At 38.0% G+C, this 64,621-nt stretch overlaps 2 protein-coding genes and 1 pseudogene across 2 annotated transcripts; 2 read left to right on the top strand and 1 right to left on the bottom strand.

Moving 5' to 3' along the window:
- Positions 1–25,956: 25,956 nt before the first annotated feature.
- Positions 25,957–26,895, top strand: LOC101609326 (olfactory receptor 8H1-like). Its single transcript, XM_004667755.2, has one exon. It carries the CDS (start codon positions 25,957–25,959, stop codon positions 26,893–26,895), a length of 939 nt encoding a protein of 312 aa, XP_004667812.2.
- A 475-nt stretch (positions 26,896–27,370) lies between these two features.
- LOC101615968 lies at positions 27,371–32,122 on the top strand (annotated as a pseudogene).
- Positions 32,123–57,382: 25,260 nt separating this feature from the next.
- On the bottom strand, positions 57,383–58,338 carry LOC101615662 (olfactory receptor 141-like). The gene has a single exon (XM_004667633.3). It carries the CDS (start codon positions 58,307–58,309, stop codon positions 57,383–57,385), a length of 927 nt encoding a protein of 308 aa, XP_004667690.2. The 5' UTR covers positions 58,310–58,338.
- Positions 58,339–64,621: the final 6,283 nt, after the last annotated feature.

Raw genomic sequence — 64,621 nt, 5'->3', positions numbered from 1 at the left:
TTGCAGACAGGAAAACTGACAATTCACAAAAACTGGACAACTTTAAAAGTAAATAAATAACCAAAAGACCTACTGATTAAGAATACAAAAAAATGAAACTAACACTTTTTTTTTTCTAAATATGGGCATAAAGTATCCTCATTTAGATTATATAAATTCTTTCATTCCGAATCCAATAATACATTGAAAAGTCACATATTAGAATATATCATAGAGAAGTTGGTTTCATGCAAGAATAGTTTGATGTGAACAACTTTGTAAGAATATCAAATATAGTAGTACATTAAAAGATGGACTCCCATCAAATCACACGACCATCTCAATAGGCAACAAGACACCTAAAAAAATTTCAACATCTCTTCATTTTAAATCTCTGAAGAAACTAAGAGATGGAAGAAACCTCAATATAATAAAGGGGACATGTAATAGATAAATAATAATCCTAGTACTGATGGCAAAATACAGAAAGTGGGTAGTGAGATGTCTCAGCAGTTAAGACACTTGCCTGCAAAGCCCAACCACCCAAGCTTGATTTCCCCAGCACCCATCTAAAGCCAGATGTATGAAGTGACACATGCATCTAGAGTTTGACTGCAGTGACTGGATACCCTGGCAGACCCATTCTCTCTGTTTCTGTTCTTTCTGTCTCTCTACTTACAAATAATTAAAATTAAAAAGGAAATACAGAAAGCATTTCATTTGTGTAGAGGTACTGTGTTTGTTTGCCAATTTAAGAATCAAAGGGCAGTAAAGGGATTAAAATAATAAAGCTTATTTCAGAGTTAGAGGCAATGGAAGCAGAAATAAGACTCCTCAGTAGGGAGCGGATTCCAGAGCTGGGAAACCTGTCAGCCCCAGTGGGAACTGCACTTCTCAAGGAACAAAGCCTGCTTGTTTAGAGTCATGATTGGTCAAGATCAATAAAAACCAAGACACTGATTGGCCCAGGATGCATCCAATATTGCAAGGACCACAGAAAGCCTGCCAAGCCAACCCAGCAGTAGGAACATTCACTTAGTCTATGAAGTAGGAAGAAGTAGGATCACTGTCTTCACCATCTTGGGTTAAAATATAGTCACCTTTCAAGTACCCCTTTTTCCCTAATCTGTTTGTCTAGTCACTCCTCAAAAAAAAAAAAATTACCTATCTCCTATAATATTTCTATTATGCCACCTCACCTCAAACTCTCACAAATCACCCTATCTGTTTTTAGGGAAATGCAGCAGTGACCACTCTGTCATTCTGATAAGGGGATGATGTTAGGCCACAGTAGTCTGGCTTTCACAGCCCATGGTAGAACATTCTGGCCTGATGGTCAGCTTCTGCGTAATCTAGTATCTATGTATTTTTGGCATTTAGAACTGTAATTTGAACATATGTCAAGGAGTATTAGTAACATCCTAATAAAAGATTGTAGTTAATTTTGAGGTATGGGATGCTTAATAGTGTAAGGTAAGAGTAGTTTGTAAACATGTCATATTGTACTGTGTTGTGTTGTATTGTATTGGGTTGAATCCATATTAGATGTGACAAAGGATTAGCTTATTAAGGCATCATGAAAGTAAAAATTGTGAAACTTAGAAGGATAATGTCCACTCGATGCCAAAGAATTTTGCAAACAAGTTAGGGCTATGATTGTTCATTTTCAAGCATCTTACATACCAGAGATAAAAACATATCTTAGTTTTCATCCAGTTGGCATCTTAAGAGCATCTTGAGGTCCTATAAAAGTTTACAGCTGTAGTAGCAGCCTTTGTGTCTTTTGTCTGGAGGCTCAGTGGAGAATTCATGAAGATACCAGGCAGACTATAGTGTGATATAGCTATGGATCTAGTTTTTCCACTTGCATTGCTGCAAGAGTCAATAAAATATCAGGATAATGTCTTTTCCAGAGAGGGTGAGCAAGGCTCTTGTTAGGATGTTGGTTCTTAACTAGAAAGTACAGGTCCCTTTTGTTCTTCTCAGGAATACCTAGCTTGTGTCTATGACATCACTTGTTGGAATTTTGCTAGTTGAATGACCTAGGTCACTAGTCTAGTCATTTCAGAGTATAGTATCAAGTCATTGGTGAGAAAGGAACTGCCATATAAAGCTTCAAAAAAAGGTTAATCCCTGACAATTAGGGATTGTTCTAGACCTAGTCAAGGACATTAGTAGCAACTTAGTCCATGGGGGAAGGGGTGCATTTCCTCAAGAGCTTCTTTATATTTATCTTTAAGACCTTCTTAGCTTTTTCTGCCCTTACTATGGATGGAGGCCACCAGACACAGTGTAAATGTAACTAAATACTCAGCACCTTAGCCAGTTCCTTAGAGACCTCTGCCTTATAGACATGTCTGTTGTCACTTAGAGTTGCTGTAAGAATGTTTAAAATCATATGATTTTGTATAATTGTCTTTCTCATCACATGAACCTCAGAATTAAGAAGGGAGGTTCCCTAAGCTGTAACTTAAAGCCTTTTGAGTACATTCAGTGAGAGTTCCCATATGCCAAATCACATCTTCTACTGTCATGCATGGGATAAAAATGGAAGCTAAATGATTGTACCAATGAAAATAATTCTGGCCCTGTAAATTTGCATGGTGATCTAGAGTTTTGTTTGTCACCCCTGTATCCACAAAAATCCTATAATACATCTTGCAATCCAGGGCAAAGGTTTGGGCCACAGACCCATTGGGTGCCATTAGGGTTTGCTCAACACATATCTGCCCTTGGGAACCATTCAGTAGTAACACATGCTAAAGTTTAAAAAGCCACACTGTAACTCACCACATGAAAAACAAAAAACAAACAAAAAAAAAAGGTGTTTACAGGTATAATATCTTATTTCCTTTAAAACTAAATGCAACCCATAAAATATTAGATAGATGCAGTCACTAACAAGTGTGTCTATCCATTAAGAAATTTGATCTCTTAGGTGGCTTGTTTTACAAACCAAGAAGATTAGTTTGTTTCAATCTTTGGCCCAACTGTGATCTGCTAAGCAAGTCATAGCCATATTTTCATCTCATGTGGATTCTGGCTGTGACATCGCTCCACCTCCACCCCCACCCAGTTGCCACCATTGGTTGCCTACCATGGGTCACAGCAGAGTCCAGGTATGATGTTTATTCCCTTCACTGTACACTGGGATTGGCCCACATGAGCCTCAGTCTGCACACACTGCAGGAGTCCTAGGACACTGGCTGAATGCATTTTGTTTGCATCTTTGAGGAACTTTGATTAGTTCTGGCAGGGAGAGTGGGGATCTGACATTCATGGGGACAGTGAGGAAACCTTAAGAAAAAAGTGGGGAGAAGAAAACCAACTTCAGTATTCAGCTGTGCTAGACATGGCTAGGGCTTTCCCTACACAGGAGTGCAAGGGAGATGGCAGAAGTTTGATCATTCTCCCTGCTTCTTTCCAAGTTTAGCTTAGTTCTCACTGATCTTGAGGTGAGTCTGAGTTAGTGGTCACAGACTTTACACAGAGCAACCAAAGATGGTACCATCTAGGGATTTAGGGCTCATTTTCTTTGACAAATAACAAATTAAAATGCAATTAAATGGTTTCCAAAGCAAAATTATTTTGAAGTTAGGTTAATGAAAGCAAAGATATTAGACTCCTAAGAGAGGAGAATATTCCAGAGCTGAAACTCTGCCTCGGCCCTAGTGGGAACTGGACTTTTACTCAGTGAGAGGAGACTGCATGTTCAATGCCCATGTTTGCTCACATGGGTGAAGACCAAGATGTTGGTTGGTTCATTCTTCACCCACTTCTGCACAGGGCCCCTAAAGCACCAAGCAAGCCCACCTATGGGAAAACTCACTTGGGGAATCAGTCACTTATAATTAGAATATAATCACTACATAAGCCATATATCTTTATCTGTCTACCTAGCTAAGGAAACTATCTCCTAGTGTTTTACCATGATGTGGTTATGCCTTAGCAGAACTGTTAATGACTTTCCCCCACCCCAGCAGTTTACATAGTACCTGGCATCACTATGAAATGCAATGAGGAGTCTCCCAGCTCATTCCAAGCCTGTTTTCTCCGTGAGCCAATGCAAGCCATGACATCAGTCATAGAATCATAACATTTATTAGGAAAAAGCCAGAAATGAACTGACAATAAAACAAAAGACACATCTCACTAGCAAAAACAGGCTGTATTCATGAAAACTTGAGAAGGACTCTAGCTAGGCAGGTCAAGAACAACTTTTCTTAATTTTTTTTTTTTTGTTGTTGTTCATTTTTTATTTATTTATTTGAGAGCGACAGACATAGAGAGAAAGACAGATAGAGGGAGAGAGAGAGAGAATGGGCGCGCCAGGGCTTCCAGCCACTGCAAACGAACTCCAGACGCGTGAGCCCCCTTGTGCATCTGGCTAATGTGGGACCTGGGGAACTGAGCCTCGAACCGGGGTCCTTAGGCTTCACAGGCAAGCGCTTAACCACTAAGCCATCTCTCCAGCCCAAGAACAACTTTTCTTAAAGACCAGGGGATTCTTATTGAGGCATTGGGTCACTGGAATTTTTCCATTGCAAAATATTCAATTTCGGGGGCTTAGGCCACTTCAACAAAATAGTGATAATAATGTTTGCCCTATTTCCGAAAAAAAGAAATCCATCCATAGTTTTGCAAGTGGGCTGCTTCTAAGAACCAGAAACTTATGCATCATAAAATGGTTCTCGGATGTCCAAAATGGAGACATTTCTGCTCTAGCACAATTTAGTTTTGGCTTACAACCAAGAATGCTAATAGTCTTATTAATTTTGTGGGACCCAAGGGCCTTCTTGGCCAACAACTCTTAGGTTGCTGGCTCATCCCTGGTACTATGATCTTTATTTAACAACCTCCTGAATTTTAAGTGTCCTTTTCCATCTAAGTGGGACACCTTTCTTTAAATTCATTAACTGTAATATTTATTGTTCTCACAAATACTCTCCTAAACATGGAACATACTCAGGGGTTAGGACTATCAAATTTATGCAGTTAAAAGATCCTGTAAGGCAAATATGACAGCTTTCACTACCAAGAGAAATAAGAGATAGTTTATTCTGTGAACCTGGCCTGGGAACACAGATTCAGGTTACCCCAAATTCTATGTTCCAATGTATTAAATGTTTCATAAAGTTTTTATGGTCATATAACAAAAGAAAGTCACAAACTGCAGCACTTTTATAATATATTGGCTGCATTATCAGAAGATAGGTTGCAGCAAAGCAGGGAATACCCACTACAGACTCTACACTCTTACCATTTGGGTGGGAGGAAGCTTGAAGTTCTGCGAAAGTTCTCACCTGATCAATTGATAGCCACTAGAATGTGAAGTCAGAAACAGAGGTGGACAATACATGGCTATTAAGGAACTGGAGGTAGCCCAAGGTAATCTGGCTCTGACACTACAAATTTCCTCTCTCTAGAACTATCAGCACATTCAGCGTTGTTTTAGGTAGATGTAGTGCTTTCTGGGAATTTCAGTTCACAATTCAATTACTTTCAATGGTTTTATCAAATGAACAATGTTGGGAACAGCACCATAGATGCCAGGTACTACTTGTTGTGAGTTCCATAATTCAGACACTTCCCATGTTCTGATCTGCTTCCCTACCCTAGGATGTTACCCATGGCCAACTTTCATCCCCTCACCTCCAACTGTCTCAGTGAGGACCACTCAGGATTAGCCAATGGAGAATAAGGTTGCTTTCCAGATGCTGAAATGCTTGCTCTTTGGGTTGGCTTCTCCCACTCACTTAATTGATGAGTTCTAAGGGGCCTTCACTGAAGCTTTAGCCTTGTGTTTCTTCTTCAGTAATGAAAGGCTCCGTGCTTGGTTGTGATAGCCAAGCAATTTCATTCCCAGTGTAACTTTGTGCAGAACGGAAATGCACGTAGATCACTTGGGGGATATTTGCTTCTCTCTGGAAATGCCTTTTCATCTGTGTTGGTATATCATTTAAGCCTCTGAGAACTCTTTGAGTTGTAAAGCCTGCTAGAGTTTATTTGGCTAGTAATCCCACATCAGCAAATATATTGCCACATTTGTTTTTGAGTGACCCAAACAAACTCCTTTGTATACTTGGGCCCACTCTTGTTGCCTCTAGACTCATTTATCACTGTATGGAACTGGCTTACTGGCTGTTCTAAATCTCTCAGATCTGTCAAAACCTTTCCTACCTTATAGATATCACATTAGCCAAGGGACTTAGCAAAGCAAATAAACCTCATACTAGTCCTGAGAACCTGGTTGAATTAAATTCTTCCTCAACTTTCCTGTGAACAGTCCTATTTTACTGCACAAACAAGATTCAAACATATCCTCCCTCATAAGCAGTTCCCTTAATAAAGCCTGTATTCTGTCAATTCCCAGTCTCTGATATCCATGGGGACCTCCGCTGATGATAACCAAGCTTGTAGGAACCAGTCTCTCAGGGATGGATTTCCCTCATATTGCCTCTGGTAATGTAGTCTTTGTCGCAAGGAGGGCTTAAAGGTTATATCACTCTGCTTCTTGGCTCTCTTGGCACTCGGATTGATCCCACTTACATTCATTTCCTGTAGTTTCACAGGAAAGGCTGCACTCGCTTCACTCACGTCATGCTTAAAACTTTTTCCCAATTCCAACAGTTCAGACGTAGAATAACCCCTGATTATCATGGTATCTTGAACCATAACATCATTAATCCTATCAACAGCTTGCCCTAAGTCAACCTTAGTTTCAATAGTTATCAGGTACTGAAAATGAACTTGTGACTCCAAGGGAATAACTCTAGCTCCACAACTATATAGAAGCTATCAGTAGGTCAAGCAGAATACCCACTGAATTTAAGAAAATAAAACAAAATAGCTGCAGGGTTTTGAGCCAGCTCTGTTTTGATGATCTGCCACCAATAAAAAATGTAGGACAACTGGAGAGATGGCTTAGTGGTTAAGCGCTTGCCTGTGAAGCCTAAGGACCCCGGTTTGAGGCTCGATTCCCCAGGACCCACGTTAACCAGATGCACAGGGGGGCGCACGCATCTGGAGTTCGTTTGCAGTGGCTGGAAGCCCTGGCGCACCCATTCTCTATCTGTCTCTCTCTCTCTCCCTCTCTCTCTCTGTCAGTCTCAAATAAATAAATAAAAATGGCCAAAAATATTTTAAAAAATGTAGGATAAAATATGTATAATCAACAAGCTTTTGTTAATTATACTGTAGAATAAAAATTATAGTTGACCAGTAAGACACCACTAACAGGATGGTATGGGAAAATTGATTGTCCATAAATGCAATGCTTGCCAAAAAAGGAAGGAAGGAAGGGATTTATGTAATGCTAGGAATACAATGTTGTACTTTTATCCCTGACAACACAGCTCCTGGTTGCACAATTAATAACACTTTATAAAGGGTAACTACTCACCAACAGAGCTGTCCAAAAATTGGGGAATATTGCACCCCTTCTGTTCTAAAGGAACAATCATTTAGAAAATGGCAAAGAGTAATAACCTCAGTTTTAACGAAGTTTTGATGGCTCAGAAAGCCAAATGCCACATGTTGTCTTTCTCATGTGGATATTAGTTTCAAAATTGGTATTTGTATTTGAGTTGAAGTATGAGTCAGCACTAGAGGTCACAGAGCTAGAAAGGGACTGAGAGAGAGAGAGAGTGGAGGAGAAGGCTTAAAGAGAATGTATGATAGGACTGGAGAGATGGCCCAGGGTTTAAGGCATTTGCCTACAAAGCCAATGGACTCAGGTTCAATTCCCCAGGACCCACATAAAGCCAGAAGAATAGGTGGTGCATGCATCTGGTGTTTGTTTTCAATGGCTAAAGACACTGGTGTACCTATTCTTTCTCTCTCTCTCATCTTCCTCTTTATCTGTCTTTCATAAATAAATAATAATTAAATGAATATTTAAAAATGAAAGGGAGAATAGTAGATATGTAAGTAAAGGGGCAGAAAACTGGAGTGAAATGGTCTAAGTGGGGTTAAAGGAAGTGATGAAGGAGAATAGAGAATGGGAAAAGAGGTAGTAAAACTTTCATATGGTATGAATAACCCACATGAAAATCTAATTCTGCACTAACTAATAATGTATATGTTAAAGAAGACAGAGTTTGGTATCTAGATGGATACCAAAGTGGCTAAAATTGTGCCCACAAGCCATAGACTGCTAATAGAAAATTTTCAGTGCTAGAGATGGCATACCTTCCAGCATACTCTTGGTCAGGGAGGTTGCAGATTCCACAAAACATTATAGGCTTTTGCCCAGCCTTTTGGTTGCTCACTAGAACTAGTTGGTAACACCTTACTACTGAAGACTACATGCTTGGACTGATAGTCACTAAGAAATCAAACTGAAGCTGAGTTGGAAATCTCTTCCCTGTTAACTAGTGGTCAGGATGCTAGAAAGGCCTAGGTAGCATTCAGGAGGAGAAAAGTTATCAATAGTTATAGCAAAGGTGGAACCTGCAATCTTTATGGGTGGCTATCTATGCAAAATATACCAACTAGGTCAATGCATTTGTGTCTGTTATGGAGGAACAAAGTGTTCTCTGAATGGATGTGAAGTCTGCTCCACAATAGGGAGTTTATGATTGGTAATGAAAACTTAATTAAAACCTTATGGTTAGAGAGGTTTAAGTCCCAAGGGGAAAATCACAGCTATTGCCAGGCTAAATGGATATATTGTGCTCACTTAAGACCGTATACTCATGTTGTCCTCACTTTTAGTTAGAAATGCTTCTTTTTTCAGGTAGTAGTGATTACTAGGGTGACTTAAAACTCACTAAAGTGCTGAGAAGTGACCGTGGAGTGCCCAGCACTGAGACATCTCTACCATACCTACCACTAGATTGATGAGCCATTGCAGAAGAATGTAAGGAAAGATAGCAGTGCTTTGAAATACTGTCTTCTACACACAAAGTGGCCATGGCATTCATAATCCAACAGACCTGAGTAATAGGAGTAAAAATGATGACATCAATATAGAAAAGAAACTAGTTGGAAAGAAGAAGCATTACAGTGAAGAGGGAATGGTCAGGAAGGAGTAAAGAGACAATTGGAGTTGGAGAAGATTATAACCATGCTATATTTTCTATATTTATGGGAATTAGCAGTTAAAAGTTTTTTTAAAAAGCAAAGCAGTTATGATGACCCTTGAATGTTACATAATCCCATGTCCTCAATGTTTATTTCAGCACCTAACAGAATCTGCCATAGCCAAATAAACCTTGATGTCCTATAAAGTAGAATTAATGTTACAAGAAACAACAAAAATAGAGTTAAAATGTTTATAGAAAATAATAATGATCCATAACCAAGGAGGGGAATTCTGAGGAAAATGAAAACGAGTTATCTTGACTTTTCTTTCTAAGGATTAAGAATAAACTGGACTTTGGAAGTAGGCCAGTTTACAAGAAACCCCTCCTAAGTCAATTGTCCTTGAAACCTAAAGGATCAAACAAATCTTGGGACCAAGATAATCAGAAGACCTGACACCAAAACCGTAATTAAAAGCAAATCTTTCATCTCTGCACTGGCAAGGAGTCCCTCAGTCTTCCTTTCTTTATATTTTCCTTTGATAATGGTGCCAATTATATATATCTTAGCAAAGTACATAAGAATGGGCGGCTGAGCTCTGACTAATCAGTCAGAGTGAGACAGCAGACTCTTGTATTATGTTAAGGGGCAGGGGGAGACTCCAGCAGAGTTTTTGTCAGTATGTTTGAATGCTTGTCAAGCTACAAAAACTTTTGCAGAATAAAAATTTTGCCTTTCCAAAAAACTTTAAATTGTGTGTTCTTTATCACAACTCTAGGCTCATTTCTGTCATTGGTAAAAGCAATTTCCTGATTTACTACAGTGTGTGTGATAATTCCAATGACATTCAACAAAGAATGAGATCCTTTCACTCAAGAACTCACAACAGCTGTAGTTTCTTGCACAACACTGAACTTGTTAACATTACATCATGGAGAATGGTGGGGCTTCTGAGAATCCACTCTTCCTGTAGAATGCAAGAGCTGTTCCTGGTTGCTAGGGAGAGAGAGCCATGCTTTTGAGTGATGGAGCCTGGAGTAAATTACCTCCTGTCCATGTTCATGCAAGCAATGAGTGACTCAATGGGTCATAATATAAAAGGAATGAAAACAGGAAAGTAGGTAGTAGAATACTAGTAAACAGAAAAGCATTTGCTAAGTGTGAGATAGGATTAGACAGGACATTGTGAATATTGTTGACATATGTACATATATATGGATGAAATTGTCAAAAATAAAATAAAAATGGGGCTGGAGAGATGGTCTAGCAGTTCAGGTGCTTGTCTGCCATGCCTAACAATTCAGGCTTAATTTCCCAGTACACACATAATGCACAATGTAGTGCATGCATGTGGAGTTTGTTAGAAGTGGCTAGAGGCCATAGTGTACAATTATCTCATTTTCCCCCTCTCTTCTGGCAAATAAATATTTAAAATTATATGAGAAAATTAGACAATGTTTCTTTTAAAACCCTGAAAATAAATATGGAGTATAAAGATCTCTAATAGTCAAATCAATTCCAAAACTTAATGCTGGCAGTACCAGCCCATGTAATTTCAGCTTACATGACATACTATAGTCCACAGTTACAAAAGAGTATAGTATTATGACAAAAACAGAAATATGTGAAAACTAAGTAGAACAGAGCCAGAACAATCCCACACAGCTGCAGCCATTAGACTATCCACAGAGGTGCCAAATATAGAGATGAGGGAGGAGGGAAACCTTTCTAACACTGTAGTTGCTTAAATGAAATGTTGTTCAGGGCCTTATAAATTTTGAATACTTGGTGACATCTTGTGAGGAGAGTCCTTGCTGGAAGAAGTGTGTCACTGAAGGAAAACCCTGAGTTTAGTAGCCCATGTTGCCAGTTGCCAGACAGATGGCTGAGACTATTCTCCTCCAGACATGAAACAGCTAGTTTGAAGCTTACTCACCCTGCAAAAATTCTAAGCCTGAAATAAACTCTCCTCTCATGAGCTGCTCTGATAGGGTGTTTTGTCCTAAAAAGGATATGGTAACAATGATGAACATGTTAAGTTGCATCAACATAGGAATGAAATCTAATAGCAGACTAAAGTGACTGCCTACAGAATGCATGAAAACATTTGCTAGTTGTTCTTAGGAGAGGGGAATGATATGAAAAATCTAAAATATAAATATCAGAAAACACATGAACAGACAGTAAATGAGTGGGGGAAAAGAACTGACACTTCTCGCAGGAAGAACAAATGGCCTATATGTACATAGAAGTGTATACAACTTTATCAAGGAGGGGAATGTAAATCAACATTTATTGAGATTCAGTCTTTGTAAAATTTTCATTCAGAAATGGAATCACAAATGCTAACAGGCATAAGTAGAAAATAGGAATCCTCCTGGACTGCTGGATGAAATGTAAATCAGTGCAGCCACTATGGGAGTGTGTGGTAATTCCAATCAGATGTTCTCCAGAAACTAACTCTTGCTTAGTGCCCAGCTGGTAGCAATTTGGGAGATGAAGCCTTGCTGGGAATGTGTGCTGCTGGAGGTGGTCTTAATGTGTTATAGCCAGCTCTTCCTTGCCAAAGACCAGCACATTCTTCTGATGTTTTCCACCTGCTCTGGAAAGGAGTTATGCTCATACCATTCTTTTCCCTGCTATCAAAAAGCTTCCTTCCGGGCTGGAGAGATGGCTTAGCAGTTAAGCACTTGCCTGTGAAGCCTAAGGACCCCGGTTCGAGGCTCAGTTCCCCAGGTCTCACGTTAGCCAGATGCACAAGAGGGTGCACGCATCTGGAGTTCGTTTGCAGAGGCTGGAAGCCCTGGCGCACCCATTCTCTCTCTCTCCCTCTATCTGTCTTTCTCTCTGTGTCTGTCACTCTCAAATAAATAAATAAATAATTTTTTTTTTTTTTTTAAAAAGCTTCCTTCCACATTGATGAAAAATTTTCTCCTGTCAGTTGTTTTTGGTATAGAGAACTAAGGGAAGTAACTAGAGTGAATATAAAAATATTTAAAAAGTTTAAGTTTACTGAATTATGAATTAACTGTATTGTTACTAAAACTTGTAGAGAATGAGAGACTCCTATGAGATTCTGGTTTCTGCCATGGCACAGACTGTAGAAGAGTTGTGTCTTATTCTCATCCTCCCCACCAGTGCTGTTGTCAATGGTAAGAAGAAATGGCTCCAGAAGATATTTTGAAAGGAGCTTGGCTGTTAGAATGTCTATTCAAATGGAATTTATGTTAAAATCACCTATAGTCTCTATTTTCCTGAAGCCACAAAGTCATCTAAGTGTCTGTCTACCATCCAGTTTTTGAATCAACAAATTGCTTTGCCTGATCAGCATCTATTATTAGTTTTATGAATAGCACTGTTCCTATAAGAGTTCAATAACACTGAAGTGAATGAGACATTTCCCCACAACTACAGGAAACTTTCTTTCATCATGAATGATTGATTCATGATAATCATTACTTTGATTCCTATTGTGACCATTGTCCTATTTCTCTGTTGGCTTCTGCTTCCTGGGAATATAATATGCAATGAAATATTTGCCTTCTTGAAAAATCACATTCTAAGTCATTGTTCTTGTTTAGAAAAGAATTTGACCTGATTATATGTAAATATTATGTGTGCTTTCTAGTATAAAAGACATCTGTCTGTCTGTCTATCTATCTATCTATCATCTATCATCTATCTATCTATCTATCTATCTATCTATCTATCTATCTATCTACTCCATGTAGATTTTATTCCTATATAAATTTTTATTGTAAGATCAATGAATAAATAAGAAATCTGGGGACTGGAGAGACAGATAAATTAAATTAATTAAGTAACCACTTACAAACCTTGTACCCATGTAAATTCAGATACATAAAGTAGTACATGAATTTGGAATTCATTTTTAGTGGCACAAGACCATGGTGTGCTCATGTTTACACTCTCTCTCTTTCCCTCTCTCTCTCTTTCTCTGCCCCTATCCCTCTGTTTTTTCTCTTTCTTAAATAAATAAATAATATTTTAAAAATGAATTTGAACTCACTATTGGCTTAACTGCAGAATCACAACCAGCTTTAGTGTTGATTTTGTCATACATTTAATTTTCAATAAAAAAATAACACACAGGATCATAAACACATTTCACAATTGTTGCAGGTCGATAAAATGGGTGGCAATTAACAGAATGGAGCATCCTACAATTCCTGTGATGCCTTCTGTTGCAGTCAGATTCTCATTGCTGGTAGATATCACCCAACCAAAAGCAGCTTCCAGGAAAAAGATCTTTATTTTGGCTTACAGGTTTGAGGGGGAAGCTACACAATGGCAGGAAAAATGATGGCATGAGCAGAGAGTGGACATCACCTGCTGGCCAATATAAGATAGACAATAGCAACAGGAGGGTGTGCCAAACACTGGCATGGGGAAACTGGCTATAACACACATAAGCCCATCCCCAACAATACACTGCCTCCTGGAGGTGTTAATTCCCAAATCTCCATCAGCTGGAGATCTAGCATTCAGCACATCGAAGTTTATGGGGGACACCTGAATCATACTACCACATTCTGCCCCTGGCCCCTATAAACTGATAACAATACATGACATAAAATGCAATGCATTCAGTCCAACTTTAAAAGTCCCCATAGTTTTTTATCAATTCCAATGATATTCAAACATCCCCATAATCCAATGTCTTTTAACTGAGCCATAATACCAAAGAAATCCCCCCAAAATCCATAATGGCACAGAATAAACTTTCACACTGCAAAAGATGGCATTGCACATAGCAAAGAATTACTCAAGCAATACATGATTTACACAGGGCAAATACCAATCGCAAGTCCAACAACTCTAGTTAGTGACAAATCTCCCAGCTCAATAATTCTAATCAGCAACAAGTCTCTGGACATCCAATTCTGTCCCTCCAGCTAGGCTACTCACAGTCCTGGAAAACTTCATCAGGGCTGGCAGCTTTCCTTAGCAGCCATCTTGTGGTCCCAGCATCTCCACTGGGTCTCCACTGTAATCCATGGTTCATCCTCATGGCCCCATGGGGTCTCCACGCAGGAAACCAGCAAACCTACTTCATACTGCCCATGGCCATTTCCAAAGCACAAGATGGTATTACAAACACAATGACTCTCTCTTTCCTACATTTCTTATATTCTGCAATACCAGGTGGGGTGCCAATTTGGTAACCCAAGGGGAATAAAGCAGACTTTGAAGAACAGGACACTTCTTGAGCATTTGGACCCCTTTAAAAGAGTCTACATTCTTCATGTTGCCCCAGTGAGGGTCAGGTATCCCAGTCTCAAAGGTTTTAATCTCTCAATTGCAGCTGAATGGGCAACAGTTCACCCAAAGATTTTTCTTTCTGTGCCATATCCCTTTGCTCACACCAGTCCATTTTTGTGCAAAGCAACTGGGCACAACTTCTCAGGACACAAGCATAAGAGTAAGCATTTCACACAAAATGCAAGCCCAGTCCAAGCAAAGCTCTTTCTCACCCTCATAAGCCAAACCTCACAGTTCATAATTTTTACTGCATTCAGGTCTTACACCTCTGACCAGATTAGTCAATCAAGCTGTACTTACAGCACTGCAAGGTGTCTATTAGGCCAAGGCTTCAAATCCTTCCACATTCCTCTTGAAAATCAGCTCCAAAAGGCTAAAGCCACATAGTCAGGTGTCTAGCAGCAATCTGACTCCTCAGTACTACTTTACTTTACTGTTGTAGTCAGGTTCACAATGCTGGTAGAAATCACCCAACCAAGGGCAACTTGTGGGGAAAAGAGCTTCATTTTGGCTTACAGGCTTGAGGGGAAAGTTTCACGATGGCAGGGAAAATGATGATCAGAGCAGAGGGTGGGCATCACCCCCTGGCCAACATAAGGTAGGCCATAGCAATAGGAGAGTGTGCCAAACACTAGCAAGGGGAAACTGGCTAAGACACCTGTGATAGTTAAGGTGTTGTCAACTTGATCTGTTTAGTAATCCACAGAAATCCCTTTCGTGTGGGTCCTAGAGGTTGCTTCTAGGAAGGATTAACTGAAGGAGGAAATACTTCCCCCAGAGTGAGCCCTTCCCCCAGTGTGGGTGGCCCAGCTCAGAGGGGGGACTTGATATAAGGAAGCTTTGGGTAAAATGAGCCCCTTCCTTCCTTCTTTCCACTTGGCTGCCAGAGCTGCTCACTACCTTCCAGCATGGATTGAAGACCAGCGCAGACTGAAGACCTACCAGCATCAACTGAAAACCCATGTGGAATGAAACCCAGCGGCTCTTCAGTAAGCCTCCAGGCTTTCCAGCACCATCTGCAGGGCCAGGTTGGGACTGCTGAGGCATCTGGCCATGTGGACTGAGCAGCTACCAGGTTCTATGATTCTCGGGCTAACAACTGCTATTGGACCACTGTAAACTAATCCAATAAATTCCCTTTTTAAAATAATTCATTCTAGCAGTTATGTTCCACTAGAGAACCCTGACTAATACAACACCCATAAGCCCACCCCCAGCAGTGCACTGCCTCCTGGAGGTGTTAATATCCAAATCTCCACCAGCTGGAAACCTAGCATTCAGAACACCTAAGTTTATGGGTAACACCTGAGTCAAACCACCACACCTTCAAATGTGCATCCATCTGATTTTGTACTTTAAATTCAACTAGTAAATGGCTGGACCCCATTCTGTACAAAATTCCATTTAAACTATACAATAAGCATGCAATATTGAATGTATACTATGATAATTAGGAAAACATAATGAGATGTACAGAAATATCTTATGCACAAAAGGAGATGATTGAGGACAAAAAGCTGTTATATTAACTAAAGTTTAGAATCATTTCATTTAATTTGATTTTTTGTATATTCTATTCTTTATAATAGTAATTTACTCTTGACAGGGTCAAAATTATATATATATTCTTGTCGAAAATTTACCATTCCATTACTGACAATGCCATCAATACAGTAAACACAGATATTTATACTAAGTTCCACTTTTACACACTAATTAAAAAAAAAAAAAACACTGCTTGGACTTCTGGTCAAGATGGCATCTGCCCCTGAGAAGGAAAGGCAAGACATTAAGTGTTCATTGGGTCTTTTAGGGGAAGCAGTCTCTAACAGACCACCAGTGGGAGGGTATGGAGGGGCAAAAAAGGGATTCAGCTGTTTCCCACACTCTTGGATAGCCCACCAGTCCTCATACCCTCAAGCAGCAACCCTAGCCATACTCCCAGCCACAGGTTATTCCTGCACTAACTGCAGGCCAGAGGACCCAGGCCACCATAGCTCTACCTGCACCATAGCTCATGGACGACCATTCCACTCGCCTCACCCTGCGTGATGGCTGCCTCACTTCCCCTGCCTCCTGTGGCCATGTGCCTCTCCCCCCTGCCCACCTTGACTGCTGTCCCACTCCCACTGCAACCACTGTCACTCCCCTGCCTCAAGCAAACTCCATCCCACAAAAGTCATCACAATTTCCATCACCCTCCATCAACTTGTGAACCCAGGAAAGCCATATTAGCTCCACCAGCACTGCCAGACTCCTAAACACCACCCTACTGGCCAGAGTCCCACCACTCCCCTGTCCTCTTCAGGCCCCCTGACCATGCACTCCCATACCTCGAATCACAGAACAATAAGCCTCTACATCAGTTCCTTGGTCCCCCACTAGAGCCTCATGGCTCCTTACCTCTGAGCAGGCAGGGCCAATTGCCAACAGGAAAATAGTGGAAGCAAACATAAGAGGCAATAATCACTGGACACACTTCAAGTGTAGACTATAGCTTCCTCCTAAATCAAATAAAGCTGGTACACTGCTATGGGAAGACCACACACAAAAGGAATAACATGAAAAATCAAATGCAAATCAAAATCAAAAATCAATAAGATTGCCTAGTCCTACAATGGATGTCTCTAATCAAAACATAGAAGAGACATTAGAATTAGGACCCCAAAATTAAGTTATAAGCTATTCAACCCTGACCAAGCAAATGGCAGAATTTGCAGATAAGCAACAAAGGGATGATAATCATTTGAATGCTGTCATTTCTAGACTAGACCTCATAGATAAGACCCTGGAAGGTTTCCAGAAATTTAAATGTTCTGAAGGAGAGAAAAAAAAAAATAGATGACCTCAAAAAACAGCTGTCTAAGCTCAATAAAAGCATAAATAAAATGAACTGAAAAGGTAACTTTAAAGAGGGTTGGACACTATACAAAGAAAAGAAATACAAAGGGGGCTGGAGAGATTGCTTAGTGGTTAAGTGCTTGCCTGTGAAGCCCAAGAACACTGGTTCGAGGCTGGATTCCCAAGGAGCCACGTTAGCCAGATGCACACGTCTGGAGTTCGTTTGCAGTGGCTGGAAGCCCTGGCGTGCCCATTCTCTCTCTTTCTCTGCCTCTTACTCTCTCTCTCTCTGTCACTCTCAAATAAATAAATGAAAATGAACAAAAAAATTAAAAAAAAAAAAGAAAAGAAAAGAAGTACAAAATGCTAACCTAATTGAACAAACCCAAAGCTCTTCAGAAGCTCTCAAAAATAGAGTCAGCCATGTGGAGGACAGAAACTCAGAACAGGAAGACACACAGAAGAAACAGTTCAAGAGTTCAAAACTTTCAATAATTTCAAAAATGTCCTTGAACAGAACATGAGGGAATTGTGGGATACCTTTAAAGTACTATCATTCAGATCATGGAGTACCAGAAGGGGAAGAAATTCAGACCAAAGGAATGGAGGAATTATTTAACAAAATAATCAAAGAAAACTTCCCCACTCTCTCAAAAGAAAGGCCCAACAAGATATAAGAAGCTAACAGAATTCCAAACAGTTTGGAGCAAAGGAGAAACTCTCCAAGATATATTGTCATTAAGACTCTAAACATTAATACCAAAAAGAAAATCCTAAAAGCAGCTAGGGAAAAACAGCACATCACTTTTAAGGATAACCCCATCAGAATTACTTCAGACTTCTCAATTGAAATCCTGAAATTCAGAAGGGCCTGGAATGGAACACTGCAAAGACTAAGAACCTATGACTTCCAACCCAAAGTACTCTATCCATCAAAAGAATCTCTTTTAATTGATAGTGAAAGAAAAACTTTCCATGATAAAACTCAGCTTTACAACTATATGAACACAAAGCCAAACCTACAGAGAGTAATTCAGGAAATTCTCACACAGAAGAATCAAATAATCAACCTCAAGTGTCTACTAGATACAGATCACAATAACCAAACTCAGAGAAGGCACAAAATACTACAAACTCCAAGAAGACACCAAACCACCAAACAAACATGATATGGCAGGGATGAAATCAAACCTCACCATCATTACCCTAAATATTAATGGACTTAATTTACCCATCATGAGACACAAGGTAGCAGGGTGGGTCAGAAAATTAGACCCCTCAATCTGTTGTCTTCAAGAAACCCACCTCAAGAATAAAGACAGACACCTCCTCAGGTTGAAATGGTGGAAAATGATATTCCAAGTAAATGAGAAAAAGAAACAACGCCATCATAATTGTGGACTTTAATATGCTATTATCAGCAATAGATAGATTATCAAAACAGAAGATCAGCAGGGAAGTGAGAGAGCTCCACAAAACCATAGAGCAATTCAACCTGAGACATCTATATAACATTCTACCCCAAATCCACAAGTTTCACATTCTTCTCAGCAGCCATGGAGCATTCTCTAAAGTAGATCATATACTGGGTCACACAGCCTTCCTCCACATATTGAGGAAGATTGACATAGTTTACTGAATGATGTCAGATCACAATGCTATATTGGTAGAAATTCACAAAAAAGAAGCACCAGGAATCCCATCAACCTCTGGAAACTGAACAACACACTTTTAATCAATAAATGGGCAGTGGACCATATAAAATCAAATTGTGAAATTTCTAGAAATGAATGACAATGAAAACACATCATACCAAAACTTAAGGACACAATAAATGTGGTTCTCAGGGGAAAATTCATAGTACTAAATGCCTTCGTAACAAAGACAGAGAGATCCCAAAATGATAACATAACCATCCACCTAAAGGCACTGGAAAAGCCAAATGAATATAACCCAAAAATCTAGACAGACAGAAATAATTAAGATTATAGCATATATTAGTGAATTGGAAGGTAAGAAAACAATTTTTTAAATTGATAAAACAAAACAAAGAGCTGCTACTTTGAAAAAATAAACAAGATTGACAAACCCCTGGCCAATTTGATCAAGCAAAGAGAGAGAGAGAGAGAGAGAGAGAGAGAGAGAGAGAGGATTCAAATTAATAAAATTAGGAAGAAAAAGAAAGAGATAACACAGACATAAGTGAAATTGGAAGAATCATTAGGACTTATTTCAAAAACATCCACACCACAAAACTGGTTAATGTAGAAGAAATGGATGAATTCCTGGACACATACCACCTACCAAAGCTAAACTGAGCTGATTAATCTCCTAAACAAGCCACCCACACCCATCAAGATTGAAATGGTAATAATGGTAATAAAAAATACCTTCCCCAAAAGTAGAGTCCAGGACAAGATGGCTTCTCAGCTGAATTCTATCAAACCTTCATGGAAGAACTGAAACCAATTTTTCTCAAACTATGCCACACAATTGGAGAATAGGGAAAGCTCCCCAACACCTTCTATGAAGCTAGTATTACCCTAATACTAAAACCAGGCAGAGATGCCACACACACACAAAAAGAAAACTATAAGCCTATTTCCTTGATGAAGTTAGACATGAAGATCCTGAACAAAATCCTCACAAACTGAATCCAACAACACATAAAAAGCCTGATGTACCTTGATCAAGTAGGCTTCATCCAAGGAACTCAAGAGCACTTCAACAGACAGAAATCTGTCATTGTAATACACCACATAAATAAGCTTAAACACAAAACTCACATGATCATTTTGATAGATGCAGAAAAGACCTTTGACAAAATACAACATCATCTCATGAGTAAAACACAGGAGAGAATTGGTATGGAGGGTATATATCTCAATATAATAAAGGTTATATATAAATTTCTAAAGCCCAAGTAATACTTAATGGAGAGAGTCTGAAGGAATTCCCACTGAGATCAGGAACAAGACAAGGTGTCCATTCTCACCTGTACTCTTCAATATAGTAATGGAAGTCCTAGCTCAAGCAATAAGATTGGAAAGAGAAGTAAAAAGAATGCAAATTGGAAAGGAAGACATTAAGTTAGCTCTATTTGCACATGACAAGATTCTGAACATAAGAGACCCAAAAGCCTACATCTAAAAACTTTTAAAGGTGATTAACTCTTTCAGCAAAGTAGCAGGATACAAAATCAATGCACTAAAACCAGTAACCTTTCTATGAGCAAAAGAAAAAGATAGAGAGAAAGAAATAAGTGACATTGTCCTATTCTCAATAGCAAAAGGAACAACAACAAAGATACCTTGAAATAAAATTAACCAAGCATGTGAAAGACCAGTACAATTAAAACATAAAAACACTCAAGATAGACATTGAGAAGGACTTGAGAAAATGGGAAGGCCTCCCATGCTCCTGGGTAGGCAGAATTAACACTGTGAAAATGGAAGTCATACCACAGACAATTTACTAATTTAATGCAAGACCAATCAAAATCCCAACATTGTTCTTCACAGACAGAAAAAAAAGATCTGAAAATTTATATGGAAAAGCAGAAGGCCTCAGATATCCATCCATATCCTCAGCAAAAGAAACATCTCTGGAAGCATCACCATACTTGATCTAAAGCTATATTACAAAGCCATAGTAAAAAAAACAAAAGTGGCATGGTACTGACATAAAAAGAGGAGTATAGACCAATGGAACAGAATCAAATACCCAGATTTTGGGTCAATTAACTACAGCTTCTTGATATTTCAATCAAAGGCCTTAACGATATAGGCTGAAAAAAGACAGCATTTTCAAGAAATGGTGCTGGACAAAGTGGATATCCATATGCAGGGAATTAAAACTTGATCCACAGGCTAGAGAGATGGCTTAGCGGTTAAGCACTTGCCTGTGAAGCCTAAGGACCCCAGTTCGAGGCTCGGTTCCCCAGGTCCCACATTAGCCAGATGCACAAGGGGGCGCACACGTCTGGAGTTCGTTTGCAGTGGCTGGAAGCCCCGGCGCGCCCATTCTCTCTCTCTCCCTCCATCTGTCTTTCTCTCTGTGTCTGTCACTCTCAAATAAATAAATAAAAAATGAACAAAAAATATTAAAAAAAAAAAACTTGATCCACACATCTCGCCATGCATAGCAATAAAGTCCAAATGGATCAAAAATCTCAAAACAAGAACAGAAACTTACTTACTAGTGGGAAAAAAAAATATGACAAACTTTTCATGATATAGGAATGGGAAAAGACTTCTGGAATGAAACCTCAGTAATACAGGATCTTAAACAATAACTCAACCATTGGGAGCTCATGAAGCTGAAAAGTTTCTTCAAAGACAAACATACAATAATTAGTGCCAATAGATTCTCCACAGAATGGGAGAAAATATTTGCTGGCTATCTAAGTGATAGAGTCCTAATTTTTAGATTCTACAAATAACTCAAAAACCTGAGCAATAAAAAGTCAAACAACCCACTCAAAAAATGGGGCAAATAACTGGACAGGAAGTTCTCAGAGGAAGAAATACAAATGGCAAACACACACTTAAGAAAATATTCATCATCCCTAACCATCAGGGAAATGGAAGTTACAACAACTGTGAGATTCCACCTTCCCCCAGTAAGGATAGCAAACAACAAAAGATCAAATGAAAATGAATGTTGGAGAAGAGGTGGAGAAATAGGAACCCTCATCTACTGTTGATGGGAATGTAAGGTGGTACAACCACTTTGGGAAGCAATATGGAGACTCTGTAAAAGTTTGACTATAGAGTTACCAAGAGACCCAGTTATTCCATTACTGGGCATTTATCCTAAAAGTTTCACATCTCAGTTCAGAGAGATTTGCTCAGCCATGTTTATAGCTACTAAATTCATAATAGCTAAGAGCTGGTATCAACCCAGATGTTCATCAGTACATGGATAGATCACCAAGATGTTATCTACATGATGGAATTCCACACAGCAGTAAGGAAAAGTGACACAATTATTTTTGAATGAAAATGGTCAAAACTGGAACAGATCATTCTCAGCAAACTCATCCAATCACAGAAACATAATCATTGTATTGTCTCATTCATCTACAGCTCCTAACCTAAATCTGCCCAAGATGCTGATGTACCTAATAATCATCTTGAGGAATGGACAACGGAATGCGGAGTGGGGAGAGGGGAGGGAAGGGTAAAGGTGGGGTGAGAGACACAAAATTGGACCCAAATGGCAATGGTACCATAAAATTCTCCATCTTAAACAACAGACTAAGTGGTTTTACCTTCATCAGGCCCTTAGTAGGAACAGCTGAATCACAAGGCCCTGGAGAGAGTCTCAAGAAGACTGACCTTAGTCTTTCCTCCCCACTCTCTTTCTCTCTGTCTCTCTCTCTCCCCCTCCCTCCCTATAATATATTACTTATCTTTTCCTTCCTTCTCTTCATGGGTGCTGACCTGTCCCACCCTGAGCTTTTTATCAGAGAGACCTACAAGGTTTCCCAAAAGAAGACAGATTTCTGTCAGAGTACTTGATGACCCACCAAAGGTTAGTGGTAAGACTCTTCTGCTGAAGACACCATATGCTGTTTGTATGTAACATGGAGTGACCTGGCTGGAATCTGGAAGAGTCAGTCCCCAGACAGTTAGCTCATTTAGTGCCAAAAGGTACTAAATGAGCTACTGGGGGAAAATGACCAACATCTTTCCAAACAACTTGTGGGCTAAGCTACTCAGCAGCAAACAAGCTGAGGTGATGCTCACAAAGTGCAATAGTGGCACACAGCCATGGTGGGAAACCAGCTGCTCTTGATTTGGCTAAATGATCTCAGTGGAACAGAACCTATAGGTGGAGCTGGGAATCAAATCAGAACCACATCTAAATATGAGCTCATTCTCCATTATCAAGCTCCCAGCAATTGTGGGCTACAAGATGGCCTACACCTATTAAATTCTTTGTAAAAAATGAAGGTTATCCCATTTATCTGGTGCTAACTTCACACTCTTGGAAAATTGGCATCTCTTTTTCAGATGGACACAGATTCTGAGGAAAGAACAAACCCATTACAATTGAAAAGGACCTCAGCTGAAACTAAGAGTATTTGTGGAAATGAAGAAATATGCTGTTTCCTTAGTGACCCTGGTACCAGCACAAAGGTGAAGGAGATGGATGCAGAGAATACTCAGCTCCTACCTAACCAGATATTCAGAGACAAAGAGTCTCCCAAGACCTCAGCACTGAAACAGACCTACAGTGAACCCAACATGGCTCAGGGAAATTTGTGTAAGAGTGGGCAAAAAGAATGTTAGAGTCACATGTTGGGTCATTATGCACAGAGAGAATGCCTCTTACCCATAAGTGATGGTTAAACCCACAATGCATGACCCATGTTCCCCAATGAGGAGGGAAGAAGAGGAGGAGGCTAACGATGGTTCCAACATGACTGTATACATTAGTGTACATAACTAATAAAAAAAAAAAAAAAACCTTATAACCAGGCCTGGAGAAATGCCTTAGTAAGGTGTTTGCCTACAAAGTCAAAGGACCCAGGTTTGATTCCCAGGACTCAGGTAAGCAGGATGCACATGGTGTTACATGTGTCTGGAGTTAGTTTGCAGTGGCTAAAGGCCCAGGCATGCCCATTTTCTCTCTCTCTCTCTCTCAAAAAATAAATAAAAATATAGAATAAAATTTGAAAAAAAAAAAACAATAATTTTTAGGAAGCTCTTATAACCAGGGAATCAAATTAATTGTCTTCTGAAGTAGCAAGAATGTTTTGCCCTATTTACCATTTGGACTCTTATTATACTGATCCATATTAAGAATCAGCCCTTACATGTGCCCTTTCATATAGCCAAGTTGTCAGAAGAAGGGAGTATGTGGAAGTTTAAAGTGAGAATATAATGGGAGGGGATTATGATCAAAATAGCTTAACATTTATGGAAAATCTCAGTTAAAAAAAAAAAAATTTAGGAAGCCAAAGTTACCAGTGATCTATGTCTGTGCCATCACATGAATGCTAAGAAACATTCTCCCAGGGAGAAGCGGCCTTGCTGACATCTCCCATACTCATCCCCAGGACCTCAGATGACAGACAGGACTTCTGTCACTTGCCTGGAAGCTTGAAGATCCATGACTCTTAGAGTCTATGGCCTCAGATATTGTCTCGCACTACTTTTTGACTTCTATAACCTTGTGTTTTGCATTTTTGGTGCTCAAATAAATTAACTGTGAAAAGAAAAAAGCAAGATAAATAATTTTAAAAAACCCTGCCTGAAGATTATAGGTCATAAAATATGTAATGATTATGCAGCTGTTATATATGTATATATGCATATTTGTTTGCATATTTAAAGTTATCCCAAATATCTGTATATCATGTATATACATGCATATATATACATTTACATATATATTACATATGTATATACATATATTAATATATATTATATATACATATATACATATATATATATATACATATATACATATATATATGCACACATTCACACATACACACAAACACATAGCAATCATTTCTGTGCTCCCATGGAAAAGGTAAGTCCTTTGATAAATTATCCTTGCACTTTTCTCTTTGAAAGCATGCGACGTAATCTTGCTTGGAAATTGGCCCCTGCATGGTGCTCGCTGCCCTTCCTGGAGTCTTCTGGGAACCATCCGCACAGTCAAAGCATGCACTGACGTGCTTAAACTCATATATAAGCATCAACTTAGTTCTCTGGGTTCTTTATACTTACCTACATAGAAAAAAATCCATTTAGCCATGAACAGATTATAGCTTCCAGGGTATTTAATTCACTTTACAATTAAAATGAAAATGTTAAAATATCAGCCCCAAAGAAAATACCATAGAATTTTCAGATTCTTAAATATATTTCATATCTCACTTTGGAGTTAATAAAGCTTTAGGTACATGATTTTCAAAGTTATTTTTTTCTTTCTCTCCATTTTTCGTGGTCCATCATCTTTGGATTAAAGTGAGTATTCAAATAATGGAGGGTTTAATCAGATACTGAACGAAGGCAGTTAGTAAATGAGTGTGGAAACCACATGGCCATTGACATAAGCAGTGTCATAACTTTTAGAAATAGACATGCAAAGTTGATGAGATAAGATTCTAAAAATACTGATTATGTTTGCAAATGAATTTTTAGAAGAATTCTCACTTTGTATATTCTGGTAAGGAAGACATATCTTACATGGGAGTTTTATGTCATCTTGCAAGTTGTTAAAACCCTTTGAACCATTAAATTTATCTGCAATTAGAACTAGATGATATAGCAAGTAGATCAGTAGGAAATTACACATGATATTTATGTCTAGTCTTTGTCCTATATATAAAATTTGTATAATGTTGTTCATGTTTACTAAATAAATTTTGAATGTGATGACAGTATCATGGGATAGATTTTGGAGTCTAAATAATTGTCATGATCATAGAGTCACATGCACTTATTTCTATAGTTAATAAAAGGCTAAATGATATTTATGCACACAATTATTCATTAAAGTCAGTGGATAAAGTCAGCACATACTGTGTAATATTTCATGCACATTAAATGTGTTCTTAAGAGAAGGCATCCATATTACTACCAATAATTTGAAACTTTTAAATATAAAGCCTGTATTATATTGTTTTCAAATGTCTGTTTAAAAATGTGCCTATTTGTAGCAATTTTTACCGTCACACATGATGTAAGTGTTAGCAACTTTGAGCCAACCCAAATAATAATTAAAATACAGTAACATAATTAAAAATGTCTTGATATCATTCAATCTAAGGAAAGTGCTTGTTTTCTGAACAGTATAAGGCAGCTCACTATGAAGACCTGGAATCACACAAAAGTGGCGGACTTCATCCTGCTGGGACTGGCAGATTCTAAAGAGATGAGGCTGATCCTCTCCATGCTCTTTCTCCTGATATACCTTATTACTGTGCTGGGGAATGTGGGCATGATATTGATCATTTACCTAGATGTTTACCTTCATACTCCCATGTATTTCTTTCTCACCCACCTGTCATTTCTCGACCTTAGTTATTCAACTGTCATCACCCCTAAAACCTTAGAGATCCTGCTGACTTCCTCCAAGCATATCTCCTTCATTGGCTGCTTCACACAGATGTTCTTCTTTGTTCTCTTGGCTGCTACTGAATGTTTCCTTCTCTCCTCCATGGCCTATGATCGCTACGTAGCTATCTGCAATCCTCTACACTATCCAGTTGTTATGTCCACAAGACTCTGTCATGCCCTCCTCATGGTGTCCTATGTTTTGGGGGCTATGGATTCCACCATCAATTTGCTTTGCATGAGCCAGGTGCAATTCTGCAACTCCAATGTCATACATCACTTTTTTTGTGATTTGTCACCAATTTTATCTCTATCCTGTAGTGACACACGTGACATTGAAATAGTGATATTTATTTTTGCTGGTACTACCCTGATAGTGTCTCTTGTCACATTATTTGTATCTTATGCATACATTTTATCTACAATTTTGAAAATCAATTCTTCCTCTGGAAAGAAAAAAGCCTTCTCAACCTGTGCCACCCATCTCCTGGGAGTCACTGTCTTTTATGGCACCTTGATCTTTACTTATTTAAAACCAAGTAAGTCCTACTCCTTGGGAAAGGATCAAGTAGCTTCTGTTTTTTACACTATTGTAATCCCCATGCTGAATCCACTTATATATAGCCTGAGAAATAAAGAAGTAAAAAATGCATTCATTAGAATCTTACAGATGAAAGAGGGCTCCAGGTAATTCAGATAGCAGGGAGGGCCAGCATGTATGCTTCCTTTCCTTATGCCTTACCAAGAATTCTTTTTTTTCTAAGAACATAAGAATGCCACTAAGTTTGCAGCCATAACGAGAATTTTAAAGAATTTTTTTTCCTTTTATTAACTCCTTAGTACTATTGCTCTCTGCATCTCTGTCTCATTCTGAAACAATTAAAAGCCTGATTTATATGAGTATTGAGCTTTCATTGTTCAAAACTCATAATGGTCCTACACATTGCCAGGAATGTGGTAGTAAAGACCTTGCCATAATTAACTGAGAATCACAAAACATGTGATAACCTAGAGTATGAATATCTGTGTTTTAAGGTATATCATGCAAAAATTGAAAACCTTAAATTGCTATCTTATAGTAATCCATGCATGCTGAAACTTTAGATAACTATATAAAAAAAGACAATTTTAGCACAGTAACAACAGTTTCAGACATCATTTACAACATGTATGAAATAGCTTGTTACTTCTATATTCTTTAGTAAGTATCTAAAAGTTTAGGGATAAATTTCCTTACCTATTCTAGAAATAGTATATTTGAAATTCTATGTGATAAAAAGATAGATAGAATAATCACTTATATGTCTTCCTGATAAATACCTAATATCCATACCATTCTGTGACATAATCAGTAGGTTTGGCCCCCATTGTTCTTCCTTGTCATTAGCTGATAATTTATGTACCTAAGTTGTTTCATGATAAATTCTTCATTTTCCATCACCTTCTTTAAAAATCACATTTTAACTTATTGTTCTTGTTTAGGATAGAATTCGACCTGATTATATGTAAATATAATATATGTGTTCTGTAATTAATATAATATAGTAAATATATAATATACATATATTACAAATAGACTTTATAACATTATAGAGTTTATATATAAGATCAAGCAAATAAATAAGAAATTTGGGGCTGGAGAAATGGCTTAGCAGTTAAGCGCTTGCCTGTGAAGCCTAAGGACCCCTGTTCCAGGCTTGATTCCCCAGGACTCACGTTAGCCAGATGCATAAGGGGGCACATGCATCTGGAGTTCGTTTTCAGCAGTTGGAGGCCCTGGCGTGCCCATTCTCTATCTATCTATCTGCCTCTTTCTCTCTCTGTCTGTCATTCTCAAATAAATAAAATAAACAAAAAATATTGAAAAGAAATTTGGGGGCTGGAGGGATAGTGATAAATTAAAGTTTATGCATAAAGTAGTGCATGCATCTGGATTTCATTTGTAGTGGAACAAGGCCCTGGTGTGCCTTTCACTCTCTGTCTGCCTCTATTCCTCTGTCTCTCTCTCTCCCTCTATTAAAGAAAAAAAGAAAGAATGAGAGAGAAAGAAAGAGAGAAAGAAAGAAAGAAAGAAGGATTTTAAACATAATTTAGATAAGATTAATCACAAAATGTACACTTGCCTCAGTATTGATTTTATGTTACAGTTTAATTCAATTTAATAAAAATATGCAGGATAATAAAGCACATCACACAAGTGTTGCATGTTGATGAAGTGGATGGCAGAAAATAGAATGGAGAATCCTGAAATCCCTGTGATGCTTTCAGATATGTATTCACCTTCTTTTGTACTTTAATTTCAACTAATAAATGATTGGATCCCCCTTTGTACAAAATACAATTCTTTGTAATAGTCATTTACTCCTGATAGGATCACGCTTTATCTTTAAAATATTGTGGTTGAAAATTACCATTTCATCCTTGACAATACCATCAATACAGTAAAATGATAAATCTATAATAAGTTCCACTATTACACACTACTTAAAAAAACACTCTCTGAGCATTATGTGTCATAAACTTAGTAATGATTAGGCACCCTTTAACTGTGTATGCATATATGTATAATTAAGTGATACCATAGATCTGCATATCATGCACATATATACACATATGCATTTATATACATATATTTAAGCATACATATAATAAAAATGTATGATCAGAAATTTTGCTTTTCATTTCTGTGCTCCTAGGGAAAATGCAAGTCCTTTGCTAAATTATCCTTGCACTTTGAAAGCATGCGACATAATCTTGTTTGGACATTGGCCCCTGAAGATGACCACACATTGCATGGTGCTCACTGGCCTTCCTGGTGGCTTCTGGGAACCACTGGGCAGAGTCAAATCATGCACCGACGTGCTTATTCTCATATATAAGTGTGTGTATAGCTCTCTGGGTTCTTTATACTTACCTACATAGAAAACTATCTATTTAGCCTTGAACAGAGCCCCATTTCTAGGGTATTTAAATAACTTCAGAATTAAAACTAAAATGCACAAAAAAATGTTGAAATATCAGCCTCAAAGAAAACATTACATAATTTTCAACTTCTTGTTTTAAGTTTCTTTTGTTAAGAACTTCCATGATTATAAAAAATACCCTCCTCCACCCACTTTTCCCTTTGAAACTCCATTCTCCATAATATCCCCTCCCTCTCTCAATCAGTCTCTCTCTTATTTTGATGTCATGATCTTTTCTTCCTATTATGAGGGTCTTGTGTAGGTAGTATCAGGCACTGTGAGGTCATGATTATTCAGGGCACTTTGTGTCTGGGGGGAGCACGTTGTAAGAAGTCCTACCCTTCCTTTGGCTCTTACATTCTTTCTGCCACCTCTTCCGCAATAGACCCTGAGCCTTGGAAGGTGTAACAGAGATATTGTAATACTGAGTACTCTGGTCAGTTCTTTCCAGCACCATGATGCCTTTTGAGTCATCCCAAGGTCTCTGCCATCTGAAAAGAGAACATACTCTACCAAAAGTGGCAATAGTATTAATATAATGATATGGACATTAAAAGAAGTGCTTACTGGACAGTTTGATAAGCATAGTATATACTTTTAGCCAGACAACTACAGACATTGTACCCCTATAGCCCATGACTACCCCTATTTTAAGTTTTCAGTATCAGGGATGTATTTCCTCCCATAGAGCGGGACTCCAGTTCAATTAGAGCGCAGTTGGTTTTCACCATGATTGACATGCCACTATTGTATCTGCCAGCTCATTTGGCCTGGCTGGCCAAATATAAGGCTTGCAGTGTCCACTCCTGAGTATCTTCACTGGTGTTTTCTCTTTCTCCCATTTAACTGCCCACAGAATGGCTTCTTCCAGCTTTCTGTCAGCTGGTCTACATGGAGGAGGTTATCAGCTCAATTCCAGCAGGATTTCTCAGTGGCCTTGCAGCCCAAGTAAGTGGAGTCTTCAGCAATAGGATCTTACCATCTAGTCCTGGTGTGAAACCAAGGGCCTTGGTAATGGCCTATAATGTTTTGGGAATATCAGGGATTTCCCTGGCCAACAACTCACTGGAAGGCATCCTACAGTGAAAATATTTATTACTTTAGTTTGGAGTTAATAAAATTTAGGTACATGATTTTAGATGTTTTCCTTTCCTCCATTGTTCTTGGCCCCTCATCTTTGACTCATAGTACGTATTCAAAAACTGGAAGATGTGATCAGATACTGAAATAGGGTAGTTATTAAATGAATGTGGAAGCCAAGTGGCCAGTGGACATGAGGACTGTAAGAACTTTCAGAAATAGACATATAAAATTGCTGGAATGAGATTCTAAAAATAATGATAATGTTTGCAAATGTATTTTTAGAACAATTCTCACTTTGTATCTCTGACAAGGAAAACATATCTTCTTTAGTAGTTTTATGTCATATTACAACCTGTTAGAACATAGTGAACTGTGAAATTAAACTGCAATTCGAAGTAGGTGTTATTGCAAAGAAATCAGCAGGAAATTACACATTACTTTAGGTTTTGTCTTGGTCCTAAATATAACATTTGTATAATGTTGCTTATGTTTAATAAGCAAATTTTGAGTAGGATGACAGTATCATGGGCTTAGATTTTGGATTCTGAATAGTTGACATGATCACAGAGTCAACATGCATTTATTTGTACAGAGTTTGTAAAAAGTAATCTGATCTTTATGCACATGACTCTTCATCAAAGTCAGTGGTTTAAATTAGGAACTACTGTGTAACATTTCATGCACATTAAATGTGTTCTTATAAGAAAACATTCATATCAGTACTCACAATCTGAAATTTTAAATTATGTAGACTACATTATATTGCTTTAAAATGTCTGTTCATAAATGTGTCTATTTGTGGAAATTTCTATAGCTACACATGATAAATGTGCTGCTAATTTTGAGACAACCCAAGTCTTATAAAAATACAGTAACATAATCAAAAATGTCTTTTGATATCATTCAATCTAAGAAAGCCTTTTATTTCTCACCACTATATGACAAGTCCATATGAAGACCTAAAATAGCATAAACGTGGCTGACTTCATCCTCATGGGACTCAGAGATTCCCAAGGAGATGAGGCTAGTCCTCTCCATCCTCTTTCTCCTGATATACAAGATTACTGACCTGGGAAATGTGGATATGATATTGACCATTCACCTATATGTCCAACTTCACACTCCCATGTATTTCTTTCTCACCCACCTGTCAATTCCTGACCTCAGTTATTCAACTGCCATCACCCCTAAAACTTTAGAGATCCTTCTAACTTCCTCCAAGCATACCTCCTTCACACAGATTTTCTTCTTTATCTTCTTGGCTGCTACTGAATGTTTCCTTCTCTACTCCATGGACTGTGATCACTATGTAGCTATCTGCAGTACTCTACATTATCCAGTTGACATGTTCCCAATGCTCTTGAATGCCCTCCTCATGGTGTCCTATGTACTTGGAGCTATGTATTTCACTGTCAATATGGTATGCATGAGCAAAGTACAATTCTGCAACTTGAATGTCATCCATCACTTTTTTTGTGATTTGTAACCAATTTTATCCCTGCCCTCTAGGGACACACAAGACATTGAAATAGTGAAATTTGTTTTTGCTGGTTCTCTATAATAGTGTGTCTTGTCATATTATCTATATCCTATTTTGTCTATGGTTTTGAAAATCAATTAAACTTGTGGCATGAAGAAGGCCTTCTTAATATGTGCCTCCAATCTCCGGGGATTCACCATCTTTTACAGCACCTTGATCTTTACTTATTTAAAACCAATTAAGTCCTACTCCTTGGGAAAGGATCAAGTGGCTTCTGTTTTTTACACTATTGTGATCCCCATGCTGAATCTACTCATCAGCAGTCTGAGAAACAAAGAAGTAAAAAAAATGCATTCATTAGAGTCTTACAGAGAAGCAAGGGCTCCAGGTAATTCAGATAGTGGTGAGGCCCACCCAGCATGAAGGCCTCCTTTCCTTACATGGAAGTATTCCTTCAGTGTCCTTTTCCAAAAACTAGAGAAAACCTTCTTATTTGTATATTGAGCTCACATTAGATACACTTGATCTTAGATCTTTCCATGATGTGGCTGTCTGACTCTTTGCATTACTGGAACTAATAGAGCACATGGTAAACTCACGGTCTAATATCTGTGTTTATAAGTGCAACTACTGTGCAAGCCATCTTGTGTCCTCATGATCCTTAAGCCGGTATCATACTGTGAACTAAAGTTTCCAGAAAAGCTCTGCATCTGCTACACCTACTTCTAGCAAGGGTATATGGACTTATAAAATCCTTGTAATCACAGGAGATAGAAATTTGCAAGGTTAGAGTAAAATTATCCTGGGCTACCTTTAGCACCTCAATAGCCATTGATTGCTCACCTTGAGTCTGACCAAACTTGACTCTCAGTTGATCAGGTGCAAACTATAGTTTTTTTGTACTAGCAGACCCCCATCTTCCTCCAACTCAGGACCTAAGAATGTCATCAGATAGCATTTACAGCCTATTGTGGAGTGTTCCCCACTTTGCTGTAACCTGCCACCTGAAGAAGATGGTATTTTACCGGGGGTTTGCTTAAATTCCTTCCTAGGCTGATTTGGCATGGCTCCTAAGCCACCCTCTTGCCAGAAAGTCAATTTTTTTTTTTTTATTAATTAGTTTTGTACTCAGTGAATACAGTTAATTTGGTACTTTTGTTAGCCTCCTCCCTGTCCTTTCCCCTCCCTCTGGCCCCTCCTTATTGAGGTATATGGGTCATTAATAAACATTAATAACTTTTCCCATGAATTATTTTTCAATTTTATATAATTATATCCTCTATGCACAATTACATTTTTAAATTCATTTTAAATATTTATTTATGTATTTTGTTTTCATAATTGAGTGATTTATTTTGCTTGCCCTCTGTATGGGAGCTCAGTCTTACCACTTTGCACTATTGCCATAAAAGTTGTGTTGTGAGAAGTTGATTAGAATGTGGACCTGCCACCATGCTTGAATTAAAAGCTGAGGGCTGGAGAGATGGCTTAGCAGTTAAGCTCTTACCTGTGAGGCCTAAGGAACCCTGGTTCCAGTCTCCATTCCCCAGGACCCATGGTAGCCAGATGCACAAGGGGGTGCATACATCTGGAGTTCATATGCAGTGACTGGAGGCCCTGGCACACCCATTCTCTCTCTCTCCCTCCCTCCCTCTCTCTCTCTCTCTCTCTCTCTCTCTCTCTCTCTCTCTCTCCCTGACTTTCTCTCTTTGTCTGTTGCTCTCAAATAAGTAAATAAAAATAAATAACAATTTTTTAAAAGTTGTATATACACACTTAGTAGATTTTTTAAGTTTGTTTATGTCCAAATGTAAAGGTCTATTTTTATTATATATATACTATAGACAACTTCTATACTTACAGACAACAATGGTATTTTCCTCCCCTCCCCTCCCCTCTCCTCCCCCACTTTTTCCTTCATAGCTCTGCTCTCTATAACATCCCCTCCCTCTGTCCATTAGTCTCTCTTTTAATTTGATGTCATCATCATTTTCTTCTACTATGAGGGTACTATGTGGGTATTGCTAGGCACTGTGAGGTCTTGGATATTGAAACCAAATTCTGTTCAGACAGTTGTATGTTGGGAGTGGTACCCATCCTTTGACTCTTACATTCTTTCTGCCACATCCTCTGCAATGGACCCTGAGCCTTGGAGGGTGTGAGATGTTTCAGGGCTGGACACTCCTCCATCCCTTCTTCTCAGCACTATGTTGTCTTTTGGGTCATCCCAGTGGTCATCATCACCTGAAAAGAGAAGCTTCTCTTACCAGAAGTGAGAGTAGCATTAATATATAAGTATGAATATAAATTATAGTGATTTCAGGGCAATTTGGTCAGAGGAATATATGCATTTATCCAGACAAAAGAAGGCTTTATACCCCTAAGGCTCATGACCTCTCTTGCCATAGGCTTTTGAGTAGGTTTTCAGTACCAGGCACATATTCCCTCCCATAGATGAGCCTTCAGTTCCAATTAGTGAGACATTGGTTTCCATCAGAGCAAACATGCCAATATTGCACTCATTAAGACACTTGGCCTGTCTGGCCAAACTTGAGGTTTCCAGTGTCCATTGTTTTCACCGCTGATGACATCTGTCTCCCATAAAGCTGCATACAGTACAGCTTTTTCCAGCTTTCAGTTGTCTGGGATATAGGGAGAAGGTTTGCTGCTCTGTATCACCTTGATTTCTCAGTGACTTTGCAGCTCAGGCATGTGAAGTCTTCAGCAACAGGGCCATAACATCTCTTTCTTACAGAGAATCAAGAGCCTTGACAATAGCCTATAATGTTTTGGAAGGAATATAAACCTTCCTGGCCAATGAATCACTTGGAGGTATTCCATCCCAGGCAATAAAAATTTTCAAGTAACAATCTATGGCTTTTGGATGTGCCATTATTAAAAAAAATAGATTTTCATATGTCTTATTCAGAATATCTTGAATTTTGAAAACTCTCTATTTAGTTCCATAGCCTATTTTTCATTGGTTTATTTGATTTTTTATTGTTCTGTGTTTTGAGTTCTTTGTGTATTCTAGATATTAATCCTCTGTCAGATTTGTAACTGGCAAACATTTTCTCCCATTCTGTAGGTTGTCATTTTGCTCTATTCACAGTGTCCTTTGCAGTACAAAAGCTTTGTAATTTCATGAGATCCTAGTAGTTGATTACTTGTTTTATTTTCTGATCAATTGGAGTTATATTCAGAAAATCATTACCTACTCCAATATGTTGAAAGGATTACCCAACCATTTTCTCTAGAAATTTCAGAGTTTCAGGTATGATATTAAGGTCCCTGATCCACTAGGATTTGATTCTTGTACATGTGGAAAGACAAAGATATATTTTCATCTTTCTACATACAGATATCCAGTTTTCCCAGCCTCACTTGTTGAAAAGGCTGTCTTTTCTCCATGAATATTTTTGGCATTTTTGTCAAAAGTCAGATGTCTGTAGCTGCCTGGATTAACATTTGAGTCCTCTATTCTGTTCCATTGATCTACATGTCTGTCTTTGTGCCAATACCACACTGTTTTGTTACTATGGCTTTGTAATATAGCTTAAAACCAGGGATGGTGATACCACCGGCCTTATTTTTGTTGCTCAAAATTGTTTTGGCTATTGGAGGTTTTTTGTGCTTCCAAATGAAATTTTGGATTTTTTTTTTTCCTATTCCTGAGAAGAATGCCATTGGAACTTTAATGGGGATTGCATTAAATGTGTAGATTGCTTTTGGTAAGATTGACATTTTCACAATACTCAATCATCCAATCAAAGAACATGGGGTATCTTTCCATTTCCTTCTGTCTTCTGCAATTTCTTGCTTGAGTGTTTTAAAGTTCTCTTTGTAGAGCTCCTTTACTTCCTTAGTTAAGTTTATTCCAAGTACTTTATTTATTTATTTATTTATTTATTTTGAGGCAATTGTGAATGGGAGAGATTCTCTGAATTCATTCTTTGCATAGTTCTTGTTAGTATATAGGAAAACTACTGATTTCTGTCTATTTATTTTACATCCTGCTATGTAGCTAAAAGTGCTTATCAGCTCTAACAATTTGTTGGTAGAGTTTTTAGGGTCTTTTATGTATAGAATCATGTCATCTGCAAATAGTAATAATGAGGTCTCTTCCTTTCAAATTTGTATCCCTTGTATGAGTGTCTCTTTCTCTATTGCTACAGCTAAGACTTCTAGGAGTATATTAAATAAAAGTGGGGACAGTGGATACCCTTGTTATATTCCTGAATTTAGTCAAAAAGTCTTGAGTTTTTCACCATTTAGTATTATGTTGGCTGTAGGTTTGTCATAAATAGCTTTTATTATGTTGGGATATGTTTCTTCTAGTCCCAGTTTCTGTAGTACTTTTACTGTAAAAAGATGTTGGATTTTGTCAAATGCCTTTTCAGCACCTACTGAGATGATCATGTAATTTTTGTCCTTCAGACCACTTATATGATGTATTACATTTATAGATTTGCATATGTTGTATCATCCCTGTAATAAAGCAAACTTGGTTGGGGTAAATAATATTTTGGTATATTCTTGTATTCTGTTTGCCAATATTTTGCTCAAAATTTTTGCATCTATGTTCATGATGGAGATTGGTCTATAATTTTCTTTCTTTGTTCTGTCTTTGAGTGGTTTTGGTATGAGGGTGATGCTGACTTTGTAGAAGTTGAGTAGAATTCCTTACTTTTCTATTTTATGAAAAAATTGGGAAGCATTGGTGTTAGTTCTTGCATGAAGGTCTGGTAAAATTCACCAGTGAATCCATCTGGACCTGGAATTTTTTTAGTTGGGAGACTTTTTATAACTGCTTGGATCTTTGTACTTGTTTTAGGTATATTTAAATGGTTTATATCATCTTGATTTAATTTTGATAGGTCAGATGAATTAAGGAAATCATCCATTTCTTTCGGATTTTCAAACTTAGAGGTATATTCTTAAAGTATGTCCTTATAATTGTCTGCATTTCTTTGATATCTGTTATAATGGTGACTTTTTCTTCTCTAATTTTATTAATTTTTGTCTCTTCTTTCTTTCTTCTGGTCAAATTTGTTAAGGGTTTCTCAATCTTGTTTATCCTTTCAAAGAACCAACTCTTTGTTTCATTGATTCTTTGGATTGTTATTTTTAGTTTCAATTTCATTAATTTCTGCCCTAATCTTTATGATTTCATTTTGTCTACTGCTTTTTGGTTTTCCTTGGTATTCTTTTTCCAAAGCCTTAAGGTGGAGCATTAAATTATTTACTTGTGAACTCTAATTTCTTAATACAGGCACTTAGAGCTATAAATTTCCCTCTTAGGACTTCCTTCATTGTGTCCCAAAGGCCTTGGCATGTTTTACTATCATCATCATTTGATTCTGTGAATTTATTGATTTCCTTTTTTATTTCTTCAATGAACACTGATCATTCAATAGTATACTCTTTAGTCGCCATGAATTTCTGTATTTTCTGTAGTTTTGCTTGCTGCTGATTTGCAGTTTTATCCCATTGTGTTCAGATAGAATACAAGGGATTATTTCAATTTTCCTATAATTGTGTAGATTTGCTTTGTGTGTTAATATATGTCTATTTTAGAGAATGTTCCATGTGCTGCTAAGAAAAATGTATCTTCTGCAGCACCTGGTAGAATGTTCTGTAGATATCTGTTAGATTAATTTGTTCCATGACATCATTTAATCAGATGTCTCCCACTACAATTGCACTTGATGTTATCTATGACCTTAAGTCTAATAATGTTTGTTTGGTGAAACTGGGAGCCCCAGTGTTAGGTGCATATATGTTTAGGATTGTAATGCCCTCCTGCTGGAGTGTTCCTTTAATCAATATAAAATGACCTTTATCTTTCTTCACTAATACTGGTTTAAAATCTACCCTGTAAGATATTAGGATTGCAACCCCTACTTGTTTCCTAGGCCCATTTGCTTGAAATGTCATTTTCCATCCTTTCACCTTAAGGCTGTATCTATTTTTTATTGAGAGATGAGTTTCCTGGAGCAACAAATGGTATGATCCTGCCTTTTAATCCAGTCTGCAAGCCTGTGTCTTTTGGATGGTGCAGTGAAGCCATTGATATTAAGAGTTATTATTGAAAGATATGCATTTGTTCTCACCATTTTTCTTTTTCTTTTTTTTAAAAATTATTTATTTATTTATTTGAGAGCGACAGGCACAGAGAGAAAGACAGATAGAGGAAGAGAGAGAGAATGGGCTCGCCAGGGCTTCCAGCCTCTGCAAACGAACTCCAGACGCGTGCGCCCCCTTGTGCATCTGGCTAACGTGGGACCTGGGGAACCGAGCCTCGAACCGGGGTCCTTAGGCTTCACAGGCAAGCGCTTAACAGCTAAGCCATCTCTCCAGCCCTCACCATTTTTCTTATTTTGTAGTGTTTCTTGTTTTCCCTTTACTAGTTCATTTTAACTTATTTGAATGTGGTTTATCTTTTTTCTATTTCCTCCTGTGTGTGTTAGCTTTCTCTTTGGCATTAGAAATCTCTTCAAGTATTTTCTGTAGAGCTGGTTTAATTGTTACAAATTCCTTTAGCCTGGTTTTATTGTGGAATATCCTTATTTCTCCATCAATTTGGATAGATAGCTTTGCAAGATAAAATAAACTTGGTTGACAGTTATGTTTCAGGACATGGAATACACCATTCCAAACCCTTCTGGCTTTTAAAGTTTGTGTTGAGTAATCTACAGTAATTCTTATGGGCTTGCCTTTGTATGCGACTTGCTTCAACTCTGTAACTGCTTTCAAGATATTTTCTTAGGTTTGTGGGTTTAGTAGTTTAATTATAACATGGTGAGGAGAGGTTCTTTCCAGATTTTTTTGTCTGTTTGGTGTTCTAAAAGCTTCTTGTATCTGCATTGGCATTTTTTTTTTTCCCAATTTGAGGAAATTTTCTTCCACAATTTTGTTGAAAATACCTACTAAGCCTCTGGATTGAAATTCTTCTCCTTCTGTTATACCCTGAATTCTTGTGTTTGTTCTTTTCATTGTGTCCTGGAGATCTTGAAATTCCTATTCATACCTTGCTGTTAGCTTGTCTTTCTCTTTGTTGCACTGTATTAGTTTAGATATTCTGTCCTCTCTTTCATCCATTCTACTGGTGAGACTTTCCACAGAGTATTTTTTTTTATTATTTTTATTTTATATTTTTTTTTTATTTGATTGACTGCATTCTTCAGATCCAAGTTTTCAGCTTGGTTTTTCTTCAGTATTTCTATTTCCTTACTCATGTCTTGTAATGACCTCTTTATTTCATTAAGCTAGTTTCCTGTGTGCTCTTTCAGAAGTTTGTTTTCTTCTCTAATTCCTTTGTTTTCTTCTTTGATTACCTTCATTTCTTCTCTGATTTCATTGAGCATTGATACCATCATTTTCTTTAAATCTTTGTCAGGCATTTCATCTAAAACAGTCTCATTGTTGATCACCTCTGATGGATTTATAGTTTTTGGTGGGACTGTATTGTCTTGATTCTTTGAGTTTTTGTATTATATTGTAGCAACTTTTGCATCCTAAATTGATTTGATGCTTGAGTTTTCTACTTATCTGCAGTGTATCCGGACATGGCAATCCACCTCTATATACCCTCAGGATATGCGTTCAAGGTGCCAGGTGTAGTTCTGGTCTGCCAATCAAGCCACAGAAGTAATCCTAAGTGTTGAGTTTGCTTGCTAAGAAAGGATTCTAGTGGACTGGGTGGAATCATTTTCTGGCAAATTCTAAACTTCAACCAAGTAAACATACACAATCAATAAAATCTAGCACAAAGGGCTGGAGAGATGGCTTAGCGGTTAAGCGCTTGCCTGTGAAGCCTAAGGACCCCAGTTCGAGGCTCGGTCCCCCAGGTCCCACGTTAGCCAGATGCACAAGGGGGCGCACGCGTCTGGAGTTCGTTTGCAGAGGCTGGAAGCCCTGGCGCGCCCATTCTCTCTCTCTCCCTCTATCTGTCTTTCTCTCTGTGTCTGTCGCTCTCAAATAAATAAAAAAAAAAAATCTAGCACAAAGTATGCAATTGTGTGGATTAAAACAAACATATAGTCATATAAATCCAATATCCCTAAGGGTTTGTGTTTTTCTACACCCATATTCTTGTCAGCTGGGAAGTAGAAATATCTGTTCTGAATTAGGTTACTGGTCAACCTGGATCTGAATCAGACCCTGCCCCCAATAATGACACAGAATCAAAAAACAAAAGAGGAAAAAAAAAATATATATATATATATCAGAGGCAATGAAATTGAATGGTAAAGCCGATCAAGAATATACACCCCATATCCTGCCCTGACAAGGAAAGAGATTAGCTCTTGCAGGACTGGGTGTACCTGTTGTTGTTGTTGTTGTTTGTTCTTTGTCAGTCAGCCTCATTACCTGTTGGGGTGGCTTCCAATCTCACAAATGCTGAGGGCATTTTGTGCTGTGCAGCTGTACCTCTGATCTGCTCTGCTGGCTGCACTGCCACTGGGGGTGAATGGTGAATCCTGGTTCTGAGGGTGGGGGGTGGGAGAGTTCATACTTGAGTTCCTAGCACTTTCAGTAGCTCTTTAGTTGATCTCAGCTATCCTTCTGTCAGATTTCTTAACTTTGCAAGAAGGCTGATGGAGTGAAAAAATCTGTTGTTTGGTCTCTGCTGCTTCTCCCGCTGCTGCTGCTGCCTGGTGTGCCTGGCTGAAATGCCCCGATGGGCATGCACTGATCTGTCCACAATGACCTCAGTGGGACTCTGGCCATTTACCTCCTTTCTGATGGGTCTTGGTCTCTTCAGCTTTTCTTTTGTGTCTAAGAATAACCTATACTCCTTCACTTTTCAGAAGAAAAGTGCATTTTTGCTGGGGTTTTGCTTAAATCCCTCCCTAGGCTGGTTTGGTGTGGCTCCTAAGCCACCATCTTACCAGTAAGTCATTTTTTTTTTTTAATTAATTAGTTTTGTACTCAGTGAATACAGTCAAGTTGGTACCTTTCCTAGACTCCTCCCTGGCCTCTCTTTGTTGAGGTATATGGGTCATACATTGTGGAGTTAGCCCTCACTTATGGGTAGGAGGATACATCTCTGCATATCATGGCCCAACTTGTGGCTCTGACATTCTTTCTGCCCACTCTTCCACAAATTTTCCAGAGACATGCTGGGTTCATTTTAGGTCTGCTTTAGTGATGAGGCCTTAGGAGCCTCTCTGTCTCTGGATATATGATTTGGTAGGAGTTGATTGTTTTCTGTGTCAATTTCCTTCACCCTTGTACAGGTACCAGGTTCACCAAGAAAATAGAACCCTTGCTTATTTTGCCAATTATTCTTAGTTTCAGTGGGGCCCTTTCGAGGTATAATGGGGATGGTTCTCTCCATAGGATCTGCATCTATCTGAAAAAGGGAAGCAGATTATCCAGCAGAGAGTAAGGTTGGCACCAGATAAATGGGATCACCCTAATTGTTTTAGAGAGAATTAAATAGTTGTAGGCCTCTTGTAACCCATGATTGGTGGTAGCTTGATAATGGAGAGTGGGCTCATTTTTGGATCTGGTTCTGACTTGTTTCCCAGATCCAGCTATGGGTTCCATTCCACTGAGCAGACCAGTTAGCCAAATGAAAAGTAGCTGCTTTCTCACCATGGCTGTGTGCCACTATTGCACTTGTGTGAGCATCATAACAGGTTATTTGCTGCTAAGTAGGTTAGGCCATGAGTTTTTTGGACAGATATTGATAATTTTCCCTAATCGCCCATGTAGCACCTTCTGCCCCTAGACACACTGACTTGTCTGGGGACTGACTCTCTTCTAGCTACCAGCCATGTCACTCCATGTTATGTGTCAACTGCATAAGGTGTCTTCAGCAGTAGGATCTTACCACTAACCTTTGGTGGGTCATCACTCTGATAGAAATCTGTCTTTCTTTTAGGAAACCTTGTAGGACTCCAGATCAAAAGCTCATAGTGGATGATAGCCACCTAGTGGTACTGAGAGTTTCAGATCAGTGGACAAGAAGAGAAGAAAAAGATAACTAATATAAAAGAGTTTGAGAGAAGAGGGAGAGAGAGAGTGAGAGAGAGATAAAGAAGCTGTAGAAGATTAAGGTCAATCCTCATCATACCTTCTCCAGTGCCTTGTGACTCAGGTGTTCCTTCTAAGGGCCTGGTGAAGGTTCAACCATTTGGTCTGCCTTTTAATATGTAGAATTTTATGGTATCATTGCTACTTGGTCCAGATTTGTGTCCCCCTCCCCTTTCCCTTGCCATCCTGGCCCTCCCCACCCACTCTATTATTATTATGTAGATTTATTCTAAGAAGTATATCCCAGGACTGAAAATTATCTCAAATTGCTTAGTATTATTATTATTGTAGTTAAATTGTTGATTATGTCTATATCTATTTTATGTGTTTCACTAATGTTTTCCACTGTTTGATTTATACTATTTTATTTTGAAGTTCATCAATAATATTCCTTATCATTATATCTCAAGATGTTCATTTAGAAAAAAAAAATGTTACATTTAGTGGAAGAATGAGCATGCTTTTACTTTTAGAATTCAATTGCATGATTCACTATAATCATCATTGATTCAATGAGATCCCTTGTATATTTATAACTACTATTATCCACACTATTATAACTATTATATTTATAACTACTATTATCCACACCAATGTGAGCTTGCATACCAGTAATCATCAAGCCTCTGTGCATAACTAACTGGAGTAACTGCTCAAACAAGCAGATTTTATTGATTTATTTTTATAACCACTCAGTGAAAATCTGAAAAGCTGATTTGAGCGTGAACCCTTTCTCCTGGAGACTGATTCTTCCAGCAGCTCACACTTGACTTTAATAATCCTTTGGAATTAAGAGTGCTTGATCCATAATGCTATATTCCTAGAAATCAACAACAAAAAAACCAACAAGAACCCCAATGGCAACTGAAAACTGAATAGCACACTCTTAAACAATAAATGGATAGTGGATGAAATAAAAAATGAAATTGCAAAATTCCTGGAATTTAATGACAATGAGAACACATCATACCAAAACTTATGGGACACAATGAAGGCAGTCCTCAGGGGAAAATTCATAGAACTCAATGCCTTCATAAAAAAGACACAAAGATCCCAAATCAATAGCCTAACCAGCCACCTAAAGGCATTGGAAAAACAAGAAAAATCCAACCCAAAGAGCTCCAGAAGGAAAGAAATAATTAAAATCAGAGCAGAAATTAATGAATTGGAAACCAAGGAAACAATTAAGGCAATTGACAAAACTATGAGCTGGTTCTTTGAAAAAATAAACAAGATTGACAAACCTCTGGCCAATTTGATCAAGCAAAAAAAGGAGAGACTCCAAATCAACAAAATTCAAAATGAAAAAGGAGAGATTACAACAGACATAAGTGAAATCGGCAGAATCATTAGGACTTATTTCAAAAACCTCTACTCCACAAAACTGGAAAATGTGGAGGAGATGGATAAATTCCTGGATGCATATCATCTACCAAAGCTAAACTCAGAGCAGATTAATCACCTCAATGAGCCCATCACACTCATGGAGATAGAAAAAGTAATTAAAAAAAAAAAAAACAAAAAAACCTCCTAAAAAGAAGAGTCCAGGACCAGATGGATTCCCAGGCAAATTTTATCAAACCTTCATGGAAGAACTCAAACCAAACTTTCTAAAACTGTGCCACACAATTGAAGAACAGGGAAAGCTACCCAACTCCTTCTATGAAGCTAGTATCACCCTAATCTCAAAACCAGGCAGAGATGCCACAAGAAAAGAAAACCACCAACATATTTCCCTAATGAACATAGATGCAAAGATCCTCAACAAAATACTCATAAACCGAATATAACAACACATCAAAAGCATAATCCACGTTGACTAAGTAGGATTTATCCCAGGAACACAAGGGTGGTTCAACATATGAAAATCTGTCAATGTAATCCACCACATAAACAAGCTTAAACATAAAAACCACATGATCATTTCAATAGATGCAGAAAAAGCCTTTGACAAGATACAACATCACTTCATGATCAAAACGTTGGAGAGAATCGGCATGGACGGTTCACATCTTAACATAATAAAGGCAATATACAAAGCTCCAAAGGCCCAAATGATACTTAACGGAGAGAGACTGGAGGAATTCCCTTTGATATCAGGAACAAGACAGGGATGCCCTCTGTCACCTCTGCTTTACAATATAGTTCTGGAAGTCCTAGCCCAAGCAATAAGACAGGAGAAGGAAATAAAAGGGATACAATTTGGAAAGGAAGAAGTTAAGTTAGCTCTATTCGCTGATGACATGATTGTATATGTAAGAGACCCAAGAGACTCCATTCCAAAACTCCTGAAGGTGATTAACTCCTATAGCAAAGTATCAGGATACAAAATCAATGCACAAAAATCGGTAGCATTTCTGTATGCAAATGACAAAGACACAGAAAAAGAAATAAAGGGCATAGTCAAATTTTCAATAGCAACAAAAATAAATAAATAAAATACCTTGGAATAACGTTAACCAAGGAAGTAAAAGATCTGTTCAATGAAAATATAAAAACTCTCAAAAAAGAAATTGAGGAGGACTTGAGAAGATGGAAAGACCTCTCATGCTCCTGGATAGGCAGAATTAACATTGTGAAGATGACAATCCTACCAAAGGCAATATATAGATTTAACACAATTCCAATTAAAATCCCTACAGTGTTCTTCACAGAGATAGAAAAAATGGTCTCAAATTTCATATGGAAAGGCAGAAGGCCTCACATATCCAAACATATCCTCAGCAAAAGAAATACCTCTGGTGGCATCACCATACCTGATCTAAAGCTATACTACAAAGCCATAGTAATAAAAACAGCATGGTACTGGCATAAAAACAGGAGTATAGACCAATGGAATATACTTGAGGACTCGGATTTTGGGTCAAGCAACTATAGGTACTTGATATTCGACAAAGGCCTGAACAATATAGGCTGGAAAAAAAAAAGATAGCATCTTCAACAAATGGTGCGGGACAAACTGGATAACCACATGCAGGAAAATAAAACTTGATCCACACATTTCAACATGCACTACACTCAAATCCAAATGGATCAAAGACCTCAATATAAGTCCAGAAACTCGAATACTACTGGAAGAAACTTTAGGAAGTATTTTCCATGATATAGGAATGGAAAAAAGACTTCCTGAACAAAACCCCAGTGGCTCAAGTTCTTAAACAGTCACTCAACCAATGGGATCATATGAAGCTGAAGAGTTTCTTTACAGACAAGCCTATAATAAGCAAAGCCAATAGAATACCCACAGAATGGGAGAAAATATTTGCAAGTTATCCAACTGATAGAGGCCTTATCTCTAGAATTTACAAAGAACTCAAAAGTCTAAACAATAAGAAGACAAATACCCCACTCACAAAATGGGGCATAGAGTTGAACAGGTAATTCACAGAGGAAGAGATACAAATGGCAAACACACACTTAAGAAAATGTTCATCATCCCTAATCATCAGAGAAATGCAAATTAAAACAACTATGAGAATCCACCTTACCCCAATAAGGATAGCCAACATCAAAAAGTCAAATGAAAATAAATGCTGGCAAGGATGTGGAGAAGCAGGGACACTCATTCACTGTTGGTGGTAATGCAGGATGGTACAACCACTTTGGAAAGCAATATGGAGACTCCTGAAAAAGCTGACTATAGAAATACCAGCAGACCCAGTTATACCCTTACTGGGCATCTACCCTAAAACCTTCAAACTACAGGCCAGAGAGACATACTCAACCATGTTTGTAATGGCTCAATTCGTAATAGCTAAAAGCTGGAATCAACTTAGATGTTCACCATTAGAAGAATGGATAACAAATATGTGGTATATCTACACAATGGAATTCTATACAGCAGTAAGAAAAAACGACACAAAGAAATTTGAGGAAAAATGGTTGAACCTGGAACAGATCATTCTCAGTGAACTTACCCAATCACAGAAAAAAAATCGACACATAGTCTCACTCATCTACAACACCTAACCTGAATCTACCCAAGATACCTTCCATACCCAGCAAGCACCTCATGGACTAGACAATAGGATGCATGGTAGGGCAGGGAGGACATCCGAGAGCCAGAGCCTCAGAGGCCCCCAACACCTCAGCACTGAAGCAGACCAAAAATGAACCCAACATGGCTCATGGAAATTTTGCGGAAGAGGGTGTGGAAAGAATGTCAGAGTCACATGTTGGATCATGATTTGAAGAGACATTTATCATACCAATAACTGTGGGCTAACTCCACAATGCACGACCTATTTACATCAACAAGGAGGGTCCAATGGGTGGCGTTAGATCACAGATGAACCTAAACAATGGTACCAAACTGCCTGTATTTGCTGAAAAGCAAACTAATAAATTAAATTAAAAAAATAGTGCTTGATCCTTTAATTTTTTAACTTATTTATGTTTTATGTTGCATATATTTTATTTTGGTAATAATCCCTACCCATTACGTTATCTTCATTCTCCCTGTCTCTCTTTTCTTCTGAACCCTCTTTTCTTGCCAACCAGTGTTTTGCAGTCAGGTTTGCATTGCTGGTATACATCAGCCGGCCAAGAGCAGCTGTTAGGGAAAAAGGATTTACTTTGGCTTACAGCCCTGAGGGGGAAGCTCGATGATGTCAGGGAAAATGATGGCATGAGCAGAGGGTGAACATCACCTCCTGGTCAATATCAGGTGCACAGCAGGAACAGAAGAAAGTGCCAAACACTGGCAAGAGGACACTGGCCATAATGCCCATAATCCCACCCCCAACAATACACTGCCTCTCAGAAAAATTAAATCTTAAATCTCCATCAGCTGGGAACCAAACATTCAGTGAATATCTCAAGTAAATGAAAATTCCCCCAAAGAATACAATAAAAAATATGGCCTGTTCTTCCATGGGGATTCTGTCTCATCACTAGGCAGTGCTGTCCTTTTAAGTGTGTCTGGGTAAGGTCATTTGTGTGTGGATCTATCATGATACTTGTATTGAACATTGAATAAAATGGGTGCTGTGTCTACTTTTTCTCAGATACATACTGGATTATAATGTTAGAAAAATATCTTCTAAAAAACTTATAAGAAATTATATCAAATGTTTTGTTTGGATATTTGCTTTGGTTGGTTTACTTTTTTATCCTGAAATGTGTACATGAAAAAACTCAACTTTCCTACTAGGAAAGAAATATAACATAAATTTCCTAACATTTTTTATGAAGTACAATAAGTATAAATAATTTTTCATAAGTTAATACTTTTACTGAATAATTGGATTTAATGTTTGTATTGTGTGTGTGTGTGCATGCTTATATGAAGATAGGTAAGTCTCTGTCCTCTCTCTCTTAAATAAATAAATACATAAACAAAATATTTCTTTAAAATAAAGTGTTAATTTAAAAAGTATTGCCAAATAAATCTGCCATTTATTAAATTCTCATGAGCCTAGTATAATCATGAAAAAGAAAGCCAATGTGAATAATAAAAAAAACAAGTAATCACAATTAATATCTTTGTATTTCTTCAAAGAAATTTATACTCAGTTACAACATAAAATGCAGTCATATTTCTAAATAACCATTTTCGTGTGGACACATTAGAATTCTGGGAAATATTTTCTTCTTTTTGAAAGTGAAAAAAATTCTGGGTATGGTGGTGCACATCTTTAGTTCCAGCACTCAGGAAGCAGAGGTAAGAGGATCACCATGAGTTCAAGGCCAACCTAATACCATAGAAAGAGTGCCAGGACAATCTGGGCTAGATAGAGTGATAGCCTATTGCCAAAAAAAAAAAAAAAAAAAGAAAAGAAAAGAAAAAGAAGAAAAGAAAAATAGTATTCTAGTTTCTAATTTAGGAAGTACTTTCAATGATATAGAAATGGAAAAATACTTCCTGAACAAAACCCCAGTAGCTCACGATCTTAAACAGTCACTCAACCAGTGGGATCACATGAAGCTGAAGAGTTTCTTTACAGACAAGCATACAATAAGTAAAGCCAGTAGATTACCCACAGAATGGGAGAAAATATTTGTGGGTTATCCAACTAATAGAAACCTAATCTCTAGAGTCTAGAAAGAATTCAAAAATCTAAACAGTAAGAAGTCAAACACCCTACTCACAAAAAGGGGCAAAGAGCTGAGCAGGCAGTTCACAGAAAAAAAAAAAAAAAAAACAAATGGCAAACACACAATTAAGAAAATGTTCATTATTCCTAATCATCAGAGAAATGCAAATTAAAACAACAATGAGATTCCACCTTACCCAATAAAGATAGCAAACATCAAAAAATCAAATGAAAATAAATGCTGGCGAGGATGTGGAGAAGTAGGAACACTCATCCACTGTTGGTGGGAATGTAGGATGGTACAACCACTTTGGGAAGCAATATGGAGACTCCTGAAAGAGCTGACTATAGAGATACCAACAGACCCAGTTATTCCCTTACTGGGCATCTACCCTAAAACCTTCAAACCACAGGCCAGAGAGATTTGCTCAACCATGTTTGTCACGGATCAATTCATAATAGCTAAGAGCTAGAATCAATTCAGATGTTCATCACTACAAGAAAACATAACTGGGCTGGAGAGATGGCTTAGCAGTTAAGCGCTTGCCTGTGAAGCCTAAGGACCCCGGTTCGAGGCTCGGTTTCCCAGGTCCCACGTTAGCCAGATGCACAAGGGGGCGCACGCGTCTGTAGTTTGTTTGCAGAGGCTGGAAGCCCTGGCGCACCCATTCTCTCTCTCTTCCTCTATCTGTCTTTTTCTCTGTGTCTGTTGCTCTCAAATAAATAAATAAAATTTAAAAAAAAAAAAAAAGAAAACATAACTAAGATGTGGCATATCTACACAATGGAATTCTATACAGCAGTAAGAAGAAAATGAAAATGAAATTTGAGGAAAAATGGTTGAATCTGGAACAGATCATTCTCAGTGAACTTACCCAATCATAGAAAAAAAATCCCCACATAGTCTCACTTATCTAAACCACCTAACCTGAATCTACCCAAGATACCTTACATAAACAGCAAGCATCTAGTGGACTAGACACTAGGATGGATAGGGAGGGAGGGGAGAGCATCAAAGTCGTGAGAAAAACAAATCTAGACCCAAACAGTAATGGTACCATAAAATTCTACTTCTTAAAAGGCAGACCAAATGGCTGGACCTTCACCAGTCCCTTGCAAGGAACACCTGAACCACAAGACACTGGAGAGGGTAGAATTAGGACTAACCTTAATCTTCTACATCTTCCTTCCCTCCCTTTCTCTCTCCCTCTCTCTTCTCTCAAACTCTTGCATATTAGTTATTTTTTTCCTCATTTTCTTAGTGGGCACCGACCTATAACTTCCAGTACCAGCATGGGGCTATCATACACAATGAGCTTTTGATCAGAGAGACCTACAAGGTTTCCTAAAAGAAAGACAGATGTATGTCAGAGTACTTGATGACCCACCAAGGTTAGTGGTAAGACCCTACTGCTGAAGACACCATATGCGGTTGACATGTAAAATCGAATGGCATGGCTGGAAGTTGGAAGAGAGTCAGTCCCCAGACAGTTAGTGCATCTAGTGCCAGAGGGTACTACATGGGTGACTGGGGGAAAATGACCAATATCTGTCCAAGCAACTCATGGTCTAACCTACTTAGCAGCAAATAACCTGTTGGGATGCCCATACAAGTGCAATAATGGCACACAGCCATGGTGTGGAACCAACTGCTCTTTATTTGGCTAACCGATTCCCTTAGTGGTATGGGACCCATAACTAGAGCTGGGAAACAAGTCAGAATTATATCCAAACATAAGCCCACTCTCCAATATCAAGCTACCATCAAACATTGGCTACAAGAGGACCTACACCTATTAAATTCTCTATAAAAAAGTAAGGGTATTCACATTTGTCCTGGTGCTAACTTACTCTCTGTTGGAGAATCTGCTTCTCTTTCTCAGATAGATTTCAATGCTAAGGACAGAGACACCCCATCGTACCTCAAAAGGGCCCCAGCTGAAACTAAGAAAAATTGAAGAAACAAGCAAGGGTGCTGTTTTCCTGATGAACTGGAAACCAGCACAAAGCGGGAAGGAGACCAACACAGAGGAAAATCACTCCTACCAGATCAGAGAGCCAGAGCCTCTGAGGCCCCCAACTCTTCATCACTGAAGGAGAGCAAAAATTAACCCATGGCTCAGGAAAAATTTGTGGAAGAGGCGTTGGAAAGGATGTCAGAGCTATATGGTGGGTCATGATATGCAGAGACATTTATATCACCCATAACTGTGGGCTAACTCCACAATGCATGACCCATATACCTCAACAAGAAGGGCCAATGGGGAGGCGGTCTGTCGTTGCCTAATAATAGCACCAAACTAACTGTATGTGCTGAATACAAAACTAATAAATAAACAGCATGGAAACCATTTTCCACTGATCAGAACATTGTATGAAAGCAATGGTAGCCAAACTTAATATTCCTATAGGAATAAGATCTAGTAATAAAGACATCTTAGCCATCTTTGTTCCAACTGATTTTGTTTTCAAAACATGGATAAAAGCCATTACTTGTATGTTAGCTTGAATATGAATTGTTCACTTTTACTTTCAAATATGTGGTGACATTTAGCTTTTCTTAAATAAAAAGAGACTACTTGAAAAATAAATAAATAAATAATTTAAAAAGAAGAAAAATAAATAAATAATGATTCTTGGACTCTACAAAGTGAGAGGTATGTTAGGTGATGGATATGTTAATTAGCTTTATATAGGCATTGCATAATGACCATGAAAGTTATTTTCAAATATTATATTGTGTCTCACAGGTATGTGATTTTTTTTTTTTTTTTTTTACTAAATATTATTTCAAACTAATGGAGGTCTTCCAGTTAAGATGGTGGTGTAGGTACCATGCCAAAGCAGCCTAGGGGGAAAAAGACCAAAAAAACTCAGCAAAATACACACTTTTACTAAAAAGTGAGGTGTATAGGAAATTGAAGAGGCAGCTGAGAAGTAGAAGAGATCCAGAGCATCCAGAGCCTGCGCAGGCCAGCAAAAGTGACCCCAGCAGGTCTGCCTACCACGGTGCACCAGAAAGCTGCCAGGCTTGGCTCAGGCCGCTGGAAAATGAGATGAGAGGAGCTTCCACTCACACCGGAGCTCTCCGCAACTCAAGAAACGTGAAGGGAGAGTGGAAGTGAGCAATGGAGGAGCAGACCACGAGGTAGAAGAACACGTAGAACAGCGAGAGAACAGCAGCAGCTGTTGCTCCCTGCCCTCCCCCACCACAATCCAGTAAACAGAGCCGAGGTCCTGGGACCTGGCCACACCAACTTGAGCCGACAGCAAGACCCAAGCAGGAGCAGAGTCCAGCAGCAACATCAGTGGCTCCAGAAATGGTAACAGAGGCCCCAGCAGCAGCAGCTCCAGCAGCAGCATCTTCAGTGGCAGTACCAGCGGTGGTGGACCCAGCAGCAGAATCTCCAGCAGCAGCGGCAGCTATAGCAGCAGCAGCAGAGGCAGAAGCACTGGTGGACCCAGCCGCAGCAGCTTCAGCAGCAGCGGTGACAGATCCAGCAGCGGCAGCTTTAGCAGCAGCAGTTTCAGCAGTGGGGGTGCTGGAAAAGCAGGATCCTACAATTTGTTGTCTCCAAGAAACTCACCTTTCTACAAAGGATAGACAGTATCTGAGGGTGAAAGGTTGGAAAATGGTGTTTCAAGAAAATGGGCCTAGAAAACAAGCAGGGGTTGCTATCCTAATATCTGACAAGGTAGACTTCAGTCCAACGTTAGTCAAGAAAGATAAGGAAGGTCACTTTACATTGATTAAGGGCACACTCCAACAGGAGGACATTACAATCCTAAATATATATGCACCTAACATGGGGGTACCCAAATTCATCAAACAAACACTATTAGAACTAAGGTCACAGATAACACCAACACAGTGTTAGTGGGTGACTTTAACATCTCACTCTCATCAATTGACAGGTCATCCTGGGAAAAATAACCAATAGGCATCTGGAGTAAATGCGGTCATAGAAGGAATGGACCTAACAGATATATACAGGACATTTTATCCAAAAGCTGCAGATTATACATTCTTTTCAGCAGCACATGGAACATTCTCTAAAATAGACCATATATTAGAACATAAAGCAAATCTTAACAAATGCAGGAAAATTGAAATAATTCCTTGCATTCTATCTGACCACAATGGAATGAAACTACAAATTAATAGCAAGAAAGGCTATAGAGCATACATAAAATCATGGAAACTAAAAAATACACTACTAAATGATGAATGGGTCAATGAAGAAGAAAAGAAGGAAATCAGAAAATGTATAGTGTCAAACGTTAATGACAACACAACATACCAAAATCTCTGGGACATGATGAAGGCACTTCTAAGAGGTAAATTTATAGCCCTAAGTGCCTATATTAAGGAATTAGAAAGGTCTCAAGTAAATGACCTAATGCTTCACCTTAAAACCTTGGAAAAAGAAGAACAGGGCAAACCCAAAATCAGTAGATGGGAAGAAATAATAAAGATTAGGGAAGAAATTAATGAAATAGAAAAAAAAAAATCCAAAGAATAAATGAAACAAAGAGTTGATTCTTTGAAAGGATAAACAAGATTGATAAACCCTTAGCAAATCTGACCAAAAGAAAGAAAGAAGAGACACAAATTAATAAAATCATAGATGAACAAGGTAACATCACAACAGATTCCAGAGAAATTCCAAAAATCATAGGGACATACTATAAAAGCATATACTCCACAAAGTATGAAAATCTGAAAGAAATGGATGATTTCCTTGATTTATATGACCTACCTAAATTAAATCAAGATGAGATTAATCACTTAAATAAACCTAAAACAAGCATGGAGATCTGAACAGTTATCAATAATCTCCCATTTTAAAAAAGCCCAGGCCCAGATGGATTCACTGCTGAATTTTACCAGACTTTCAAAGAAGAGCTAACACCATTGCTTCTTAAGCTTTTCAGGAAATAGAAAAGGAAGCAATTCTACCAAACTCCTTCTATGAAGCCAGCATCACCGTGATACCAAAACCAGGCAAAGATTGAACAAAAAAGGAAAATTGCAGCCCCATCTCTCTCATGAACATAGATGCAAAAATTCTCAACAAAATATTGGCAAACAGAATACAAAAATATATATGAAAGAGATCATTCACCCTGACCAAGTAGGCTTTATCCCAGAGATGTAGGGATGGTTCAATTTATGCAAATCTATAAATGTAATACATTATAGAAATTGGTTGAAGTACAAAATCACATGATCATCTTATTAGACGAAAGAGAAAGCATTTGACAAAATCCAATAAGCCTTCATGATAAAAGTCTTACAGAGAATGTGAATCGAAGGGACATATATCAATATAATAAAAGCTATTTATGATAAGCCTACAGCCAACATATTACTAAATGGGGAAAAACTGGAAGCTTTTCCACTAAAATCAGGAACAGGACAAGGGTGTCCACTGTCCCCACTTTTATTTAATATAGTTTTGGAAGTCTTAGCCATAGCAATAAGGCAAGAGACACACATAAAAGGGATACAAATTGGAAAGGAAGAAATCAAGTTATCATTATTTGCAGATGACATGATTCTATACATAAAGGACCCTAAAGACTCTACTAGCAAACTGTTAGAGCTGATCAAAACCTACAGCCATGTAGCAGGATACAAAATAAATACACAGAAATCAGTAGCCTTCATATATGCTAACAACAAACACACAGAGGATAAAATCAGAGAATCACTCCCATTCACAATTGCATCCAAAAAAATAAAGTGCCTTGGGATAAACCTAACCAAGGATGTAAAGAATCTCTACAATGAGAACTTTAAAACACTCCAGCGAGAAATTGTAGAAGACACTAGAAAATGTAGAAACATCCCTTGATCCTGGATGGGAAGAATCAATATTGTGAAAATGGCAATCTTACCTAAAGCAATCTACACATTTAATGCAATCACTATCAAAATTCCAAAGGCATTCTTCATGGAAATAGAAAGAAACAATCCAAAAATTCATTTGGAATCACAAAAAACCTCAAATACCTAAAATAATACTAAGCAACAAAAATAAGGCTGGTGGGGCTGGAGAGATGGCTTAGCGGTTAAGCGCTCGCCTGTGAAGCCTAAGGACCCCGGTTCGAGGCTCGGATCCCCAGGTCCAACGTTAGCCAGATGCACAAGGGGGCGCACACGTCTGGAGTTCATTTGCAGAGGCTGGAAGCCCTGGCACGCCCATTCTCTCTCTTCTCCCTCTATCTGTCTTTCTCTCTGTCTCTGTCGCTCTCAAATAAATAAATAAAATATTAAAAAAAAATAAGGCTGGTGGTATCACCATACCTGATTTTAACCTACACTACAGAGACATAGTAACAAAAACAGCATGGTACTGGCACTAAAACAGACATGTAGATCAGTGGAACCAAATAGAGGACCCAGATGTAAGTCCTGGTAGCTATAGCCACCTGATATTCGATTAAAATGCCAAAAATATTCATTGGAGAAAAGACAGCCTCTTCAGCAAATGGTGTGGGGAAAATTTGATATGTATCTGTAGAAGGATGAAAATAGATTCTTCTCTCTCTCCATGCACAAGAATTAAGTCCAAGTGGATTAAAGACCTTAACATCAGACCTGAAACTCTGAAACTGCTAGAGGAAAAAGTAGGGGAAACCCTTCAACATATTGGTCTTGGCAAAGACTTTCTGAATACAACCCCAATTGCTCAGGCAATAAAACCACAGATTAATCAATGGGACCTCATGAAATTAAAAAGATTTTGTACTGTAAAGGACACAGTCAAAAAAGCAAAGAGGCAACCTACAGAATGGGAAAAAATCTTCGTCAGCTATATATCTGATAGAGGATTAATATCTAGGATATACAAAGAACTCAAAAGTTAAATAATAAGGAATCAAACAAGCCATTCAAAAAATGGTCTATGGAGATAAATAGAGCATTCTCAAAGGAAGACATGTGAATGGCATATAAACATCTAAAAAAGTGCTCTACATCACTAGTCACCAGGGAAATGCAGATTAAAACTACATTGAGATTCCATCTCACTCCTGTCAGATTGGCTACCATCATGAAAACAAATGATCATAAATGTTGGTGGGGATGTGGAAAAAGAGGAACTCTTCTACACTGCTGGTGGGAATGCAATCTGGTCCAGCCATTGTGGAAAACAGTGTGGAGTTTCCTAAAACAGGTAAAGCTTGATCTACCATATGACCCAGCTATAGCACTCCTAGGCATATATCCTAAGGACTCACCTCAGTTCCTTAGAAGTACGTGCTCATCCTTGTTTATTGCTGCTCAATTTATAATAGCTGGGAAATGGATCAAGCCTAGATGTCCCTCAACTGATGAGTGGATAATAAAGATGTGGCACACTTATACAATGGAGTTCTACTCAACGGTTAAGAAAAATGAAGTTATGAAATTTGTAGAAAAATGGATGGATCTGGAAAGGCTTATACTAAGTGAGAAAATCCAGGCCCAGAAAGCCAAGTGCTACATGTTCTCCCTCATATGTGGATCCTAGCTACAGATGATTGGACTTCTGTGTGAGAAGGAAAATACTTCGTTGCAGAGGCCAGTAAGTTAAAAAGGAGATATAAAGGGAAGAGATAGGAAGGGAGGAGGGTACTTAATAGGTTGGTAATATATATATGTAAGTACAATGATTAAGATGAGGAGGTAATATGATGGAGAATGGAATTTCAAAGAGGAAAGCATGTGGGTGGAGGGTATTACTATGGGATCTTTTTTATAATCATGGAAAACGTTAATAAAAATTGTGAAAATAAAAGAAAATAATGGAGAACAAAAAGATCTACCAAAATTATATAGAGTTGAATATAATCTTTAAAATTTCAGAATATAATATCACAAAAATGCATAAGTAGAATATAATTAATAAAAACCTATTAATCTATATACACCTTCCAAATTAAAAATCCTATTAAATTTCACCTTGATAATTGTTTTATCTTTTAATGGTAAAATCTGGTTTATAAAAAAGGAATACTGTGAATTTCCTTTGCCTCATTCCATCACCTACCTACACCTTAATCACAGACCATGCTGCCTTACAGAGCAACAGACTAGTTAGTCCAGAGCATGAATCCTCCCCACCCCACTACTGATCCCCTGGGTAACTTGACCTCCAATATTGCTGTACTGAAGTCAGGCAAGGTTGTTAAGAAAACAAGTTTTTCCCCTCCACCCTGTCACCATTCTACTTAGTGTCTTACTTGACTTGGACCTGTGTATTCCACTTTGTCACAATCATGGGGTTCATCCATGTCTGTGGTTATTCTATTCACAATAACTAGTAAAGGGAAACTGTAGATGAATGTGTGTTACATATACCTATGTGAGTATTTTTCAGTTTTAATAAAATGTCAAATTTGTCGGAAAATGCATGAAGCTGAAAAAGTTATACTAAGTAATGTGACTCATGCACTGAAAGACCAACACTGCATGTTCTCTCCCATATTAAGATCCTAGCTTTGAACATTTAACTTTGTTTGTAAGTCATCAACAGTGTCTGAAAACAGTGAATCCTGCAACTCTACTTTCAACTAGCTAGGTAAAATCCTCCTGAGGGTGCAATAGTGGGACACAGATTATGGGGGTATTCAACTCAGTTGCTTTCTAATTGGGTTTGAAGCATGCTCAGTGGGAGATAATTTATGCCTGGCAGGGAAAACCTAGTCAAAAGCCTGCAAGTTAGCCCTATAGTGTCAGATCCACTGTTGTTTGGATAGGTAGATGTATACAGATATGTTGAACCTATCAAATTACCTTTTCAACGTATATGTTTACGCCCACTGATTGATGCCATTTTCACTTCTGTTTAGAGAAGCTTCTTTGGTGAATTCTGGGAGATTCTAGACCCAGCAAGGTCACACCAAAAGACAAGCTTAGCACTGGAGAAATTATCTCTAGCACACCCAGCAGGGCTCTGGGAACATTCTTGAGGAGATAGTGGAAAAAAATCTTAGTACTTTTCTCATTGGTAATCAGTCTAATGAAGTTAGTTGTACACACTGAGGTGCAAAACTCATGAAAGCCAAAAAAAGAAGAGGCTGTTGAGAACTCATTACTAACAGAGCTACCACCATCACATCCTCCATGTCTCTAAGTCTCAGGTAACTTTACAAGAGATGGGACAGAAAAAATATAAGGACCACAGGGTAGGAAAGAATGCTTTGTCACACTCTCCTCTGGACATGAATTCTCTGATCCCTTTATGCCTCACAGTGGTTGTTGTTACCTCAACCAGACCTGCATGATTCTTAGTGCATCAGCATTTTGACCTGGAAGACAGAGGAAAACAATAAATCAACAAATAAAAAATGAGACATCACAAAAAGAATGACTTCTTGGAGAGAAGAGGGTACCCAGATGAGGAGAAATGGGACTGGGGGAGAAAAGAGGGTAATAGGAAAGGAATATCATCAAATTACATGTTATTTATGATCAATAAGATGTTTAAAGACCCTATACACAATAAGTAATAAAATATCAAACATTTTATGAGAACTTTTGATATCAAAACACCAAACAATCAGTTAATTTTAAAATTTTAATATTTATTGTGAACATTTTTTCAAAACTTTTTTCATGGCCTCTTTTACATCTTTGTTCCTCAAACTGTAGATGATGGGATTCAGCATGGGGATCACAATGGTGTAAAATATTGACACTACCATGTCATGCTCCAAGGCATAGCTGGAACTTGGTCTCACATACATGAAGAGGATTGTCCCATGATAAATGGACACCCCTGTGAGGTGAGCTCCACATGTAGAGAACACTTTTCTCCTCCCTTCAGCTGAGTGCATCCTCAGAATGGCCCACAGGATAAAGCCATAGGAGACCAGGACAATGAGGATGGTGACGAGCTCAATGGAGCTCACAAACAGGAACAGTAGGAGCTCATTTATGTAAGTATCAGAGCAGGAAATAGCAAGCAGAGGGGGTATATCACAAAATATATGTCTGATTTCATTGGATCCACAAAAAGACAGGCTGAAAGTGGCTACTGTGTGGATGATTGCGTGAGTAATTCCACCAACATAGGAAGCAATGATAAGAGGAGTGTAGACCTTGGTGGACATGCTCACTGAGTAGAGCAGTGGGTTGTAGATGGCTACGTAGCGGTCGTAAGCCATTGCTGCCAACAGAAAGCACTCTGTGGTCCCAAAAGTGACAGCAAGAAACGATTGTGTTGCACATTCATTGAATGAAATGTTTTTGTTTTTTGACATAAAGCCTACTAACATTCTCGGGGTTATATCTGAGGAGTAGCAGGCATCTACAGAAGATAACACACTCAGGAAACAGTACATGGGATTGTGGAGCCTGGAATCCACAATGACTAAAAATATCAGTCCTAAATTTCCAATGAGGGTAAGAAGGTAAATTATTAGAAAGACAGAAAAGAGGATGATCTGCAGTTCAGTGCTGTCTGTAAGTCCCTTGAGTACAAATACTGTAGCTTCGGTGATGTTCTTCATGCCGCGATCATGAGAACAAACTTGAAGGTATTCAGATGATTATCTGTCCATAGGAATATGAAAATAATTAATCACGTGAGTCAAATAGCCATTGCTTTATGTAGTCTAATCAGTAGGTCAGGACTCAATGGTGTGATGACAGTTGAAGTATTTATGTCATTCATGCAGAAAAAATGGAGATGACTGTTCTTCACTCCATGAGTACACACACACCATTTCTCAAACCCTGATTCTAACCACGTAAATTACCACTGACCTCCATTGAGTCTTTTAATATTAGATCACATTTAAATTGCAAGTGGATGGGAAAAGTTGTTTCCCACAACCAAAGACATGACAGATCAGTGGACAAATCACAGAAATGTCAGAATTTCTGAATTTGAGAAATTTCAAAAAGTTATTTACTCTAATATTTTCCTGTATGATGAAAATATTTTTATTGTACAAGATTTGCATATATTGAAGGATGAATTTGTTTTAAAATAGATCATAAAGATATAACATGATAAACAAGCTTGATCAAATGCAATAAGGTCTCCCTGTATAATGTTTGACAAGATAAATTCTAAACATTTTACAACTGCATTTGAATTGGCTGGAATTGTCTGACTAAAAAGGGTAATTTTGAAAAGGAAGATGGACAATGATAATTGTAGGACAGCATATGTTTCATGCAACTATCTTAAATTGTTTATTGTTTCATATCCCTTTTTCAATGATAGATTAAGCAATCCTGGCTATTAAAATTTTACATATTTGGGGCTGCAGAGATGTCTCAGTAGTTAAAAAGGCTTGCTTGCAAAATCTGGCTACACAGATTGGATTCCCTTGTACCCACATAAAGCCAGATGCACAAAGTGGGGCAGGTTTCTGAAATTCCATTGCAGTGGTTAGTGGTCCCAACATACCTATTCTTTCTCTCTTTCAATATCTGTATGTGCCATAATATTGAATAAAAAATGATATAAAAAAGAAAATATTAAATATTTGTTTGTACTATTTTAAAGGGATTTTTGCATGTATGTTTGTATTACTTAATTGTCTCATGGTAATGTTTAGAATTGCTCTGAAACAATGTGAGATTTATTTTTTTGGTGTATTTTTTTTTAAATCAGAAAATGACTCAGTGGATAAAGTGTTCATCTTGCAAGCACGAGGATTTGAGATTAGAACTTAATGCCCAACAAGATGGACATGGCTGTCTACTTACAATTCTAGCCCTCAGGAGGAAGAAACAGAATTCTCAAGACAATATACCTAATTAGACTAGCAAAATTGGTGAGTTTGCACACATGTGAGAGGCCCTGCAACAGTAAAAAGTGTGGAGAGTGATAAAGAAGACACAATATGTGATTTATGGTTTCACATATATGACAAAATACATCCATCCATCCATTCATCTTCCCACACATATGCACATACAAATATGTTCTATTTTTTTAACACTTTCATTTCATGGGTACTGTTGATCATGGGTTTGTTGAAATAGTTACTCACAAAGCCCTGTTCATAAAAGTAATACAAGATGAATATATGGTAAGATGCATTCAATCTTGAAAATTATGTTAAGTAAATGATATAATACAGCGATTATAATATTATTCCATTTATATTTACTGTACAGGAGAGACAACTGATAAAGAACTGAGATGGATTGATGGAAACCTGAGCCTGGAATGAGAAAGGGGTAAAGGAAAGGTACTTTCTAGCTAGCAGAACATGCTAGAAATGCTTGACGGTAGCTGGGAGTGGTAGTTTTATATTAAGGATGTAATGATTACCACTGATTAATTTCTACAATTGTATTAATTGGGTGACATACAAGTGTTTCTTCCTAATATTAAATAATTTAAATATTAATTATTTTAAATATGAGTTCACTTGATTCATCGTCATTTGTAAGGGGTTAAAAGAGGTCTTAAAGGAAGGTTTTGCAGTTGCCTTATGATTTTATGCACCAGAACAAAGGATCTCGTAGGACGCAGGGATTTACTTTGTCTTACAAACTCAAAGGGAAGCTCCATGACGTCAGGGAAAAATGATGGCATGAGCAGATGGTGGTCATTACCTCCTTGCCAACATCAGTTGGACAGCAGAGGCAGGAGAGTGTGACAAACACTGGCAAGTACAACTAGGTGTAATTCACATAAGCCTGCCCCCAGCAACACATCTCCTCCAGAAAGACTCCAATCCCCACATTTTCATCACTTGGTGATCAAGCGTTCATACCACATGAACTCATCGGGTGGGCAGGCACTTAATTAAAACCATCACAGCCATACCATGCTGAATATGCCCTATCTAGTGAAACCAGCCCAGAAATGGTGTGTTAATAGATTTGTGACATGAAAACAGAAGTGGGGATATTGAGGGAGAAAGGCAAAACCAGTAAAAGAGAAGGGCTGCAACAGAGTTAGGAAAAGAACCTACCAAAAGGGTGGTTTCATAAGAAATAGATTTAAAAAGCTAAAAAATATGTCAGTAGTGTTTTCATGTGAAGTAATAAGTAGTTGGATTATGAGAGGTTGGACCCAATTAAAACTTAGCTTTCATGTAAAATTTAAAATTAGGGAACATATATGATAAAATTATTTCTTTTGGGAAAGATGAAAATATGTCCTCTCTAATGCTATGATTTTATATATAAATGGGTGCTCAATTCTTTTGTTTGTAGCAGTGATGGCTATGCTCCCAGACTTCTCACATCTTGATCAAAGCATGTTTACATAGATAGGATACAAGCAGAATTTTAAATATAGCCTTGAGATGGAAAGATGGTTCAGTGATTAAAATGCTTGTCAGCAAAGCCTAACAACGAAGGTTTGTTTCCTTAGTACTCATGTATAGCCAGATGTACAGAATTACACATGAATTTCCATGTTGTTTTCAGTGGCTAGAGGTCCTGGAGTACTCTCTGTCTCTCTTTCTCTCTGTATTTCTCTGAAAATAGTAAGTAAATGAAACAGTCTCACTCATCTACAGCACCTAACCTGAATCCACCCAAGATGCCTTACATACCCAGCAAGAATCTAGTGAACTAGACATTAGGATGGGTAGGGAGGGAGGGGAGGGCAATGGAGGGGTGAGATACCACAAATCTAGACCCAAAGGGCAATGGTACCATAAAATTCTACTTCCTAAAAGGCAGACCAAATGGCTGAACCTTCACCAGGCCCTTGCAGGGAACACCTGAACCACCAGACACTGGAGAGGGTAGAATCAAGGCTAACCTTAATCTTGTACATCTTCCCTCCCTCCCTTTCCCTCTCCCTCTCTCTTGCTCTCTCTTCTCTGGAACTCTTGTACACTAGTTATGTTTTTCCTCGTTTTCTTAGTGGACATCCACCTGTAACTCCCAGTACCAGCATGGGGCTATCATACACAATGAGCTTTTGATCAGAGAGACCTACAAGGTTTCCTAAAAGAAAGACAAATGTATGTCAGAGTACTTGATGACCCACCAAGGTTAGTGGTAAGACCCTACTGCTGAAGACACCATATGTGGTTGACATGTAAAATAGAATGGCATGGCTGGAAGTTAGAAGAGAGTCAGTCCCCAGACAGTGAGTCTAGTGCCAGAGGGTACTACATGGGTGACTGGGGAAAAATGACCAATATCTGTCCAAGCAACTCATGGTCTAACCTACTTAGCAACAAATAACCTGGTGTGATGCCCACACAAGTGCAATAATGGCACACAGCCACGGTGGGTAACCAACTGCTCTTGATGTGGCTAACTGATCCCCTCAGTGGTATTGGATCCATAGCTGGAGCTGGGAAACAAGTCAGAACCATATCCAAACATATGCCCACTCTCCATTATCAAGCTACCACCAATCACGGGTTACAAGAGGGCCTACACCTAATAAATTCTCTATAAAAAAATCAAGGGTTATCTCATTTGTCTGGTGCTAACTTATTCTCCTTTGGAGAATCTTCTTCTCTTTTTCAGATAGATGCAGATCCTAAGGAGATAACCACCCCTCATACCTCCAAAGGGCTCCAGCTTAAACTAAGAAAAATTGGTGAAACAAGCACGGGTGCTGCTTTCCTGATGAACCAGATACCAGCACAAGGGGAAAGGAGATCAACACAGAGAAAAAACAACTCCTACCAAATCAGAGAGCCAGAGCCTCAGAGGCCCCCAATACCTCATCACTGAAGCAGACCAAAAATGAACCCATGGCTCAGGGAAATTTTGCGGAAGAGGGGTCAGAAAGAATGTCAGAGCCATATGGTGGGTCATGATATGCAGAGACATTTATATCACCCATAACTGTGGGCTAACTCCACAATGCAATGGGGAGGGGGTAGGTCACTGATGAGCCTAATAATGGTACCAAACTGCCTGTACTTGCACAATAGAAAACTATCAAAATAAAAATAAAAATATAAAATAAATAAATAAAAATACAGGCTGGATTTATCTGATGAAATCTATTTTCATTTGTGTCTAGGAATTACAAGATATAGTTCAGTGTGATATCTGACTGCATATAAGGAATATAAGACTTATTTATAATGAATTCCTTATAATGAAATTGTTGAAAAGCAAAATGCTGATGTTAATATTTAATTAATTATCATCATATAATATGCATACAATTTTAATGTATACTCAAATATGTTGTCAGACCTAAATCCATTTTGGAGCAATGTTTAAATTATTATGATTTTCTTCTCTCAGACCATAGTTTTCTGGAGAATTCATTAAAGAGCAATGCTTTGTAGGTTGTGTGATTTGTAGATATCAAGTTAAACATACACATTATATTATCATGATTCAGTTTGAACAGTTAAGTGGGCTTGAATTTGCCTTGAGCAAATGGAATAATAAACACTGCACTGTTGAAAGTCGATTTGACTTGAGATAGGTATTTTTAATAAACAGCAAAAAGAACCTCTGTAGTGTTTAACTTGGTCAATATGGATACATATGAAAAACAATCAGAGTTATAAGTGGAAAATGCGTGATTCTTGCAGAATTTAATGATATAGGACTGCTGAGCATTGTGGCTCATGCCTTCAATCCAAATATCTGGGAACCTGAGGCCAAATGGTCTTTGTAGCTTCAATGCCATAGTGGACACTAGCTACATTGTTCATGCATAGTGAATCATTTTACATTTTTATAGACTCATGGCTGATAAATGCCAAATAGTTAAATCTTTTGTTTGCCATGTGATGCATATAATTTGTAGTCTCTTGCTACTCCACACCTTCATGCTAAAAGCTTTGTACAAAACCCCCACTAGCCACAGTAGATAAAAGCAGACATGACTGCTCCTACTTGTACTATATAAAAGCATTGGCACTAGAACTAGAAAGTATGCTCAGTGGTTAAGGTGTTTGCCTGCAAAGCCTAACGTCCTAGGTTTGCTTGCCCAGTGCCAACCTCAAGCCATATGCACAAAGTGGCACATGCTTCTGGGGTTCATTTTCAGTAGCTAGAGACCCTGGTGCACCCACTCTCTCACTCTTTCCCTCCTAGCTTCTCATTCTTCCTCTCTGTTTTTGCAAATGAAGAATTAAATTAAATATTCTAAAATGCATTGGAAGTAGAGATTAAACTAAAGTGATTCATATGTTACACAATTTATTATATCAAAATGTAAGTCTCCTGACTTCTATTTGTAGAGTTTTTATTGCGCATACTTTGAAATGATCTCTCTTCTGAAGGAAAACTAAAACATATGTTGTTCAGTTTGGAACATTCATAATTATAAATAAATACATAGAATTTTTAGTGTATTCTATTTTGTTTGTTTCTGGAGTGTTAGTTTTCCATATTTATAGCAAATTTTATACATGCCAGGAGTCAACAAATGCATTATATTCATTTATGCAATCAACAGGCTTAAGGGATTTTATAACATTTGTTTAATAGCTAAAATTTTACAATAGTAATATTATATCTTGATATTGTCATTCTTCTAAAATATTCTTGAAAGTATAAATTTCTTACCTGTGGAATAGCAAGGTCATATTTAGTTGTACTAGGAACATGGTTAATTTAGAATGTTTATATCTATTTACACAACTGTTAGTGAAACCCCAAGAGATAATCCATAGGGAATGTGCTCCCAATTAGCTTCTCATTCAAAATAACATCAGGGATAATCCTTGCATAATAAAAAAACTAAATAATTTTGTAAAAAGTAGGTGTTGGCATTTATAAAATGAGGAACTTTATTGTCATTATCAAATGATGGCTTAGAAAATTGGCCCTTTTATTGTTAGCTAAGATATTTAAAACCTTAGAAATCTTCTGATCTGGCTTTGACACAATGTTGTAAATTTTAATTTCAGGAA

Source organism: Jaculus jaculus, chromosome 1 (genome assembly GCF_020740685.1).
Source record: "Jaculus jaculus isolate mJacJac1 chromosome 1, mJacJac1.mat.Y.cur, whole genome shotgun sequence".
Classification (NCBI taxonomy): Eukaryota; Metazoa; Chordata; class Mammalia; order Rodentia; family Dipodidae; genus Jaculus; species Jaculus jaculus.
This window is presented reverse-complemented; position numbering and strand designations above follow the sequence as displayed.

Coding starts and splice junctions, on each gene's coding strand:
- LOC101609326 (XM_004667755.2), top strand. CDS start 25,957: ATGAAGACCTGGAATCACACAAAAGTGGCGGACTTCATCCTGCTGGGA.
- LOC101615662 (XM_004667633.3), bottom strand. CDS start 58,309: ATGAAGAACATCACCGAAGCTACAGTATTTGTACTCAAGGGACTTACA.